The following is a 72,089-nucleotide window of genomic DNA, read 5'->3' on the forward strand; positions in this document are numbered from 1 at the left end:
CTTCTGCTACATTTGTACATTTTTAGTGCTTGCAAGCTGAGAATGTAATTCTAAAGTGGTTGCTTTATCCACTGCATAAATCGGGGGCAACAATGAACACCCTATGTTGCCTGCCTAAGGGGATGTGGGCCACCTTCACCGAACACGAAAAACAGGACTTCTCAGGTCATTGCTCCCTGTCTAGTCCAGAACTGGAACAGCATGTTTTTAAGAGCACATTACCCAGTCCCAGTAGGACGAAGACCTTGCAGGCTTCCAGGCACGGGTCTGGATGAAATGCCTCTTTCTGAAAAAAGCTATTCAACGGCATCAGTCACATGCTGGAAAATAAACCCTGGCCGAGCTGTCTGGCTGGGAGAGGAGCACATGGAAACAGATGTCTTTGAACGCTCCATAAGGGAAGATGTTGAAAGAGAAAAGGAGCATGCCTGCCTTCTGCTAAAACTCAGCGAACAAGAAGGGCGAAATTTTCCTGAGCACGGAAGACGATCACAGTGCAGAATGCTGACAGATGCAAACTTGAGTAGGATATGGATCATGACGAGATGGATGGTAATGAGAAAGCTGTTGATATTTGTGTAGAAGCCAGGAGAAACAGAAATTGAAGTTAAGCTATGCAGGGGGAGAATCTGGTAAGCAAACAGAGGCACAAGCTGGGGCTCCATGGGGATGGATCTTTGGTTGATATCTGCATAAGTAATTTATAAGAAGGCTGGACCTAGGGACTTTGGAGGTGCCTTAATTTCTTCCTATGGCGGAAGGCCCAGATCAGTGGCTTCAAAGGCATCAGACGAGCCAGGCGTGCATCTAGGGAAAAACAGTGCAAGGGTATGCGTAAGAAAAATGTTCTGTTCATTCATCCGCTCGTTTTCTTCGTTCCCTGGGAACTTCTTGAGCTCACGCTCCACTCCGTGCGAGCTCCGGTGCCTGGCTCAGGGATGCGGCGGTGAACTCGTCCAGGTCTGGGTAACAGAGCTGTCCTAGGTTTTCCCTCGCTGCCTGCAGCAGCGACCAAAAGCATTGACCAAGTTTAGAGTGCTATTCAGGAGGATTCTGGAAACCAAGTGGAGGTTTTGATGCCGTCCAGAACGTGGAGGATCCAGCAGTGAGAAAGACCATGTGAGGACAGAAGGGACTCCAAGTGGTTCAGGAGAAAGCAGAGGAAAAAAACAGTGCATTCTCACAAAGAGGCAATTAAAAAAATACGCTGGCAGTCGGGAGGTGGAGGGGGATACGAAAGAAGTTTATAAAATCACAGAGAGAGTGAATTAAATCACACGTAATGGTTACAAGCAGATGTTTTGGCGCCGGAGAGTCTGGGTTCCAGTGCTGCCTCTCTGCTTCGTAGCTGTGGGACCCGGGGCAGATTCTTCGCCCGACTGTGTTTCTGTGTCCTCATCTTTCAATTAGGGCCAATAAAAGTAGTACCTACTTATAGCTCCGATGTGAATGTGAAGCTTTAAGAGAGTTCATGCTTGCCAGTCACGTGCAGCAGCGCTGGACACAGAGCGAAAGGAGAAAGTAGCCATACCCGTTATTATTATTTTTCCAAATGCCAGATTTAAAGCCGGTTCAGTCCCTGTTTGATTTGTACAGATCAGTAAGGCACAGGATGACACACTGGGCCATGTGAAGGAGCTCGTTCTATCTGGGAGCCACACAGCCGTAAGCCACTAAAAGATGCTCAAGATGTTAGAGTAATTCCTTTGCATTAGACCTGACCCAGGTGGGAGGGGTTTTGGAAATGCTTGGAGGGTGTGTTTACCTCTGCTTGTCTAGGCATCTCAGGAGGTCCCTTCACAGTACTCAGTCACAGCCTCCCCGGGTTGAGCGGCTGTGGGTCTGACTGCATTTTCTAATGAGAAAATGATTGCTCAGCCTGGCAGAGGGGAGAATGTGAAGTCTTTGATGTAGCAACACATAATAATAATAGGCCATCCATCCCAGAGCAATGCATTGCTGGAAACCAACCGCCAGTGAGTTCTTTGTTTGATATTTTCATAAAGAAAAGAAGTTTGTGTCAATGATCCACACAAGTGGGCCTGGCCAGAATTCTTTTTTGATAAACAGCAGGAGGCATTTCTGAGGTCACAAATGGAAGGATGAGTGGAAGGGGAGGAACAGCTAAGGGCTTGGAGAGGGACCAGTTTGCCTTAGTTGAAACAGGGAGTTTATTAATTCCCCAAGAGGTCAGTCACTTCCTCTACTGTAGAGGCCATGCTGGACCTTAAGATGAAGTTGAGGTCAAGTCCTAAGGTCGAGGATGGCTTCGGTCAAGCCATCTCCATTCCCTGGGCCTCCAGTTGCCTTACAGGTAAAATGGTGGGCTGGGATTAAAACAAAACACCACACCACACCAAAATACCAAGCAGAGTTCTTTCTTCAGTGAATTCTTACTTCAGAGTCTCAGGAATAGAAGAATACATCTCAAGTGTGGGTTGGGGGTTGGTAGCATGGTCTCAGAGCTCCTCCAGCTCACCCCCGAGCTCTTACTTTACCCTACCCCTGGCTTTCGTGTCTCCACTCCCTGTGGCTCATCTAGCACAGCTTGAAAACCACAGGCCTAGATAAGCTCTAAGTCTGCTTCGACTCTAACATTCTGTGGTTCTGGTGCCTTTGGCACCAAAGTGACCTCAAATCAAAGGCAGGATTATAGGCTCTAGAACAGCACTGCACACAAAAAGATGTCCAGTGTGTAAGTCTTTTCTAATTTCCTAATAGTCATATTCTAAGAAGTAAAAAGAACCAGGTAAAATTAATTTAATTAACATATTTTATTGAGGGGCACCTGAGTGGCTCAGTCAGTTAAATGTCTGTCTTCCGCTTAGGTCATGATCTTAGGGTCCTCAGCAGGGAGTCTGCTCGTCCCTCTGCCCCTTTCCACCCCTTGCCCCTGCTTATGTTCTCTCTCTTGCTCTCAAATAAAAAAATAAAATCTTTAAAAAAATGTTTTATGTTAACCTGATATATCCAAACAGTTCAACATGTAATTGACATAAAAATAATTGGGATATTTTACATTTTTTAGATGGAGTTTTCAAAATCCCGCATGTATGTTAAACTTACAGCACATTTAAGTTCATATTTGCCACATTGCAAGAGTTCAGTAGTCACTTGTGGCAAATGGCTACTGTACTGGAAAATGCAGATCTAGAACCTTCCATGGCTCAGAGCCTTTTCCAGAGTCACAGGTGCAACCTACTCATGACTTTAGCGAGAAAGATCTGCAGGTGTCCTTGTGTCAAACTCATGGAGAGTGAGACCAGCAGAGGGGCCGGCTTCTGTTTCCATCACCCACTAACAGTAGCAGCCACCTCTTCAGGTGGATCCTTCTCACCACCCTTTCTCTCGGCCTGGAATGTGTTTTAGGATGTTTCACCAGGCTGGCCTCAATGACCTCAGCTCCTTGGACACCTCGTCTTTCTATCCCTCAGCTCTTTCCCCATTTCTTGGTAATTTACTAACACATTTACCCTGTGATGTATTGTTTCTAAGTTTTCCTCTGCCTTAATTTTAATACGTCCAGGAATCCACATTGACCTTGAGGATTATTTTGAAAACCCAGCTCTCACATCCACCCCTACCTTCTGCCACCATCCCACACACTTATGCATTTGAGAGCACATCAAGGAAGTCATTTAATTAATACATTCTTTTTTCAAATTACCCATATTATATCTATATGTTGGCTTAAGTTATCTTCATCTTTTGGCTTTGACACATAGTGCTTTCCACCAAAACAATATTTTCCTCATTTGTCTTTTGTTGGAACAAAGATGTGGTTCAGCATAATCATATTAGAACACTCAAATGCAGTGAAGATGCTTTGCTGTTTCTTTGGGACTAAAATTGAACATTAAGGCTTTGCTGGCAATTTGTATACAGATCAGGTTCATAGCCATTGGCTGGCTGGTATTACAAATTTAAATCTAAGGGCAGTACTTCAGATAGTGTTTTCACATTTATGACTCAAAACAAAAGAAAAGAAACAAAATCACCTCTTTTTGTGCAAAAGAACCTCAAAAGTATAATGACTGTGAAAATAGCCACCTGTAATCTGTTTTCTACCACTCTACAATTTGAACATAAGCTATACCTTTAGAGATGCTTAATTAAAAAAATAATTACATGTTTGCATATGTTAATGATCTGGTAATTCTTCCATGTTTCAAGTTTGATAAATGGTGAGGAATTTTGCCATTTTTCCTAATTTTTCAGCTTGGATGGCTTCGACTCTTAGTCAACTAAATTATAATAATCCACTATAATAAAATAATTATCTCATTAAATGAGTTAAATTTGTTTTTGAAGTGGCATTCCCCTTCTGGGTCTCTGGGAAAAGCTGTTACAAACTCTTCTGCAATTGTATAAATCCCTACTTTGTTGGGCTTAGATAGTGAGGCATTAGCAATGAATTCATAATCTACAGATCGCAAGTGCTTTTAAACAGAGGCACCTAGTTTCTGGAAGCAAAGACAATGCTTTTTTTTACTGAATGCCTTTTATCAACAGAGTCATCAGAGTGTCCCCTCCCATGCAAACCCCCTCCCCCAGCACTCCCACCAGGACTTTTCCCTTTTCCTTCTGGGCTGGGATGTTACCATTTTGCAGATAAATAAATGAACACAGTGAGTCTGGATGAACAGACACTACAGATGAGAGTCAGAATCAGGACTTATACCTAGAACTTTCTGACCCTAAATTGGTGAACATTTTTTCAATAATTGTCTATGGTTACAAAAAGGCAAGCTATTACAGCTCCAAATAGATCCAGGTAGAACCTCTGGGAACTTCCTTTCTGATTTCTATGAAATTACCCAGAACCAATTCCTTTGACCTGCTGATCCCCAAGGTGTAAGGACCAAAAGGTGTGCTCTAAGTACTCATTAGTTATCATTAAGGGGGTGAACATGTATGTGTTTTGGTGTGTGAATGCAAAAAGTGCTACACAAAACCCTTTTAAAGATGATTGTATGCATTTACTGCATGTGGAAACATGGGTGTGAAAACTGGAATGCATATGTGTATACACATACATAAAAATTATACGTATATTCCCTGCTCCCCCCGCCCCCTCCAATCCCCTGAGGAATCCAAGGGGATTGATTTCTCTTTAGCAGCTCTTTGAGTGTGTAGCAGGCCATCCTTTGGCAACTTCTGATTTCAGATCTGCACTTAAATGAATTATATGAATACGTCGCTGCCACTTAGTTTACTTAAAAGGCCTGGAGCCTTAAGTATGTCTCCAAACACCTTCAATCTAGTAAGAGAGAAAACGCATAGCCAAATATTCTAGTGCTCTTAATGTAATGCATTCCATTGTCATTATTAAGCTCCTTCGCTTCTGTCTCTTTGAGACAGGAGAGGGAAAAGGAAAAGCTCTATTTCTTTACGGTTCTCTGATGCTGGCTTTCCGCAGTTCATCTTGTCATCTCCACTCCTTTGTGTACCCCCATCACAACTTTCCTGGCAGTTCCCCTGATATTTTCGTGCAAATATTGATATTGGCGCAAGCCAACCTGCCTCGCCCCCCAACTCTTTTCCTCTGGATGGGTGCCTCGGTTGGCCACCCCGCCAGGACCAAAAAAAAAAAAAAAAAAAAAAAGTCTGGAAAACCCCCGGGGTCGGCGTCGCCTCCTCGTCGCTCCTCTGGCTACACTGGATCTGGCCATTTACACACTCAGCTCCAGCTCCTTTCCGCCAGCGGCGGTGTTCCAGAAACGCGCTGGCTGTCCTCGACTCGCCTGGAGCCTTTCCGGGTGGCGGGGCGGCTGGCGAGGGCGCGGGGAAGGCGGGCGGAAGGCCGGGCTCGGGGACTCTGCGCGGAAGCGGGGAGACGCGGCCCGGGGGGGTGTGGCGAGCGCATGGCTAGCACCGCGACGCCCAGCCTAGTGGGCTCGCTCCCCGCCGATTCTGGAGCCGCCTCTGAGCAGCCCTCCACAGCGCCGCCTCGGTGCTCACGGCCGAGCCCAGGGAAGCGGGCGGGGGACAGCGGGGGACAGCGGGGGACAGCGGGGGCATGACCGGGGTGCAGATGTAAGCGAGCCGGAGGGCGCCGCGCCACGGCCGCGTCGGGTAGCAGTAGGGCAGCCGGAGGGGCAGCGACATCTGCGGGCGGGCGGCCGACGCTTCCCGGCGGCGCGGAGCTGAGCGGGGCGGTCCGAAGACACCGGGCGCAGCTCGCCTGGGCGGGCCTCGCTTTCCCGGTCCCGCCGGTCGACTCGCCAGCTGCGCCCGGGTCCTGGCCCCCAGTGCGTGGCGGGTGCTCGCGGGCCGGTGCAGAAGCGATGCCCCTGGCTGCGTGCTCACGTCGGTCCCACCGCAGGAGGCTTGGCGACGTCTGTGAATCTCGGGTGAGGGTTTGTCAAAATACCTCGAGCGACTCGGAGAACCCGGTTTCCCCACTGGGGACGGCGATCGTTCTTGTTTCTTGCCTTTAGAAAGTTACTTCGACACTTTTGATCTTCCGTCCCGAGTAAGAAGGAAAAAGGAAAGCGCGATCTGTCCCCGGGCTAGGGGGACTCAGAGGGATCCGGGCAAAGGGACAGAGCCAGTTTTAAGCCGGAGCTGCGAGCTTGGCTCATTGACACTTCAGCCCCAGAAAGGGTTAACTGCATCCAGCCCGTTCGGTTTACATGTAAATAGAGAGCAGCTGCTCCGCGCGGGCCCCGGCTGGCCCTTTTAAGTTTTTGATTGGTTGCCAATGACATCACCGCCCGTGTTATAACACTGTGGACCCGGAGCGGCGTCGGATAAACCCTCCTTAAAGAGACGAGGCCACGCCTCCGGCTCCTCCCCCCAGGTTGTCCATTGGCCGCGGGCCGCTGTGAGGTAGCGGTCAGCTTTCTCCGGATTTCTATTGGCCCAACCTGCCGTCGGTCGGCAGCCGGCCCGCCCCCTCAGAATCTTACATTTACAGTGTAGCAAAAGAGAAAGTAACTATGTTGCTGCTGGAGATCAATGAAGCCAAGTGAATGGGGGCTGAATGGGCGAATCCTTAGCTGAAGCGGAGCGCCAGATGGTGGAGGGCTACACTTATTTATGAAGTAAGTGGAAGTCACCGCGGCTACTCCTGAGAGCCCGGGAGTGTAAGGCGGTGAGAGTGTGAGTGTGAGTGAGTGTGTGTGTGTGTGTGTGTGTGATGCGATGCTCACGGGGGAGCCACAGCAGGTGAGGTTATAGGGTTCCGGCTGATGGCTCACGCTACCCTGTGCGTTTACTCTCCCTGCAGTCTACTTGGATTTGGGGAGAAGAAAAAAATGAGGTTTGTTGGGATGCTTTGCGGCAGTTTTAAATGCCAGGGGCTTGTTAGTACGCTGTGTTGCGAAGGGGAATAAGCGCCCAGAAGTGGGGAAGTAGCATTCTCTAATGACTTAATTTTCTTTCCAGCCCCTGCCTAGAGGTGGAAGGACGACTAGCAAGGGAGAGGGGATAGCATAGTGTTTCTCTGGGAGGTTTCCTGGGCCAGTCTGGATGCTTTCACGGGCAACATATACGCCCGACCCTCTGCTGCAGGGATGCAGATCTCTTTATATACTCCGGGCGTGTGTGTGTGTGTGTGTGTGTGTGTGAGAGAGAGAGAGAGAGAGAGAGAGAGAGAGAGAGAAAGAGAGCGCGAGCCAGCCGCGCACTCCGTGTGGAGGTGGGGGGTCCCAGCGTGTGTCTCCGCGAACACGCTTATGCGTCCCTCTCAAAGGAAATGGGCTGTTGATCCTGGGACGTAGCCTACCTGATAACACAATAGCAAAGACTTTCACCGCTTGATCCAGCTGGGAAACTGTTAGAGCTTCTGGAATAGTACTTGCTCTTCAAAAAAATACTACGCAAGGGAGGGAGGGAGGGAGGGAGGAGGGGCGGGGAGGGAAGGGGTGGAAGGACAGGAGGGAGGAATGGGAGTGAATCCTTCTCTGCCATCCAAAGGTGGGTGAGAGAAACGTGAGTCGGTGGGGATCTGTGGACGTGTCGGGTGCATGTCTCTGAGTGTATGAGTGTGCGCGCGTGTGTGGATTCTGCCTGTGACACTTTGGCTCTGTGTCAGAGAATGGTGACGGTCGTGTGTAGACAGATGATAGATGACATTATCCCAGACATCTCTTAAAGTTCGTTTAGGTGAGGACTCTTGCATGAGGGTTGGTTTCTTTTCTCCGAGTATGTCTAATAGAAGAGGAGCCTGTAGGGTCGGGCTGTAGAGTGCCCCTGTGCCTATGGGAAGGAAGACACTGTTTTCCTTTGCAGGCGGCCTCTCAGGTGACAGGAGGTGGACCCAGTGGGCAACACCTCACTGCCCCCTTTAACAGGGACCGGCTAATTGGGAAGTCCTTTCTATGGAATTCATCCTCTTCAAGGGGCAGGGGTCTTTCTGTGGGGGCTTGAAACATTATACACAGTGGCTGCCTCCCGTTGAGAGAAGCTCTGGGATGCATAGTCTGTGCCACTAGGGAACTGAAGGAGTGGGCAGTCAACGTGGTCCTTTTCTTAAAGGCAGGAGTGTGGTGGGGTGAGGGGGATTGAGGTGGGCAGCAGAGGAGCAAAGGATGATGGATCTGCCAGGTTGGGGGGTTACCAGACCTGGCTTCTTGACCTGAGGCTTTGTTTCAGGACAGTTGGTTTGTAACAAAAGGGGAAATGCAGATTAATTTATAAGAGACTAACAGGAAACATGGGAGGTTTTAATATGACTGTGTTGTGCTTTTCAAAGGGATGCAAAGCAAGAATAGCTCCTAGTTAAAGAGATTCACTTGGGGGATACTTTCATTCTGATTTGCAGAAAGTTGCCATCCGCCCCTGATGTATATTTAGCTGCTGTATATTTCGGTGAGCTGTGCCAGCGCTCATGGTCATTCCCTCGCCTTTGCAGTGGGTGAAGGAATTAAGCAGAAACTATGCAAGGGGGGACAAGTGGGTCTTTCTCAGATGGTCGCACTATGCTTCTGCCCAGGAGATGAGGCCCGGAATTGATGCCTCTTAAGAGCCTTCCCTTCTGTCTTCGGCTTTTCTGATTCTCTGTGCTTGTACTTTCTCCGAGGCTGAACTTCGATGTCGGGCCATGAGAGGTTGTTCATCAACATTTGTGTAGACCATACGTGGAACCTAAGACTTAGTCACCAAATAGGTGGGGGCCCTCAAGTTGACATCGTCTTTGAATCTCTGAAAATGAGTTTCAGGCTTGGAGAGTGGCATGATAAAGGGCCCTTAGGACCACTTCGCTCAGAGGGATGCACAGGCCTTTCCTAGGGTTTGGATCGGACTGCCTGTTGTGTCACGTGACTTCATTCTTTCTTTCCCCCTCCCCTTCTTTACAGACTGTCTTGAGTTCTTCTTCAGTTGCCAGTTTTCAGCCTCCTCATGCCTCCGTCTCCTTTAGACGACAGGGTAGTAGTGGCACTGTCTAGGCCCGTCCGACCTCAGGATCTCAACCTTTGTTTAGACTCTAGCTACCTTGGCTCTGCCGCCCCAGGCAGTAACAGCCACCCTCCTGTCATTGCCACCACCGTCGTATCCCTCAAGGCTGCGAATCTGACGTATATGCCCTCATCCAGCGGCTCTGCCCGCTCCCTGAGTTGTGGATGCAGCAGTACCAGCTGCTGCACTGTGGCAACCTACGACAAGGACAGTCAGCCCCAGACCCAAGCCATCGCTGCCGGCACCGCCACCACCGCCATCGGAACCTCTGCCACCTGCCCTGCCAACCAGATGGTCAACAACAATGAGAATGCAGGCTCTCTAAGTCCATCAGGTGGGGTGGGCAGCCCCATGTCAGGGACCCCCAAGCAGCTAGCCAGCATCAAAATAATCTACCCCAATGACTTGGCGAAGAAGATGACCAGATGCAGCAAGAGTCACCTGCCGAGCCAGGGCCCTGTCATCATTGACTGCAGGCCCTTCATGGAGTACAACAAGAGTCACATCCAAGGAGCTGTCCACATTAACTGTGCCGATAAGATCAGCCGGCGGAGACTGCAGCAGGGCAAGATCACGGTCTTAGACTTGATTTCCTGTAGGGAAGGCAAGGACTCTTTCAAGAGGATCTTTTCCAAAGAAATTATAGTTTATGATGAGAATACCAATGAGCCGAGCCGAGTGATGCCCTCCCAGCCACTTCACATAGTCCTCGAGTCCCTGAAGAGAGAAGGCAAAGAACCTCTGGTGTTGAAAGGTAATGCCCCTGTCCCCCTCCCGAGCACAGTCCTGGTTAGCCTGGGTTCACTTTGGGTTTGTCTTAGAAGTGCCAGGATTCTCCTTACCGCGGCTACGTGAGACCAAAATAGATTTCCTTCTTCTTGTCTTCCCTTCTTTGCCCTTAACTATTTTGCTGTAGTGAGAAAAACCAGTCACATGGAACCAGAAGCCGGAAGACCCAGGTTCTAGCCTCCATGCAGCTTCTCATTTGTACTGTGTGAGCATTTCACCTCTTTGAGACTGTTCTCTCACCTCCTAGTGGGGCTGTGTACCACCAGATGGTATCTCAAGTCATAGCTGCTCCGGTAGCTCTATTCCAGTCAATATCCAGTTGAAAAGTTATTGTCTCTCAGATTTAACCAAAGTTGATGGACCAGAGGAAGCAGAAGCTATGGCGAACTATCAGGAAACCTTCAGGTACCAGTGCTTTTTATAGGAAATCTTTTTTCTCGCCTCTGACTAGCTTGGCTTTTCTATGGTTTATGAAGTGACCTTCAAGAAGGGCAGAGGTCTTTCCTGTAAGCACCCCCCCCACCCGGCACCAAAGCGTAAGTGTACCAATGACATCCATTCTTCTGCCAAAGCTCCAAGGGGACAGAGACATTTTTATGAAATATTCCTCAACCCTTTGTTCTTTCTGGCCTCATCTGACAACCATTGGCATCATGGCTCCTTCCAAGATGGGGTGGTCGGTCACTTGGCCCCTTACACTGAATGCAGAATAGCTCTGATGTCAGTGTTGCTGAGCCTGGGCAGGAAGAAATAATTACCCACTGTTTTCTGAGCGTCTTCCACACAGTGTTGCCTAACATAGCAGGGGAGTCTTCATCTCGTGTCTATCCGACTCGCTGCTCTTTGCCCTCAGATGTTGTCATTTGGGGCACTACACACCACTCTTTCTCTTTGGTGTCTTCTGTCCTTTGAGGGCTCTGAGAGATGGTCATCTTTTCTCTTTTCTTCTCTTGTGTTTTGAGCTAAGATACACAGTTTCTGGGCCACATCACTACCAAGTCTCCTGAAGCGTGTTGACCAGAGGTACTGCTCTGTTCTTTTGAACACCTTGCATATTTAAATGTAATAGGCCATTGTGATGAGTAAGTCAGTCGTTTTGTCTTTGTGTGACAGCTCTGCCATTCTCCTTCTTGTCTTCTCGATCATGCACTCTGCCTTTTGTTAAGTAGCACTCTTGGAAATATGGTTCTGAATTACTTTGATAAATCCCCCACCCCCTGCAACCACCATCCCATACCCTCCTGCTCTTCTTGAACGTGCTGTCATTGGGCTCAACTGCCACAAAGGCATACATTTTCTTAGGGTTGGTAGGTGCTGGCGGGAAGGAGAACATGATGGAGGTCATATCCAGAGAATTTCAGTAGGGCCCAGGCATTTTTGTTGTGGTTGATGAATTTTCTTAGGGTTACAGACACATTCAGATTTCCTCTGTGTAGCTCTGTATTTTATTGTTTTCTGTTCTTGTTTGGTTGACTTTGAGTGATTCCCAGTTGGCGTACCCAGCTAGTGTTCTCTCACTGTGATTTTGGCTTGTTTTGTCTTTTTTGGATGAGAAAATACAGTCCACAAATTTCTCACTTGTAATAGTTTATCTTGGGGAGCAAAGAGAGGGGTAACTAGTGGTCTTGTGGGTCATCTCTTTGCTCATGTAGTGTCGATGTTAGGAAAAAGCAGGCCTTTTGTGTCTACGTGATTTGAGGACAGACATCAAACAATACAAATTAAAGTGACTCTGGACTTGAACATGCGGATGATTAGGAGGAATTGGAGATCTTACCCTCTTGTTTGCAGTGGACATTATTGTGTTTAGGGGTGGCCTGTCAATTGCTTGGAAGTGAACCTCCCTGGTGCTACCAAAGAAAGTGGGGTTCCTTCCCCGTGGATGTAGCCGAGAGTCCAGGCAGCCTGGGCTTGCTCCTCAGTGTCAGTGAAGTTAAGATTGCCTCAGTGGGGCGGGGCCGGACATGCTGCTGACCTCACCACTGGGCACCCCAGGCGGCTGCGGTGAGGGCTCGTCATTTTCGGGTTGGTGAGACACAGCGGCGGTCGACCTGGAAGACGCGCTGGTGGTAGAGGTTGGATTATTTGTAGTTTTGGGTGCTTTTCCTTCAAATATCTGGGAATTTGATTGAAAATAGTTTACGAGCAAAAGGGTTGGTAATTTAATTTATTATTGTCATCATTATTATGTTGGTCTCTTTGGGGGGAATGGCTTAAAATTGGGACCAAGATGAGAAAGAAAGGAGAGTGACCATAATTAGGATACCCATAGCTACCCTTTCATCAGGGTATACCAAAGGTTAATACCATAGCACCGTGGAGGTGAAGAATGGGGTGGGCATCTCTCAGAAGACATGGCCAGCGACTTTTCCCAAGTTCTTGAGTGGGTCAAGCAGACCATTCTGATCTGGCTTCTCTTCTGAGGTTTATTTTACTAATCCCCTCCCTAGGTGATGCAAGATTTTATTTTAGTGAAGTGGTAGCAGTACCATTTTGGAATGAGTGATTTTTTTTTGCAGGGAAACTATGGTGGTGAAGGTAGTTAGAATGAAGGGTAGAAACTTTGAAGGCCTCATTAATTTATTTTCAGAGATTTCAGTACAATCTTGGGTAATTTAGGGCTGGCCCAACTGATTCTCTGGTTTATGTTTGTAAACTTGTAAACACTGGTTGCTACCCTCCCCCTTCCAAGTTTTCTGTCCCCCTGTTTCAATGCCATGTTCTCCATTTTTGGTACTGCCTGTCAAGTAGAGCGGCTGCTCAGTTACCATTTTAGTAATGCTGTGTCAGGTTGGGAAGAAACTGATCAGAGGCGCAGAAGCCCCTGGGATTAAGTTACTGTTCTAATTTACAGTCCCCTCCCTGCTGTGACCTGTGTCTGAATCCATGTTTTATTCTCATCTTCTGAAGAGTAAATGGCATCAGACCAGTGCTTCTACTCCTTCTGGCGAAAATGATCCAAATGCATAAATATTTAGGGATTTGCAAAATCTTTGCGAGAATTACAGTCTATTTTACCCCAAGTTGGTTTTCAGTATGATTTTTAACCAAACTGAGTAAGAAGCCTAGATGGTTCTGGATCTCCCAGAAGGAGAGCCACCATCTTTGTTTCGATGTTTATAAGGTACCCTTCCTTTTCGGGAAAGCCGGATTCAGGAAAATAATCGTTTACCTGTGTTGAAAAAGGCTAATCTACTGCCACCAGCCTCCTCCTTAAAGACCTCTGTGCCTTTAAAACATTTATTATAAGAATTTTCAAATATACAGAAAAATAAGAAGGGGGATAAAGAGCACCATATACCTGCCACGCAGATGAGTTGTTCGTTTTTGCCCTGTTGACTTTCTCTTCCTTTTTCGGTTGTTGAAATATTTTACAGTACAGGCAACATTTTAATATAGCCAGATATGTTTCAGGTTTAAAGATACTGCTCTAGAATTAATAAGGCTTTGGATATTGTATAGTACAGTGCAGACAACATTTTCACTCCTAAATACTTCGGTGTCTTATGCCCACTTTTTCAAACTTGGATTTCCACCGTGACTAGCAAACTCTCAGGTCTGTGGAGAAGCCTCTCTCCCTCGGAGTGGGAGGGCTCTGGGCGCCTCCTCGGGGGGCTGTAGCTCCCTCTTCTACGTGGACTTGTCAGGCTCTGTGCTGTCAGGAAACAAAGACTGACCGACAGACCCAGTCCCCCCACCGACCTGCTGCTGCACCAGCGGTGTTCAGTGGGGAGCAGGGGAGGAGAGACAATCACTTCAGGAGGCTGATCCATAGGGAAGATACGATAACACAGGGAGTTCAGTTTGTAGACTATAAAACCTTCCATCATAATTCCTGAGGAATGAACCACGCAGAGTACACGTTCTTCCATAATCACGAACGATTCTGAAGTAACACTTAGAGGCGGTACTGAGTTTGACGACCAAGTGTGAAAGGTTATGCTCAGTAGTCAGAGACCCCAGGAAAATAGTCTTTTTCTGTGTTGTTTGTCTTGGGGGAACAACAGTCTTCCTCTTGTCTCTCTGGTTGTCAGGAGGAACTTTTTAAAAGATACATGAAATAAAGACATACCTCCTGTAGGCACAAACTTAGTGTTGTTATTCTGAGCCCCTGCTTAACATCCAAATATGCCAGACATTCGCCTTGTCGCAAATGGTGGGGAAATTCAGGCAGGATTTTGGATCCAGTCTGTCTGATTCTAGTCTTGGTCCCTTCTTACTAGGGACCCCTGGGCAAATTGCTTCATCCCTTACTTCCTTAATTTCCTCCTTTAAAAAGAGGATGTAACGGCAGCTATGTAACAGTGTTAGTCTAGGAGTCGGAAGAAGTCATGTGTACAGAGGGCCCAGACCAGTTTTCATACATGGTGAGTGCTCCCTAACTGAAGCCTCATACTGTTAACTACCATCGGTTGAACAGAAATGATGGCATCAGTATAAAGACAATCTGGGCTCCCCTTCCAAAGGAGTATAGGTGACAAGCTAGGTATAATGGAGAGGGAGAGAGAGAGTGTGTGTGTGTGTGTATGTGTGTGTTGCTATGGCCTAAAAATAACTTGTTGACTGCTCCCTAGTTTAAGTAGCATACGGTTGGAGTGCCAAGTAATTATAAAAACATGTTGGGCCAAGACGCCAGAGTTATTTGGGCATATCCTAGAATTATTTGTTTGTAGGGGAAATTTGTAAAAATGTGATGATAAGCCTGTCCAACTAGTGTCCCATAAGTCAATAATGAAAGTGGAAAACTATTAAGCTTCGCTTTTTCTGGCCTCTCATCAGGCTGACTTATTTTTGGAATAAGGACCGTAGTCTGACTATAAAAGGGTAGGTGGAAGGAGGGGGAAGTGTGCTTCATTTTCAAAAGTTCTCGAAGCTTTGAGTTGTGACAATACAGCGTGTGAAGGAAAAAGGAGGGAACCGTGGGAAGGCCTGCTCGTTTCTGTAAGTGAGACACGATCCTTTTCTCTGAACTGGTTCACAGTGGCCTGTACTCTGAGCTTTTGGATATACTATCCTGCCTCCGAATTAGAATGTAAGTGGAAAGATGTAAGTGAGCTCTCTCCCCCATCCCTGTCCTTGCTCTATCTGTTCCTCATTCACTGTGTGCTCAGCAAAGTGGGGTTTAGCCCATTTACTCTTGAGTTCAAATCTAGGCTTTTCTATTGACCAACTGTAGGTGTCCTTAGGGAGCTCAGGTCACCTCCCAGAGCCCCACTTCTTTCTCCACTGTAAAAGAGGGATAATTCTCACATCACAGGACGGACTGAGACAACGGAAATCAGGTACCTGGGCACATAAATAGCTCTCAGTAAAGCCGGCACTGGGCCTGTTCCACTACCCTTGTGCCCTTTCAGATCCTCTTACGTTAGACGTTGGTCGGAGGAGAAGATGGCAAGTTGTTCCAAGCATAGTACTATGGGAGCATGTTAATATCGACCACTTGTCCTTGCCAGTTCAGATCAGTTAAGTTAACCATCTGGCTTGTCAAGGACAAGTTCAAGAAACTCCTTTCCTGGCAGTAGTAGATAATGATTTTAGATTAGAAAAAGGAGGGTAAGGGCGGGGAGGGTTGACAAAATCACGGGAGCAGAGAAACTCTCTGTACAGCCTGTGGCACAAGTACCCTCAGAAGCTAAGGGTGGGCCTTTGACCAGAAGCCAAGCCAGCCCTGCTTCCTAAGACTCGGTGTTGGCCACAGCCAGGCTCCCTGCCCCAGTCTGGGGGAGCAGTTTGGGCATAAAAATGGGTCAGTTTGCAGTGCCTAGGCAATTGACTTCAAGTAGAGAGACAAGGATCCACTGTGCACTAGGGATGGAAATTCTGATCCCAGGGGAGGTCTTCTCACATTCTTTGAACTCAAACATCTCAGTTTTTAGAATAAGAAGGAACTTTAGAGCCCCCTAGTCCCAAAGTTGTCCCTGCAGGCTGACCATTGGAATCCCCTGGGGTGATTTAAAACCTACAATGCTCAGTTCCTACCTCTGGACGGTCTGATTAAATTGGTCTGGGGGTACAGCCTGTGCATCAAGAATTTTAAGAGCTTCCCTGGTGATTCTGACATGCAGCAAAGTTTGAATACCATTGATCTAGTCCTGTTTTTTCATTATGCAGTTACTGAAATGGGCCTAGAGAGATTTAACTTGCCCAAGGTCACATGCATGATTAATTTTAGAGCCTGGGTCCTTAGTGCTAAAATAGGTCTTGCCAGGTCGATAGAGTGTGTGTGTGATTATCTGATGATAACAGTATCTAATGTGACCATACAAATATGAAATAATATACTTAATAATTTTTAGTATTGATACCCTTTTTGTTAAATTTTGAGATTTCAGTCCAGAACTATAGGGACCTAAGTCTAAGCTCTTTTGAAAGCAGCAACTCATGGTCCTGATACTTGCCTGGGTCCTGGAAATACAGGACAAATATTAACATAGATTCAAACTTGTCTTCTGGGGGAACTTAATGGTTTAATAATGAGCTGGAACACACATATCAAAATGCACCCTTGTACCAAAGAATCTCAGGGTTCTAGGGACTTTTTGATATGTTGGTCTCCATGGAGGTACAGCCTGTGCAAGGAGGAGGCTCATTCATTTGTTCAGCAAATACTACTGAATGCCTTCTGCATGCTGGGCACTAGTTTTCAGGCTGGGGCCTCTGTCCCCAGAACCCTTACAATCTTAATGCTTTGGTGAGAGCATACCCAGCCCAGGCTGGTATTCCAGATCTTTCTACCTTGGAGATCATGTACCTGTTTGTATTCTTCATCCTCTTGTCCTACACAACCTTATTCAAGGAGGAGTTCATCTTCAGGGTTGTCATTCTTCTGGGAAGTACATGTTTGTGAGACATTTGGCATTCCTTTCTTTGTCTCGTGCAAGATAAAGTCTGGCTTTTTCTAAGCGCATCTTCATGGGCCAATAGAATTTCTTCCCAAAGACTTGATCCAAAGGGAAATGATTTTTTTTTAATTGTAGGTTTTTAATGGAAAAGGGAATACATGTTCTCTCTCTGCTTTAGAAGCTCGGGGCTGGGGCACCTGGGTGGCTCAGTGGGTTAAGCCGCTGCCTTCGGCTCAGGTCATGATCTCAGGTCCTGGGATCGAGTCCCACATCGGGTTCTCTGCTCAGCAGGAAGCCTGCTCCCCCCCCCCCCCGCCTGCCTCTCTGTCTACTTGTGATCTCTCTCTGTCAAATAAATAAAATAAAAAATCTTTAGAAGCTCGGGGCTGACAGGCCTTCTTTGTGCATTAGAGTGGAACTTTGTAATTTGGACCTCACTAATTTTGGACATGTTGCTGATAGGAACATGGCTGGTGTTTATTTTTTCCTGCTTGCTATCTATGAAAAGAGGGCATACTAAGCAAACAAGCATTGTAAATGATATTTCAAAGACAAGGTTTTAGCCTGCTCAAGAAAAAGAAAAAAAAAAGTTTGCAAGTACAATTAAAAACCACTCTAGGAGACAGGGCTGGGATAAAAACACCAGTCTGCCGTCTCAAAGCCTGCGTTATTTCCCCTAAACCATGTGGGTCCCTCTTGGGCAAAGTTTCACTGGCTGCATTTCCATATACTCTATACTCCACTACACTCATATTGTCTGGCGTTTACTAATTCGGAAAAGTTGGAGGGAAGAGAAAATGATGAGTGTGAATCAAAACACGAATTTTACCATACATTTAGAAATACACATTTTATGTTGACGTTGATGTGTATTTTCTAATTATGAGGTCTGACTCTGAGACGTTTTCATCCATCAGCCAAGAGGAAGATAATAGCTTCCTTTTTCTTCCTAGCTTGTGTCTGTTTCATCTGTTATTACTTAAAGGTGTGGGGAGATATATATATACACACACACACACATATATATACATATATACATACATATACATACATATATATATAACACACACATATATATACATATATACATACATATATATACATATATATATAACACACACATGTATATACATATATATACATATATATATATTACACACACATACACACACACACACGCACACACACATACATATCTCCACTCCTCTACCCCAGCAAGACCCCCTTTTTCATGTGTAATGCGAAGGAAAGGGAACCTGGAGCTTCTGCTCTTGGGTCGGGAAATGAGCTCTGTAGCCCAGTTCTTTCATAGAAGATAAAGGATGTTACCCCAGGCACTGCTTCTGGCAAAGTGCAAGATCACTAACAGGGAGCAAAGGGGTTGTGGATTCCTCAAATTATCTTTATTGCCTTTAAGGTTTTACTTTCAGTGAAGACCTCATCGTCTTTTTTCTGCCTTCTAAGACTCGAGTTTCATGGAAAACAAAACAAGGCCATACTTCCTCAGGGCTCCACCAGAGGGTTTCAGTTTCTTTGTCTCGCCTTCCAGATGGGACTCCCATTGGGCATCTGTTGCCCAGTTTCTCAACCAGAGACATAGATAAAAATGCCTGACCCAAGGGTTGTCCCTGGCTGGTGTCCTCTTTGTAGCGCATAAACTTCTCAGGTTGTACCAGGAGCTCGGCTGATCTTAGCTGGTGTCTGCAGGCGAAGAGGCAGTCACCGCTTTGGCAGGTCGTCGCTCTCCAGTTTCCTTTATAGTTCTTCTATGGAAGGACTCATCCCACATAGTTTGAATCAGGGCCCCAAGGTCCACAACCCCCGGGCTAAACGTTGCCAGCTGTTGCTGCTGGCAAGCGGCAAGAAAACCAGGTGGGGGGCGGGGCAGGGGAGAGGCAGTGAAGTAGGGGAAATAGAACAGGGTGACGATGGCGGAGCCCCTCGGGGTGGCAGGGCCTTCCAGGTCCTGGACTTGGTCCTGGGTTCTAATGTTCAAGACGGCGAGTTACTGTCATTAGCTATTGGAGCGTCTGCTTCCCTCTTAAAATAGTTAAGTCTAGACACAGACTTCTAAGGGGGGCTTCCATGAAGGGCTAGGGGGCATTTTCTTGGGTCTTGTATTTCTGGTCTTACAAAAATAGCACATTTTTATGATAAGACTTTAGAAGAAGGGTTTTATGGTTCTCATGAAGTGATATTTTCATCTGACAGCAGAACACCATTTAGTCACACGTAACTACTCTGGGTCTGGCCAACCTGTCATCCCTGAAATTAAAAAAAATTATTTTCCAGATAGTTTGGGAAGTTGGGCATCGGACTGTCATAATCTGTGTCTTATTTTGGTCTCAGTGCAGCTTCGTGAAAGAGGTTGTAGATCCCTGGTTTCACGGATGCAGAATTTGAGGAACAGATTCAATATTTTCTTCCACGTTATTAACCAGTGAGTTGGTGAATGAGAGTGGAACCCCGGTTCTTAGGATGTTGAGGCCCAAGTTCCTTCCAAGCTGGCTGCATGCTTATTCATAAATAAGTGAGCTCTAGATCTCATTTCTTATGGTTGCTGTAAGTGTGCTTTATCTCTGAGGTGTCCTAAGTTATATTATCTCCCCCATCCCCTCCGTTTTCTTGTTTACCCTCCACTGGGAATGCCCCTGCTTAGAAAATTGGCCCACTCTGTGTCCTCAGAGAAGAGCTGTCTTCTCTGTGACCTCGCTCTGAATTATATCTCAGCTTTTGGCAACTTCAAACTTTGGTGATGGCAGAGGCTTTTAAGGAGTAACAGACTGAATAAAGAAACTTTGAAGACTGCAGTAATTAGCTCTAACATTAATGAAATGTTTGTTATATATACCAGACTCGGTGCTCGAAGCTTTATATCTCATGATAACACTCTAGCTTATACAGGAGTGACTGAGACTCCAAGAGGTCCAGGCCCTTGTCCAAGGTCATTCAGCCATTAGAGCCTGGGCCCAGCACTGTTATGCTTCTGCTTGGTGCGTTTTCAATATAAGAGAACCTTTGGGTGCATTCTCCTAGTAGCCTGTGGATATGGGGGTGATGTTCCTTCTGCACATATTAATCTATTTACTTTCTAGAGGGGGAATTAGATGAGTCAGAAAAAAGATAGGTACAAAGTTAGATTCAGAATGTATGGTGGAATATGTGATATGAGGTATGGTGTGAGATGATATGTGATGACCTCCCGCAGACTCCGATACTCAAAGATGTTTGATTGCTTTGCAGTCATCATCCATTCTGTTAGTGTGGATAATAATGTTAGCTGTAGATCCCCCCACCCCGAATTGTGTGAGGAAGGAATTTCTAATAGGGTTATCATTATCCTTTGAGAGAGTCAGTTCTCTGGGATAAGTGAACAGAGATCTTAAACTATTTACTTTTTATTATTTTTCTCTTCTGCTTTCTTTTCCTTTCTTATTTTTCTTCTTCTCTTCTATAGCCTAAGCCTGCAAGTACAGCTCAGATCATCAGGGTGCATGGCAGGGATGGACCCTAGAAAAAGCCTAACTGACACCCTCGAAGGCTGGCCGAACAGACCCCTGGGAACCTGGGCCAGAAGCAGCAGAATTATTGAGTATGTGTTCCAACGGTCCCATTTTACAGATGTGGACACTGATGACTTACTGAAAAGCATCGAAGTAGCGCGTAGCAGAACTAGCACAGGATTCATGTTTCCTTGCTCTTGGTTCAAGAATTTGTTTTAACCCCAGTGGAAGTGTAATCCTTCGGTTTGTATCTGAATTGTAATCAGATAAGAGACTCTTAGGGGTCCCCATGTTTGGCCGGATCACTCCACGTTTTTATTCCCTTTTTCTTTGTGGTGAGCTTAGTACGTGATTTCTCAGTGCGGCGGTCTGTGGATTTGTCCTTGTCATCACTCTTCTTCAGAACTTAAATCCCTCCCAGCACACCAAGTATAGCAGGGAGGTTAACCACACGGATTCTAGAGCCAGACTGCTGAGTTTAAATTCTGAGTTTGCTGCTTGTTAGAAGCATGAACTTGAGCGCACTAAATTTGGTGTACCTCGGTTTTCTTATCCTTGAAATGGGGAGGATAGGGATACTTTCCTCGTGGGATTAATTGAGGATTAAATGAGATAACACCTGCACCCAATGCTTTGAACAATGCCGGACACATAACGACTAGCATTTATTAAAAATGTCCCATAATTATAATCTGAAAGAGCCACAAGAATAATTCATCATTGTCTATTTATGTCCGGGGGATACATGAGTGATCTAATTCAGAAAAATGAATTGACATTGCCCCTGGTACAATATAAATAGAAACAACTCCTTGACGCTTGGTGGATTTGGGTTTAAAGGTTTGGAAAAACCCAGTGGGGTGGATTGCTAAGTACATCCGTACTTTTTTCTGAATCAGTGCCATACTGGAAAATTATAGACTCTGTGAGGAAATCTTATAAAATTAAGTCTCAGCAAAGACTCAGTTACATACCCATTGTTGGAATATCAAGAAAATTTTAGAAAGGAGAAAACAGATGATATACTCATCCCCCTGCCTGGCCTGGTTTCATTTTTACATATTCTCTTCATTCTTTACCCATATATGTGCATAGTTTGCGGAGTTTCTCATATGGAAACTGAAATTCATTTTCACTTTATATTGCATGTAGTTTTGCTTCCCTCATCACCAGCAGATTTTCTTTGAATGTTATGACATGTCTTATTTTGTGGGTTCTCACATTTTACTTAACGAATCTGCCTATCAATGACGATCAGATTATTTCCAAGTTTTTGATTTTATAAGAGAAGCCTCTTGAGGGAGTCCCTTCTGGAATCTTCCTCACCACCCTCCCCACCCCCACGCCCACCCCTACCTCCACCTTGAGGAATAGAGGGTAGGGCCAGCTACCTTGGCTTTATATTGTGCATTCCTGCCTTTCTCTCCAGAATACAAGAACCAACTACCCAGGAAAGTTACTAATTGTTAGGGAATTCTTTGTCCTCAAGCGTAGGTCTCCACAGGCATCTCAGCTGTGTGTGCAGCACGCATCCCTGAATAAAGCATGTGTCGGTAAGTCTTGGGCTTCTGCTTTGATGGGCGGAGTGAGGAAGTGTGGAGATACCACTCAGCACTATTAAGAAACAGAAGCCATTGTGGAAGTGGACGGTCTAGCAGGGTCAACACCCCCTCGTTTTGTAAATATGAGTCACCCCTAGTTTCATGCTGCTGATAAGATACTCCAAAAGGGACATCATTACAATAACAGCAGAAAGAGTTGGACTTTGTGAGATGCTGACTAATATGTGTTTCTGGGTTCCCCCCTTCCCTCCTTCTTAAACCCTGGGGTTTTAGGGCAGTGTTGAAGTCTTCTGAGTGTTTAAGCAAATGCAGTCAAAAGAATACATCAGATCGGAGAGACAATTCCCATTAGTTCTTTTTGCCAAATTGAGGTAAAATGCCCTTTAAATAGGAGCTAATTCTCTGACAGATAATTAGCTTGTCTTCCTTGATAAGGTATGTGAATTGGATTGCATTTATTATAATTAATCTTGCATATTATGTAAAAGTGCATTCGTCTGCCCTTATTAGGTGGATCTCTTTATTCTTACCTTGAGGGTGACTGGCACTTCCCCCACCCCAACTCCAGTGAGAATTGAATGAATTAGATGAATGTCAGGGTGTTGGGCAGCTCTCCCTTGCAGGAGTTGGGATCCACAGCTGAATGTGGGGCGCCACCATTAAAAGAGACAGCACTTCCATATTAATATCTGCAAAGTTTCAAAAAAAAAAAAAGAACCTTTGAGAATGTTCTGGGACCTGAGAATCAGATCCTGCAGAGCTGCCTAAATATCTACCTTGAAATCTGTCCCCTACTAGTGATATTTTTCTGATTTTATAGTGCAGAACTTTCTCCAGGGAGTGCAGAGTGGGTGACTGGTTTGGTATACTAGCTGGTGGCAGGGTGGTGACTCTGGGAGGTGGCCTGGGGTGAGGAGGGGCTCCTAGTGACTCCAGGAGCCTAAACTCCTCCCTCTGGTTTTCTCCCACCCTCTCCCCTCCCCCTCTCCCCCAGCCATTCACAGCTACTTACTCGCCCTTCCTCATCAGGCTGCTCTGTGCTTTGGGGCATCTTTTCCCATTGAAAGCTATTGCCTGCAGTCCCTTGATTTTGCCGGTTTGAAACCTACGTTAGGGAGATGTGGGAGCATGGGAATAAAAAAGCATGCTGTGGATTAACTATCCAAGAGCCTCTCTACTCCAAGTCAAAGTGGTTCTTTTCCTGAGAAGAGGGGGTCTATTTTACGTTCTGTGGAGCTGACTGACGCGGCGTAGCGTGGGTTTTAGTCATTTGCCACTGCCTCTGCGCACATATCTCAGTTCACATTTTAAACAGGGATGGTATGGCACTGAGCTCCAACTCATTTAGTGCAAATAACAGCCCTCTATCTAAGCTATCTAAGCTCTCCAATGATCTCTACGCTATCCAATATGGTAGCCAGGACTCACAGGGGGCCCATGAGCCTTTGAAATGGGGCTAGTCTGAATGGAAACATGTCACATTTGTAAAATACGTGCTAGATTTTAAAGACTTTGTGTAAAAGAAGAATGTACTATATTTCACTGATAATTGTTTTAACATGGGCGTGCCTGGGTGGCACACTTGGTAAGTGTCTGACTCTTGATTTTGGCTCAGAGTCATGATCTCAGGGTTGTGAGACTGAGTCTCATGTTGGGCTCTGTGCCCATGGAGCCTGCTTAAGGTTCTTCTCTCCCTCTCCCTCTGCCCCTCCCCTACCTCTCTCTCTCCATCTCTCTAAAAAAAAAAAAAAAATGGTTTAACATTGATTGCATGTTGAAATGATACTATTGGGGGAATGTTGAGGTAAGTAAAATATATTATTAATGTTAATTTTATCGGTTGCTTTTTACTTTTATAAATGCAGCTACTAGAAAAAAAAATTTGTTACATGGTGCTGATCTATATATAGTAATAACAGTATTATTATCCAGATCTACTTTTCAGATGAGGACACTGAAGCTGAGAGAGGTTTGGTAAATTGCCCAAAGTCACACAGCAGAAAGCCGGATTCAGAGCCATCTGACTCTGGAGCTCTCACCCTTCCCCACTGCTGAACTGTATGACAGAGAATTTGTCCGGCTTTTGTCCTTGGTTCCTGGGTCATAACCTCTAATCACACCCGAGCTTATGCTAATAAGATAGCTTAGGCTAGTAAGATAGTTCAGGCTAATGAGATGATTCAGAATAAGGGTGGGCCATCAGGAAGACAAACAATGTGATTAGAGGATGGGGACTTCACTATTACCCAGACCTCCTCCTGGTAAGAAAGAAGGGCTGGATATTGAGTTCAGTCACATGACCAAACGGTTCACTCAGCCATGCCTCTGTGATGAAACCCCAGTAAAAACTCTGAACATGAGAGCTCAGTTCCACTTCCTGATTAATGAATATGTTGATGTGCTGGGTGATGGGGGTCCTCGGGGCATGGAAACTCTGTGTTTAGGACCTTCCCAGACCTCCCTCTCTTGGTCTCCTCTTTTGCCTGGTTCTGATTTGTATCCTTTGTAATAAAACTCTAAGAGTAAGTATGGCATTTTCCTGAATTTAAGAGTCACTGTAGTGAATTATCCAAACTGAGGGGGTGTGGGAATCCCAGAATTTTAGCCCACGGGTCAGAAGTGTGGATGGCCTGGGACTCCTGAACTTGGCGCTGGCACCTGAAGTGAGGACAGTTTGTTGGGGACTGTGGCCTTCACTTGTGGAGTCTGTGCTGACTCCGTGTTGTTAGGGTCAGGATTGTACTGCGGCCTTACGGGAGAACACGCCTTTCATCTGGATATATATTTTAGGGGCACGGTGATTGGGAAAATGAAGGACTTGCTTGTTTCCCTAACCCCATATCATGGGCGACAATGGCTAGTTCAATTCCAGACGTGTAAAATGACTCAGCCTTTGAGTCATTAACCACCAGTCAATGCTTTTGACCACTAGGCTCAGCCTGGAGATGGGGAAGTCTCTGATGCCACCACAGCCAGTAGTTCCTGGCCTGCAACCCTTAGGGTCTGCTCGGTGTCTTCATTCCGCAGACAGCACTGCGTGATGGTGATGGCATATGGAAATGACACGCCAGCCCCGCATTCGTAAATATTGATCAGGGGTGGAGTTCCTTATAGGAAACCGATAAGGGGTGATGCTGTGGGTAAGGAGTATTTTTGTAGGTTATTTTTTAATACTTTTCATTGCTAGAACCATACTTTTTTTGGTGTAAAGATTGTATTTATTTACTTGAGATCAAAAGAGAGAGAGAGAGGGAGGGAGAGAGAGCACAAGCAGAGTGTGGGGCAGAGGGAGAAGCAGAATCCCTGAGGAGCAGGGAGCCCAGTGTGCGGCTTCCTGGGACTCCAGGATCATGACCTGAGCCAAAGGCAGACGCTTAACTGACTGAGCCACCCAGGCGCCTCTAGAACCATACTTTTGTGGTTCCATTACATCTCATAAACACTGTGTTCAAATCAATTGTTGTCTTTTCTTTGGAGACTTTCGTTTGCATTTTTAAACCATGATCCTGTGTGCTTTATTGATTTATTTTTGTTTGGTTTCTCCTTCCTTGCTTAAAATAGATACTGTCTTTTGCCTGTGGTTCTACTAACCATTGCCCTTCTGTTCCTACTCAGGCCTGGCCCTTGTCCTGCAAGGCCTCTTAGGTCACCAACTCCTAGAAAGTGGAGTCCTGCAAGGGCATCTTGGGGTGGCCCTCGAAAGCACGTTTCTAAGAAAAGACAAACTTAAACTCGGAGGTGATTACGAGGGAAAATTCCTTTACCAGTGAAAGCTAGGAATAAAACCAAAAGGGTTCTAGAGGTATAAAAGAGGTCTTTTGAAGTACCCACGATGACTTGAGTTCTCTCCAACTTGGGCCAGCCCTGGGTGCTCGTCATTCTGTCCCTATGTGAGGCTTGTTCTTCAGAGCTGGTCACTTTCAAGGTAGGGGACTGTTAACCCTTGAGCAGCAATCCCTGCCACTGTCAGTGACTGTGGAATTGGTCAGTCAGTCCCAGTTTCTAAGAGGGAAGTTGGATCATTGGAAACAACTAAAGAAGTACAGAAAGCTAGGCATTCTGTTCTCACCCCGACCCCCGAGCCTCTCCCCTTCCGGAGGACCAGCGCTCCCGAGGCCCCTTGTCTGCCTATGAACAGACTGTAATGTTACAGAAACGTTGCTACAGAGACATGAGCAATGGAACAGAGTAACATGTAACGATGTTACAGAGACGTGAGCAGACATAATGTTACTCCTGTGAGAGAGCGAGGGTTGTCACAGTCCTTTTTTAGGGAAGAGGAAGCTCCTGTGTTTGAAGAAAAAGTTCTGATGATATGATCATGCTTTAAAGTGACCTTAAGATTAAGTAACTTGCCCAAAGGAGCAGAGCTAATGAGAGGGGTGAGAGGAACCCAGAATGCCTGAATTTTAGGTCCTGCGTTGTGTCCCTTCAACGGGAGGCAGAAGAAACAGCCCCCAGTGTGTTGGAGACCTTGTCCCTGAATCGTCTATCTGTTCCTGCTCACCGTGCCCAGCTGGGAGGTCAGTGAGCTCAGAGAGGCTGAACCAGAGCTCGTTGGGATTTGTACACTCAGTCCCGGGCCCCCCAGCTCATACCGAGTGCTTCATAAATGTGTGTAGAACTGAACTGCCCCCCGCCCCCCCCCCCCCCCCATGTCCCTGAGATCTCTCAGGCTGGGCGTGCCTTTTTTTTTTTCTCCCTCATGGCTTCTTTCCATCCATCTCCCCTTCTCACCACTCATCTAGAATGTCCAAGGGGGAGGTCCGGGGAGGGAAGAAAGCAGTGGAAGCCACCGGGTGCAGCCCTCCCATGTCATAGCTACTTGTCACATGCAGGTCCGGGTCCTCCCGCAGGCTGCAGCTTCTCCGGGAGCCTTGTGGGCCCTCCTTCCCAGCTGCAGAGCGCCAGGATCTCTGTGTCCTTGTACTGACCTCACCTGTTCGGCCCTGCACCTGCCTTCCGTGAGTCACAGTTGGACGGTTCTTTTTTTTTTTTATTAAAAAAAATTATTAAAAAAATTTTTTTAAAGATTTTTATTTATTTATCTGACAGACAGAGATCACAAGCAGGCAGAGAGGAAGGCAGAGAGAGAGAGAGAGGGAAGCAGGCTCCCCGGCGAGCAGAGAGCCCGATGTGGGGCTTGATCCCAGGACCTTGGGAACATGACCTGAGCCGAAGGTAGAGGCTTTAACCCATTGAGCCACCCAGGCGCCCCTAGTTAACAATTTTTTAAAAAGATATTATTTATTTATTTGAGAGAGAGAGAGCATGAGCAGGGGGAAGGGCAGAGGGACAGGAAGAAGCAGACTCCCCACCCCCCACCCCACGGAGCAGGGAGCCCAACGTGGAGCTCGATCCCAGGACCCTGGGATCATGACTTGAGCTGAAGGCAGATGCTTAACTGACTGAGCCACCCAGGTGCCCCCTTGGTAGGTTCTTAAAAGATTTCCACCAGTCCTTCTGTTAAGCTTCCTCCAATGTGACTTCATCCTTCCTTCTGTCTCATTAGATTTATCCTCAGAGAATATATGAATACATATATATATTTTTAATCTCTCAAGTCCCTAACATTATGCTGAACCACGCATAATAGGTGTTTGTCAATTAACTGGCCTTTTCCCATCTCATTCCAAAGGTCACATAATCTGGAAATATTTCATGAGCCCCTGTACAAATCGGGTATTACTCTGGGTGCCGGATAGTAAATAGCTTTATAATTTCTGTTAATAACTACCAGCATTAGCTTACTCAGTTCTTGCAATAACTCTGTTGTTGCCCATTGGCACTATTATTTGTCCCACTTTACAAATGATGAAATTAGAGTACAAGAGGGTTAAGCAGCCTGGCCAACATCCCTCCGCTAGAACGTCCTGAAGAAAGCTCAGGCCTCAGCACGGTGAACTGTTGGGCTCAGTTTCCCCAAAGACAAACAGCATATGGACATTCTTGGGTGGGGTTGGCAGGCGGGGGTGGGGCTCGCCAGTTGAATAATCACAATACACAAGTTAAGAAATGACAAGTAATTTCCGATTGTGGTAACCGCCCTAAGGACAATAAACCCTGAGACTTGATGGTACAAAACAAAGGACTGACCCGAGCGGGTTCGGAGCGGGTTCGCTGTAGACTGGGTGTCGGGCAGACCCTCGGGAGGAGACCGCGTCTGATCCTAGGTCTGAACCACCCACGTGACGAACAAGGGGGAGACGGTTCCAGGAAGGGAGAGCAGCAAGTGCTTGGGCCCCTGAAGTGGGAGGCTGACCACCCAGGCCTCAGCACCGAAAGATGGCTTCTCCCTCGTTCTTGGCCACTGTCCACCCTGAGCCGGTTTAGCAAAGCCGTGTTAAGTTACTGAGTGCTAGCACTGGGAGTGCAGAATCCCAATTGGAGAAACTCCTGATTTCATAGAAGTGGCAGCAGAGGTCCCAGGCTAGAACCCAGGATCCCTGGATCTTGTGTTTCAAGTGCTGGCCCGTTGGGACTTCTGTCACCCTGAGCAATGTGGGGCATTGACGTGGCCTTCCAGGGGACGTGGCGGGGTGGTGTGACAGTGCCAGATGTGGGGAGCATCTCAAGCCAGCTCTTCACTGCACATGTCCCAAGTTGAACTGACCACGACTTGGTTGGCCCTCCACTTAGCCTCAAGTCCATCACCATGGTATATCATCCCAGCCCCCTCCTCAGAGATTCACTTGTCTCTTAGTGAATTTCTCCTTAATTTCAGAAGGTGGTCCACAAAGTGGACCTAGATCTGCTAGCTTTTGATCTGGTGTGACCTCCTGTCTCTCGCTGTGCCCTGAGGCCTCCCCTGGCTTTGGGCCCACCCTTCTGAGCTCAGCCCTCCCTCCCTCAGGGTCTGACTGTGGGCCAGGGGCAGGCTGGGTACAATCTGCTGTGAGGGGATCTCATGCCTGCTCTCTCTGGCCGTTGATCGTTAAGCGCTCAGGCTTGCTTCGTTATTCTTGCCAAATATAGAATTCAGCTTGGTGACTTGAGGAACTTGTTGCTATGCTTTTCGCGAACTGAAAACATGGGTTCTGTAAAACAATTCCGATTTTGATGTTGACACTTGATCTCTTCCCCTACCACTTCCTGAATTCCCTAAGCTACAGCCTTTGACCTCCAGGGCATATTTAAAAAACAGTGTCATAAAAGCTGTTTGGGCATGGGGCTTTCATTCAAAGCAGGTGACATGCACCCAGGATTGTTGGCCCAGGCTCCCTGTGTGTCCCTTTGCCTTGCTTCCTGCCTCTCCTCCCCATCTCTTGCTATGGATGTTTCTAGATGACCTTTTGTGAATGTAATTTCCAATGAGAATGTTTCACAGTAGAAATATGCTCTCCCTTGAGGCTTTGCTCCTGATATTGCTAGAGATTTGTTTAATTGGACTCTACTTAAATCCCATTGGAAAACATACTTTTGCTGTGAAGTTGTGATGTGTTTAATTTGGGGTCTAAGACAAATGTCGGTCCTCGGGGGAGCTGAACTGTTAGCAGCCATGCTCCTTTTTGTACACCGGGGTTGTTTAATGAATAGCTTCACTGGGCTTTCCTCTGTTTGTTTGTTTAGCAATGTTTCATTATTTAAAGTTCTGCACTGAAAAGCAAAGAATGTTTTCCCTCTCTTCAGAGAATTAAATAATAATGGAGAGTATCTGGTTGAACTCTTGGGAAAAATATGGCTTTGTGTTTTATAACACTCTCCTCCTGTTAACATTCTTCCCTCTGCAGCCTTCCAGTATGATCTCATGGATTTTTTCCCCCTCCCTTAATCCGCCTTGATGGATTAACCGGTATTGAGGTTTTTAGTGAACAGAGAAGGTGGAGCCCTACCGTGGTAGAGAGAGCTTCCTAAATACACAGAAATTGTCCAACAAAAATGTTCTTCAGCCCAGAGAGGTGCTGCGGGGACAGCATGGGTTAATGCTGATCCACAAGGAGTATATAATGAATGATGTAGGTGTCTTTGGGAATGGAGTGGGCTTCTCCGCGTGCAGCCAGCTCATGGAGCTAAGGTTCTGGAGGGTTCCATGGACTTGCTTCTGATGGCCATGCTGGTCCTATAGGCAGCATCCTCATCCTGACTTGGAACATCTCTGGCTTGATTTGAAGACATGGTACTGACATGGTTCGGTTCCCAGGAGCCAGATTCTCAGGTATTCCATAAGCTTGGGTATGGTTCTTGGAAAGTAGGAATTATAATTTGTATTTTTAACAAGTCAGCTATGGTGCTGATGAAAAGTGGTACTGTATTAATCTGCAAAATACCGTAGACTGGGTCACTTAAACAACAGAAGTTTATTTTCTCCCAGTTCTGGAGGCTAGAAGTGTGAGATCTGGGGGCTGGAATGGTGAGGTTCTGGCGAGTGTCCTCTTCCTGGTATGTAGGTGGTCACTTTCTTGCTGTGTTCCTGATGGTGGACAGACAGTCGCCAAGCTCTCTGTCTCTTCTTATGAGGACTCCACCCCATGTCCTCATCTAAACCTAATGATCTCTCAAAGGCCCCCATGTCCCAATACCACCACATTTTGGAGTTGGGGGGGGTGTCAGGCTTCAATATGCAAATTTGGCAGGGAGTGGGGGACAGTTCAGTCCGCGTAGGTGCACAATATCTTATTTGGGGAAACAAAGGGTGTGATTTATGCCCAGGTTTTGGAGTAGAGTTAAATCACACCATCTGGTAAATTAATTTTCCCCCTTCTCTCTTGATCCCCTTTTCTTTTCAAACACATAATAATCCCCTATTATGGACTTCTGAACATTCAAGAGCTTCCTGCTTGCTGAACTTAGAATAAAATCCTCCTCATTGCTTAATGTCCCTAAGAGGCCCTCTGCAGAGTTTTTTGAACTCTGCTGGTCACTCCCTCCCCCTGCCTGCTCATTAGGCTTCAAACATGGGGCTCCCTTGAGTCACCACAGGCATACGAGTGTCCTCCCCTTGTGAAGAGTGTGGTTCTCTCTGCCCTCTACCCCTTTCCCAAACCAGCCAGTCCCTTCTCATCCCCAGGGAGGCTCTCCCTGAAGCCCATCTAATTAGTTCCCTCTTCCATCTCCCAGGAACTGGAGGGCACCTCCTCTCTCTTATCGTAATTAATCATTACCTTTCTCTTTGTGTGTTTATATGTTTATCATCCATCTCCTCCCATTGGACCCTGACCTGTGGGCAGGGAGAGGGGTGGAGAGAGGGAAGGGACATCTTCAGCATGTCATTCAAATCCCAAAAAGCTTGGGAGGGCTCATTCTTAGATGGGAGAGATTTTAAAGGGGAACCATCTGCAGATATCCCTGATGTGACTAAGAGAACCCAGAGGCTCAAGTAGAGTGTTTCTGGTGCGCCTTTCTGCCTGGGAGCTGGGTGGTCTGTGCTGAGACTCTGGGACAGTTTAGACGTGGAAGGCTGGAGGAATGAGAGAGAAATCTGAACTTGCAGTTTTCCAGGGACCTGGGGCTGGAACTTCCTCTGGTCCTTCTTTTCTCTCCACACACCCAGCCTGTATTTTGGGAGGGACCCTTCTTCGTGGAAAGCCATTCACTCAATTGAATCCCAGAGCCCTGTCGTGAAGAGAAAACAGTTACATCTTCTCTCTTTCACTGGCATTTTTGGTAGTGGGGCGGGGGAGCTCATTCTAGAGGCAGGTAGACTCCCAGTGAGAATGAGCTTCCACAAGTGGGTCTTCGGGTGGAGTGGGAGGCTGCCGGGGGCATCTGGACCCACCAGGGATGGCTGTTCTGCCCATTCCAGGCCAGGCCATAGTGGGGCTTGTCCCAGCCTCTCAGACAAAGGGGCAGACTCCCGGGAGTCAGTGATGCCCACCCGTGCCTTCCAGGTGGTTCTTCTTGAAACCTTTCTGACAGAATGGGGAGAGTGGGTATCAAGATGGGGTTTTCTGCATTAACAGGGCCTCACTATGGGGCTGGGGAGGAGAAGAGGCCTGATCTCTTTTCCCATCCCTACTGTGCCCTCTTTAAAAACAGGTTTCAGAAATCATCTGCGGATTCATTGACAGGCCAGGCATCATACCTGTTCCAGGTAGAATCTCCCCTCTCAATTTCTTCCCTTATCCTCCCATAGGGTTTCTGAGAGAGACAGGGGAGGCAGGGAGAGGGAGGCGGGCAGAGGGAGCAAACTGAAGTGGGGGCCAAGTGACTCCTGCAAGAACCTGAGGGGGTTCCTGGGGCTGTGGGAACTCTGAAATCTTACAGTTCAAGTCCCACTCACAGAAAAGTCATCTGCTCATTAAAATAACACGAAGCTCTTTGATTGTTGTCTTTGTGGAAAATTACATGACTGTCATCAGCTGTTGCTTCTGGCAGTGCTTTCTGTTCTAATGTAAATACATGAGGTCACAGATTTAAAGAAACAGGCTGTGTTTACATCCTGGTGAAGAATCCTCTCCAGCCATCCAGCTTGTGCTCCCCGGACATGCAGGAATTACACTTGGGGAATCCTAAACCCTGGTTACCCAGGGTTTAAAAGCCTCAAAGTTGGGATGATGTTGGGGGGGGGCGCATTAGAAGTGCACCTCCCTTTGTGGGAAAAAGTGGCTTTTTTTTTTTTTTAAGATTTTATTTATTTATTTGACAGAGAGACATCACAATAGGCAGAGAGGCAGGCAGAGAGAGTGAGAGGGAAGCAGGCTCCCCGCCAAGCAGAGAGCCCGATGCAGGACTCGATCCCAGGACCCCGAGATCATGACCTGAGCCAAAGGCAGCAGCTTAAACCACTGAGCCACCCAGGCGCCCCGCCTTTTTTTTTTTTTTTTTTTAAGATTTTTACTTTATTTATTTGACAGACAGAGATCACAAGTAGGCAGAGAGAGAGGGGAAAGCAGGCTCCTCGATGAGCAGAGAGCCCAAATCAGGGCTTGATCCCGGGACTCTAAGATCATGACCTGAGCAGAAGGCAGAGGCTTTAACCCACTGAGCCACCCAGGTGCCCCGAGAAAGTGCTTTTTTAGTGCTCTGGGGCTCCTGCCCAAGGCTAAAGAGGGAATCTGGGTGCTGTTCTGACCTGTTCAGTAGTGAGGGCGCTTGGATGCCCAGGCAGGCAATTTCTGAGCTGGGAGGTGTGTGGGGTGGTGGGGACAGAGACAGCATCTTTGGAATTTGGACAGAAACGTGCCAGCATCAACGTTCCTTGGAACGGCTATGATCAGAGCTTCATTTTCAACTTTTTAAAATCATGGTTCCTGAGTTGTTGGATCTTTCTGATTCCGTTTACTTTTTTGAAATAACTATTTATGCATGTATTTATATAAAAAAAAATATGTCCACTGAGGATACTACAAAGATTTGATCAATCAAAGAAGGAAGCAATATCTTTTAAAACATAAAAAGAAGGGCTCCCAAGCAAGTTAATGATTGAAAACAGCTATAAAAGCACAGAGACAAAATTGAAGCTGAGAGCTCATTGCAAATTGTACAAAGACTGGGAACGAGCAAAGGCTGATTTTAGTTCTTGATATAGATTAAAGTCGTGTATTAGCTTCTTTTCCAGAATGCTGGATTTTATTAATCTACCAGATTGTGGTGAGAGCAAGGGTTATACTCTGAAGGATATAAAAATGAGTAAGTTACTTGAGTTACGATGACTAGACGATAAACAAGCAATGTTCATTTGGGGTAAGCGTCAGTGTTCTAACTTATGATTTTTGTCCAGTAGAAAATCATTTGAAAGGACTTTATTATTTAAACTCAAAATTTGAGAAAATTCTAGTATAAACTTTTCAGGAATTTTCTTTAAAACGTAACTAAATACCTCTTGGTTAGATTAAGTAATATCAAGGATAAGAACAAAGTGACCTATAGTCTGTTATAGGAGACAGTTTTGTGAAGGCCATTCTGTGTATTTTTTTTTAAGATTTTATTTATTTGAGAGAGAAAGTGTACAAGACAACACAATACTGGGAGAGTCAGAGGGAGAAGCAGACTCCCTGCTGAGCAAGGGCCTCCCCCTTAATGTGGGGCTTGAACCCAGGACTCTGGGATCATGGCATGAGCTGAAGCCAGATGCTTAACCAACAGAGACCTCCAGTGCCTCTGTGAGGGACATTCTTGAAATACTTTCTACCTATGATTTGTCACTAGGTAAAGTCGACACCAGAGAGAACTTTTACTTTATCTTTTAATGTTTGTAAATTATTTCCAAAAAAGGATTGATCATCTTTCTCAATATCTCTTCCCTACAGTTATTTGTATCAAATATATCAAGAAACTGCCTGTCTTCCTGTGACATTTGGCAAAATCCCGTGTACTGAGGAATTTAAATAAGACTATTTCTGCTCTCAACCGAAGTTCTATTAAAACGATCAATTTAGATATACATAGGAAGAAAAATACAAAAAAAAGAGAGTAAACATTAAAAGTGCGGTTTTAGTTGTGAAGTGATGTTGCATGTGAGCATATTACTGACGCTTGAACTAAGATTTTATACAGTGACCCCAAGCAAAATATTGAACATTTCAACTAATTGAGCAATTACAGGAATGGAAAAGTTACATACATTCACACGATTTTTCTATATCTCTATTTCCAAAATTTCTAGAAATATATGTGTATACATATATATGTATATGTCCGTATATATATATATATCTCCATAAAATTTGCCAGGCATGCATTTATGTGTATTGATGACCCTATATATCCTCCCTCTATTGACATCTTAGAATGCAAATAACTAAATATAAGGAAGTTTCCAGGGGAGACCACCAACCACCAGACTTAGCCCCCATTCTGCACGCCATTTCCTCTTGCATTAGTGGAATGTAAGCTGGGACCGAATTGATCGTTCCAAGAGCAGGGCTGTAGGCAGGGTGACCTGTGGGCTCTGCTTTGACAGCCTTTCCCTTGCTTAGGGCTGGTGCTAGCAGATGTTCTTTTCTTCATGTCTCTGTGTCTCTGAAACAACTGTGTCTCCTTTCATGGTCCCACCTCTATTTAGCTCAGCCCCCAACTCTGACCCTCCAGAGTACAGTCATCCTCCTGCACCCGACCACCCAGAGTGCTCCTTATCTTGGTGGCCCCAAGGACAATTCTTATGCAAATAGCTACGGGTTTGAAAATCTTCTTAAAGATAGGAGGATGGATGTTTCACCAGTGGTTTCGATGAATCATTACAGGAGACCTCAGTAGTAAGGAGTATTCCCATTTTATACTTAAGGAAAAGTAAGAAACACCCGATAACGTTCAGAAAGCCACACAGCTGGCATGGGGTCGAGCCACTATTCTGAATCAAGGCAAAGATTTCCCCCTGCTGCCTTATATATCAGAGACCGCCTTATAGAGTTGGCTTTTAAAATATATCTATAGATAACTTGTATCTCCTATCAAAGAGACCAGAGAATTAAAAAACAAAAAACAAAAAACAAAAAACCACAAAACAAAACCCACTAGGCAACAGAGATATATCTTCCTGGAACACTTAACAGTATTTGTCCAAACCATCAATATGGGTTCCATTGGGTTCAAGATCCTGACGTTGTTAAGAAGGTTAAGCTTAATGATACCTCTTTGTTTATATCTTTTCACACGTTGGACATTTCACATGTAAGCGATGAAACGGCATGATTATAGGGATCACAGGGAGACTCATCCCTGACTCATGGCCTCACTAACTGAACTGCGGGACCCAGCCTCCCAAGTCTCCCTCTTCCTTGGGTAACAGAAGTGTTTCCTGATCCCTTTGTTTCTTCCTATACCTACTGACACAGCACTCTCACTGGACGCAGCCTTTCTCTTTAATATAGAGGCCCCACACGTTGCCTGAGGACAGGGTCATAGGACAGTTTAGGGGACACCAGCAGCCGTTGAACTTGAAATCATCCCTACTATAAAATACAGTCTGTGGACTATGAAGACAATGCCATGTAAAGCAGGAACAGTATCCTGTACGGCTTTAGCTGCTATCCCAAATACTTCTCCCGCGAAGGTGGGTGGTTTTCTGCCTTGAAAAGCATGACATCACCATGGCCCTGTCTTTGAGCATTTCAGCGCAGGAAGCCTGGAGTGCCCTCCAATTGATCCAGGCTTTGTTTCTTCCACAAGCGTCCTTGTGTGTAAGAATCTCGGAGTCTGCTTTGATGCATTGCAGTTGCCTGAAGGACCCACAAAATAGGATCCTTTAGGGTCTGTTTTACACCAATAGCTCCCCCCTTGGAAGTAATAATATCTAACTCAGGTATCGTTTTATCCACATTAAGAGACCTAGGAGATGGATAGCAGAGGTAAATATATATTGTGGTTGTGGAAACAGAGGGACAGGGATATTAAGTAATTTGCCCGAGGTAACACAGCTAGTTAGTGCTGGCAGCTAGTTAGTGTAGGATTTTGAAACCAAGCGGTGTGACTCCACAGTCTGTGTTCTTAGCCTCTGTCATCAAAGTACCATGTTACTTTATTTTTTTTTAAAGATTTTACTTATTTTTTGACAGAGAGAGAGATCACAAGTAGGCAGAGAGGCAGGCAGAGAGAGAGGGAGGGAAGCAGGCTCCTTGCTGAGCAGAGAGCCCGATGCGGGGCTCGATCCCAGGACCCTGAGATCATGACCTGAGCTGAAGGCAGAGGCCTTAACCCACTGAGCCACCCAGGCGCCCCTACCATGTTACTTTAAAAGACTGCTCACCCACGCTTTAGTCGGTAGAGCATCCAACTCTTGATTTGGATCGGGTCATGATCTCAGGGTTGTGAGATCAAGTCCGGTGTTGGGCTCTGCACTCAGCGGAGAGGGTCTCTCTCGCTCTCTCTCTGCCCCTCCCCACTGCTTGCATTCTCTCTCTCTCTCTCTGAAATAAATAAATAAATCTTTAAAATAAATAAATAAATAAATAAAAGTCTAGTCTCCACCCTAAGAGAAAACAGACAACAAAAAGGGTGATCGGTATGCTCGCCGCAAGCTGGCAGAAGTTACATTTTCAACCCCCTCCATCTCTCTTTGGGCGTTAATTCCACTTGCTGGCCTTCAGCGAGAGTTGTCCTGACATCTCTGGAGAGTGCTGACTTTCCGGCTTCACAGGAAACCTAAAAGCGTGAGTGCGCAAGTGCCGTCCATCTTCAGAATATGGAACTCTCTTGCTTATAGCTCCTGCATTTGGACGTGGTTCCTTCCGTTGCCACCCGGAGCACCGCTTCTGAATCGTACCGCAGGAGGCTCTGCTGCTTCTAGAACTGCACAATGGCCAAGACAGCAGCAGGAGCCGAAACCAAGCTACAAAGAGCTTTGCCACTGAAACCAGAGTCCGTAGCTTCTGTGGGTCTGTGGCCGTGCTGTTGGAAGAAACCAGGACTTGTATTTCTACATATTTTTCTTGAGGGGTAGAATCTTCTTTGTTGTTCCCATTCAGAATCAAAGTACTGACCATGCTCATTTTGGCAGAGAACCTAGTTTTGAGATAAGGTTGGAAATGTTTGCCCCCAGCAATGTTGCTCGTGCCTTGAAAATATTTGCACTGTGACTGCAAGCAGTTGTGTGCGTAAGAAGATGGCTCAGCCCTGTGGGGACTAAGGTGTGGGGGAGGGGATGGGCCAAGAACACTTTTATTTAAAACATACTCTGTCTCTGGAAAAAACAAACAAACAAAACCCCCAAAACCAAACCAAACCAAACCAAAACAAAAAACTACCACACAGAAATTCAAAAATACGCAGTTTTTATTGGGAAAGTGAGGACAAACGAAATCAAATCTATTTGTTTAGGAAGAATAGGGAGCTGTGGCTTTCTTTATGATAAAAGTATATTATTTAAATGTTAAAACTGCTCAGGTCCATTAGGTCTTAGCTCTTTTTTTTTTTAAAGATTTTATTTGACAGAGAGAGATCACAAGTAGGCAGAGAGGCAGGCAGAGAGAGAGGGGGAAGCAGGCTCCCCGCCGAGCAGAGAGCCCGATGTGGGGCTCGATCCCAGGACCCCGAGATCATGACCTGAGCCCAAGGCAGAGGCTTAACTCACGAGCCACCCAGGCACCCCGGCCTTAGCTCTTTTTAAATAAAATGTTAAAAGTAAAAACTCCGGAACATTTGCTTACTGATCATTTAGAGTCTTTATATTAAGGAAAAGAAAAAAAAATTTTTTTTAGATCTCTCAAATAGTGGTTTCCCAAAGTAATGAAAACAAAAAAGTGCTTACCATGGATAGATGTTGTTTCAAAATACTTTATTTTTACTAACCAGTCTAGTCCTCCAAACAGGAATGTGAGGTAGGTATGATTATTATCCCTGTTTTATATCTGGGGAAACTGAGGAACCAGGAAGTAAGAAATTTGCTCAGGATCTGGTAGCTTGTGTCGCCAAGGCTGGGACTGAGATACACGCCATCTGGCCTGAGAACCACTGCCCAGCACTTAGGGTTCTCACAGACTGCAGTGTGGACAGATCAAAGGGAGATGAGAACACGGGCGGTGATGATAGCAGGGTAAGAAGACATTATTTATCAGATGCCTGGTCATAGATCACCATGTTTTCATAGGCTGCCCCTACCACAGCTCCATGGGTAGGTGACATTATGCCCACTTTACAGATCAGTAAACCGAAGCTTAGTGAGGGACAGTGATTTGCACCATGACTCACAGCTCTCATGGGGCAGAATCAACACTGTAGCCTGGATCAGTCCGCCTCTAACATGTGCTCTTAATCACCAGCTACTTTATCTCTGCCTCACTTGTTAGTTATCCTGTTAGAATGTCCTTATGTTGTAATAAGGAACAGGACATAATCCGTCTCGTCATTAAGTGATCAGGCTGGACAGCCCCTAGTGGGACAGGGTGGGGGGAAGGTGGTTGGAGGAGAAAACCATATTAGCCTTAGTCTTTCCTGCCCTCCTTCCCCAGCTTCCAAGTCCAGTCTCCTAAGAGAAGAAAACCATCCTCTCTGCAGACATTTCTCTAAAAAAAACACCATTGTGATATCTGACTGGTTGGTCTGGCTTGGAGCACCCCCCTTGCCCCGGGAGAGTTGCGTGACTGCTGTGTGTGGATATGCACGACCCTTAGTGAGAACTGATGCCTGCGCTGGTCAGCAGACCGACAAGTGAACAGGAGACTGTTTCTTCATGCCCCTTAAGGAGAATTTTCTTGTCCAACTCATGTGTTTGAGTCATAACATTTCCTTTTCTATCCTGTCCATCTCCAAATAGTGATGAGCAGAGTTCCCACATGGCTTAAACATACAATATACATGTAGTTTTGCCCATGAGCACCCCCTGGGATTCGAAGCAGTCTGTGTCTGTCTCAAATTCCCTTCTCCCCTCCCCCATGGGTTTTTTCCCTCCATTAGGCAAATGGAAGGCCCATGCCACCTGTTAGCATTACATCATTGGCTCCCCAGAACACAGTTGCACCAAAGGCCTTAAACAAAGTAGTTCTTCTTGTATTGTTTGTACTCAAAGAGCTGATATCATGCCAACTGATGTCATTGTATGTCTTTGTGTAACTGCTATGGCAACTGGGCAGGTGGGGAGCCTCCAGCTGATGTCATGGGGAAAGGAGGTGTAGAGACAGAATTTTAAAAAGCTGTATGCTGCTTTTTTCTGTGTGTGGGTTTTTTTGGCATGCATTTTTAAAAAAACTAGCTGCTTTTAAGACAAATTACAGCTTGAGTACCCTAAATAAGAATAGACAAAAGCCCCCCCACACCCCTTAGAGACTTCTTTTGAATTTATTTTGTTGGTCTTCCCTCTCATATGAAAAAGTGTAACCACTGCCCTTTTCTTAAGGGGGAAAAAAAAAAAAGTGAATTAGGTTCCCATCACAGAATCAGTGTGAATTGTTTACTTGGATTTTATGGAGGCAAAGCTGAGTGGATTTTAAAATAACTCTTCATAGTCTTTTTCATGGGGTTTATAATGGTGATGGTGGGTAATTTCAATTTTTTTTTTTTTTTTTTTTTTTTTTTAGAAAGTAGTCACTACTGAAGTCTTTCTGGTTTTCCATTTCTTCTACTTTAAAAATAATCTCTTAGGGTACAGACAAACTTTTTTACCATGATCTCATAGCAGAGTAAACTAGCAATATGTAAGGGCAGAGTTTAATTCTAGAAATCCATTAAAATGAATTTGTAGCTCCTGTTTTTCTTTTCAAAAAGCAAAGATAGGTTTTGGCACTTACCGATGAATGAACTGAGTGACTATAATATTACCCTCTTTGAATGATCTTTGTGCCACCACTGGACCTTAATGAAAATAGGACTTGCCGGGTTGTCACGCCTAGCTGGCTGTGTACTGGGCAAGCACAGCCATGAGACTTGGTCTAGGTTATAGTCTGGAGCTCCTGCTGTAGATACCAAAGATGAGACTTGAAATGGGGAAGGCATAAGTTACGTTCAGAAACCACTGGACAGATAAACTTCCTGTCTGTTTCAATACAACCGTATCCTGTACCAGCTCTATGTTTCTGGCCTTATCTCCTAAAACTATCAGAGGGCATAAATGTTGTGTTCTGGAGGCTTTCAGGTTTTAGGAGGTCTCCAACTTCCCCTTCCTCTCAAAGGGAAGGCCAGGGTATGTAGTCGTTTGATGAGAATTAGAGCCCATTTGGTGGGAATAATATCAACTCACATTTCCTGGACCTTATATGTATGTTGTGTCATTTGACCCTCCTGATAATCCTTTGGGCTTCTGCATGTGTATGATACATCTAACAAATGTTAAAGGAAAAAGTTTAACAAACTGAGATCCATAAATTTCATACCTTAAACAAGTGCTTTTTTTTTGCATGGTCTTTTAGTTTTTGATCAGGAGTATGGTGAATGTTTTTGAATTGGCTTTGCTTCATTTAACATTACATATAGAAACATTTTGTTTGTTTCCATATTCCTTTCACAACTTTTAATGGCTACATAACATTCCATTGGATGAAAATTACACCTTTTCATTTTTTAAGATTTGTTTTTGTCCTTGGCCTTTTCTGCAAAACAGATAATGCTATATAAACCTCTTTGTACATCTAGCTGAATATTTTGGTTAGATCACTTTCTTAAGCTCTATTCCTCAAAGCGCTGCTGGACTTATTCATGGGGAGGTAGTTTGCACACTTTGCCTGTATTCATTAAGTCCAGACTCCCAGTCACACTAAAAGGTAGATGCTATTAAACCTCATTTTATAGATGGGGAACCACAAGCACAGAGAGAGAAATTAACTTGCCTAGGTCAAGGAGCCAAGAAGTTGTATTCCTGGTAATCTGGGTCTTCCAAGGTCCCTGTCCATAGCCACTCTTCCGTATTGGGAGCTGACTCGTCTTTCTGGGTGAGGTCAGCTTATGGAAGAGTGCAAGACGTGCCTACAGTGCCCACGGAGGTTGGTCATGCTTTCGCTGGCTCCCAAAGTACAAGGTTCTATGTAGGCCGCTGAGCATATGGCATCTTGAGGCAGGTCAAATCTGCTCCTGATAAAATTGCCTGGTGCTGCAAATGAACTCTTTCCAGGGGAACGTGCCACAGTTTGTGTGAAGAGCCACATTGCGACAGTACCACATGCAGTGAGATCTTCTGAAGCTTGTCCTGGATCTCCAAATGGCCTTGCGTTTTTGTTCTGATCTAATTTTTTTTTTTTAAACGTGCCTCTGCAAGAATGCACTTCATGTCTCTGGGGACAGTGGCATTTTCTGCCACTCTGAAGTTCTAGGGATGGTCATTGTCACTTTCTGTGTGTTTGCTCCAGGTGGACTTAGCAGTTTCAAGCAGAACCATGAAAACCTCTGCGACAACTCCCTCCAGCTCCAAGAGTGCCGGGAGGTGGGGGGCGGCGCGTCTGCAGCCCCGAGCAAGCTACCTCAGTCCATCCCCACCACCCCTGACATCGAGAATGCGGAGCTGACGCCCATCTTGCCCTTCCTGTTCCTCGGCAATGAGCAGGACGCTCAGGACCTGGACACCATGCAGCGGCTGAACATCGGCTACGTCATCAACGTCACCACTCACTTGCCCCTCTACCACTACGAGAAAGGCCTGTTCAACTACAAGAGGCTGCCGGCTACTGACAGCAACAAGCAGAACCTGAGGCAGTACTTTGAAGAGGCTTTTGAGTTCATCGGTAACTATCTCCCAAGGGGACTTCTCGCCTTCCACCTTCCTTGCCCCTTCAGCTTTTGCTTTGATATCAAGCCCAAGGTTTATGCCTGCGTTGCCAAAAAGCTGCTCTGAGGTATTTTCAGGCTTTGGCACCTGCTGTGGCCAAAGTGTTCTTCTCAGTCACGGCCCGTTGAACGAATGCATGGGAGCCCTTGGGATGGGTATAAAGAAACAGTGATTCCGTTTGGTGGGGAAATCCACGTCCCTCTCCTTCTCAATGAAAAGATGGTAGGGATGCGCACGGATATGTTCTGTCCCAGAATTGCAAAAGAAGTAACAGAGAGGAAAGCCTGGGAGGCCAGAGCTGGTGCTGTGGCTATCTGGTCTACCATGTCTACCAGCGCCTTGCAAGAGGTAAAATACAGTGAAGACGATACCACTTCCAAACTTGCCCGTTCTTCCCTTATCTGGGGCTGAATTCATCTGCACTTGGGATAGCTTCTTTATGCGAGGTTGAGGCAAAGGTGGCATTTGCTGAAGGGCTGCTTCTGAAGAATGTTTTGCAGTAGAACAGTGCTGTCGTGAACATCTTTACACTTTGCATCAGCATGGGGGAGACAGGAGTGGAGGGCTGAGTTGTTTTTCCCTTCTACTTGCTTTGTCTCACTTCTGAAACACTGGGTAGCAGAAGGGTGTGAATGTGAGCATTAGCGAGATGGTACTAGATTTCATAAGACTTGCCCCAAAGTCGGAAAGACCAGGTTGTGTAGCCCGAGTAGTTCCCGAGGGATGGAATTCTAACAACAGTAGACTTTAATCTCCAGAAGGAAGTAACCACCAGCCTAACCCTAATTCTAACTTTAATTTTTGCGGCTTCTATAGCCTTGAACTGTTTTAAGGCTCAAATTATCATTTGGGGGGGACACCTGGGCACCTAGCAGATGCTCCACAGTTTTTTTCAAGTGGCTCCAACCTTCATCACCACAAAAAGGTGATCCATTACTTTTCCTAAATACTGTAGCAGGTTGTTACTGGCCTCTGTCTCTCCCAGGAAGAATGCACTCATGTTTGGTGCTCCTTTATCAGGAAAAAAAAACAAAAAACAAAAACAAAACCTTGGGTCTGGTGGATTTGCTGTAGAATTGGCAGTTCTGGTCTCGTCACCCAGCTATTTTCCTGGCTAATTTTTCCTTCCATGCAGGACCATGGACTCTTCAGTCTGGAAAGATAGTCTGGGTGGTCACTGAACTCAGAAAAATAAAGTGACTTCTCCAAGATTGTAATTGTAGTGTCGGAGAAGGGAGCAGAATGCAAGGATCTTGACTCCCAGGCAGGGGCCTTTCTACAATACGCGGGGGCAGTTTTCCCAATGCTTTCTTAGTTCCTGAATGGCAACTAACTAATTTGTGGCTGCAAAGACACCTCAGATTCTTTATTAATTATATTTGAATCAAACTTTGAGCCCCAAGGAAGAACTATTTGTCACCGAGTAGATGAGGAGCTTTCTGGTTGATATATGATGTTATGACTGCAATCTTATCTGACTTAATTCCAGCTGGGGGAAGTTAAGAGATTGTTTTCCATTTAATGAGTAGCATCAGACATGCTTGTCCCAACAGGATTTCAAGCAAGGCCCCTGCATTCCATACGCTGTTCAGGCTTATCTGATTTTTTTCGAAGGAAAACAAAACAAGTAACAAAGAGCATTTAACCTGAAGAACAATTTGGCATCACAGCCTGTATAGGCACAATGTTATTTTTGTTGTTATATCATTAGATAAACTGAAATCATATGGTCTAGCTTTAGGGAAAGCAGCAGTTTTTGCAACCATGATGACATTTACTGAGAGTCTAATACAAACTAAGCAGAGTGTATGTTTAGGATTTAACTATGCCCATTTATTTATTCCTGAATTGGATGATATTATTCCCACATTCCCTGAGCCTTGTTAATGAGTATTCCTCCCATTATGTAGAAAGTGAGGTTGAAGCTCTGGGCAGTCAGGTGACTCACATTGGGTTACTCATCTACCGTGTAGTGGAACCAGTGGTCAAACCTAGCACTTTGCAGCGCATAGTAGAGGTCAATGAATAGTGGGTGCTCAAGGTGAGAAATTGCAAAAGGGAAATACTTTCTTCAGATACTGTTATCTATGAGAAGTGAGCTTAATTCACAGATTTTTAAGATGGAAGTTTGCATGATGTTTGTTTTCTCAGTCCACTGCTGGGTAGCTAGCATGCAGCTCTTGATCTCTGGGTCATGAGTTCCAGCCCTGCATTGGGTGTAGAGATTACTTAAGTAAATAAATAAGCTAAAAAAAAAAAAAGTGATTTAAGTTAGATCACTCCTCCTCATTCCCCTCCCATACTTTTCATCTACTTGATATGCTTTTGGTCTAGAAGTGTCATTAAGAATCCGTTTAGGCAGTGCCCATAAGCTATTCCCCTGAGCTTCTAATCTATCTGAAAACGTACGAAGTGTTGCTACTTTCAATTGCTCTGATTTCTGGGCCATCGCTAGAGTTCCTCCATCTCGTCATCACCGCCATGTTGGAAGAGCATATGGGGATGCAGGGGGGCTGGACAGTTCAGTGCAGGTGATGCCCTGTGCCTGAGTATGGCGAGTCTTGAGCTACATTTGCAACAATAGGCTTTTCTGGTAAGAAGCTGAACATAGCTGCTTTCTAGTTAGATTTTATTTCTCAAACCGCAGAGTTTAGTAAGACTGAAATCCTTATCTATTTAATGCCAGTTCCTATACAGAACAATTCTATCATATAAAGAAAGAAATGTTGTTGTTGTTGTTTTTCTTCCTCTATCACAGCTGGGAGAGACATTGTTAACAACACTAGTTTTGATCAACCCCGTAACCTAGTGATTGGAATTAACATCCTTTATCAAAAGGTTCTACTTAATCCGTGGCTTGCTTCACAGGCAAGTTAACTGTGTCGTAACTCTGGCTGCCGTAAGTGGCCACCACCTGTGCAGTGAACGGTTGCTAGGAATGATTCCTTCCCTCGTCTTCTCTTTAAATGGAGAAATGTAAATTCTTATTCATGCTAATATTGCTTTTAGCCACTTCTGGAGGTTGCAACAAAAGTCTATACAATTAACTAGTAAATTATACTTTATTTTAAAGCCATCTGAATTTATTTATTCTTTACTCTTTACAAAAGAGAACGTTGTCAAGTCTGGATGAAAGCTAATCTCTCTTTTTCCATATCTTTCTTCCTTCCTGCACCTCCTGGCTCTCTGTCTCTTTTCCCAGAGGAAGCTCACCAGTGTGGGAAAGGGCTTCTCATCCACTGCCAAGCCGGGGTGTCCCGTTCGGCCACCATCGTCATCGCATACTTGATGAAGCACACTCGGATGACCATGACTGATGCCTATAAATTTGTCAAAGGCAAACGACCAATTATTTCCCCAAACCTTAACTTCATGGGGCAGTTACTGGAGTTTGAGGAAGACCTGAACAATGGTGTGACACCGCGAATCCTTACACCAAAGCTGATGGGCGTGGAAACGGTTGTCTGACAAAAGTCTGGGGGGAAAGGATTACTCGTCTCCATTAAGAGACAAAGAGAAAGAAGGATGGATTCTTTTTGCTTTCTTTCTTCTTTTTTTTTTCTTTTTTTTAGATGGGGGTCAAGTTTGTGAATGGAAACAAAACTTGTTTAAAAACTTTTTATTTTTCACAAGTGTGAGAAGAAATTATCTTTTGATGCCGTTGAGATGTCCTTCCCTCGAACTGATAAAGCAGGGAGGCTAGAGCTAGAGTAATTTTTTAAAGCCAACAATAAAAATATAATAAAACTCATTTCTTCCCCCTTTTCCTTTTAAGCTATTTGTAGAGTTTATGATTAAATAGTCTGTGCAGGTTCATAGACCGAAGATACTACAACTTAAACAAATTAAAAAGAACCAAAAGTAAGAGACAGAAAAGACACTGAATCACAAAGGCCCGAGAGCTGCCTGGGCCATCCACACAGGAAAAAAAACCCAACCAAACCAAGCCCTGTCGTACTCACTGGTGCAAAGAGAAAATCAGGGCAGCTTAAGTGGTCTAAGAACCCTTCACATTCTTAAAAAGAGACAAAAGATACTGTTGATTTTGTGTGTTTCATACTCTGGATTATTTTCCCCCCTTCTTTGGGTTTAAGAGATTTTTTTTTTTTTTTTAAATAGCGAGGAACTGACCATTATACCCTATGCCTTCACTGGCTTCTTGTGCAATAATATGGTGTTTTGAGTGTGCAAACAAGTTAGAGCTGGCAGTCGATATTAGACAAATAGTGCAAATTTGCCAGCTTGGAGATAGAAAGGAATTCAATAAAAATCAATTACTTTCCTTCCCACCTTTTTCCTTTAATTTTTTTTTTTTTTGATTTGATTCTGGTTACAGTGCCATAAACCTTGTTACATATGTATATCAGAATGTAAAAAAAAAAAAAAAAAGACAAAAATTTATTTAAAAATATTTTTCGCAAAAAAAAAACTTGATGTGTTTCTGTTGATTGTGTAAAAATTTATTTTCATTATATAAATGAAACTCATTTTGGGACGTGTCTTTTTTCCTCTCTTTAACTCAATTCAGATTCAACATCTCTTACCTCTGGTAACTTGTACATGTAACATACTTGGAAATACACACGTTTTTATAAGGGGAAAGTGAGATGAGGAAGGGAAAATATTTTCTGTTCTCAGTGTGATGCAGAGAGAATTAGCAAGGAAACCAAAGGATTCAGGTAATTAATCTGCCTGGTTATCATCCCCTCTGTTCTCATAGATCTCTACCCTCTTCTGCAAATGCAATTTTCCACATAAGGAAAAGCTCAGGTGAAGACACTTAGAGGAATGAGGGGGATTCTACCCCAGCCTTTGAGCTCTGGTGACAGGTCCCTGCCAGATTGATTGGTTAGAATTCTGTGACCTTTCCAGTGGCTGTCTGAGAAATATTTGTGACCATCTGCCATTTAGGGTTTTGATAGTCCCTCCCCTGCCCTCTTGCCACTCCCCTTGTCACTTGTTCACTTGACATCTTTTGGTGACATTAACCACAGAGAGTGTAAGGCAGCAAATTGAGCTCAGCATCATGAATACAACTTTCTTATCACACTTGGTTAATACATAGATGGTGCTCCATGGGTTCCCAATGCAGAGGAAAGAGGGCATGGGGCTAGGGGAAGAGTATGATCTTAATGTTTTCTACGTTTTATTAAAATACATGTCTAGAGGGACTTGGCCAAGAAGAAGATTCACAGCAAACTGAAATTTGCCTGGGGTGAGTAACAGAATTAAAGAGTTCGGGCATGTCCAGTTCTAGATGACAACATTTGACCTATTTTTGTGAACATAGCTTAGAACTGCCATAACATAGTATTTTTTGACATTTATTTTTTAAATAGCTTTTCTACTGGAAGTGAAAAAGAAAAGTGAAGACTGAACTTAACAGGAATTAACTGAGAGCTGTTTGAATTATTTTTACGACAGAGAGTTAATCAGGTGAAAAGTAAATTTCTCTTATGGTGTTTTCTATTCTTCAGACTAATAATTCCCTTGGTGCTACAGCATATTTAAGAAGTCAAGTTGTTACGTGATTAGTGATTTAAAATACATGGTGATTTACTAGGCATTTCTTTTCGTTTATTCTAAATCCAAATGTTAAATTTCTGATAGAGTGTAAGGTTTTTTTTTTTTTTTCTTTCCTTTCCTTTCTTTTCTTTCATTTTTTTTTTTAACAAAAGAAGGAGAGGAATCAGTACAATTTCTGTTCTTTAGCTGTATGGAAATGATTTATGCTTTTTGAACTTGATGATTTTGAGAGTAAGACTGTCCTGGGGCAGAGAGGAATCCTGCCAGCCTGCATACCAAGAATTCTGAGAGAGAACTCCAGTCTTCTTTGCTAATCTGTTTTGAGTCACTTAGCCTCCATTTCTTCATGAGGAATTTGAACCACTTCATGAAAATAAAATGGATTAACCTAGCTATTGCTCTCAAAACCAGACTCCCCAGGTTTCTGGGCTTCGCTCGGTGCCTCGGCTAACTGGGGAATAATTGAGTGTTGTCTTCCTGAGAAAGCAGTGTCTCTGACTGACTGAAGCATACATCATTCTCAGCATATGGCAATGATGGTTTTGTGTGGAGTGAATTTAATGATTCAGTAGAGTAAATCTGTTATATACGGATTCAGCACATAGAACTGTTACCTTCAGTTGAACAGAAAAGTAGTTTCTGTGTATATTTATTTCAACAGTTAACACTTTTCTAATCAGTGCATATTAACCAGGATATGGTGCTTGCCTTTACGCCAGCTGCTTTTGGATCAGGACAAGTGGGCAGGAGGTGGGGCAGAGAAGCCGACAAGTAGAGAAATGTACACGGGAAAATAGTAGCAATCACACATGGATGATACATGCGGAAAGATGAGCTTCTGAAAAGGAAAGAAAGTATGGGGAAGAGAGAATTGGAGGTTACCGTAAAACAGAAATGAAAAGCTGTATTAGAATAAAGAACCGGGGCCTGAGTCACACTTCAGAAGCTGATTAAGATAAAACACTGATAAATTGCTCTAACTAGATCTTCTGGATGGTGAACTGTCCGGCAGCCACATGGAATAGAGATAAGCAATATGGCTTTCACCTTGCTTGTGAACAGGCTTTTGTAGATAAACCGCAACATTTTATCTTTACGTTTTAGTCCCCAAACATACAATAGCGGATCTCAGGTAATATGGGTTTGGTTTCAAACAACAAATATATTTGGTTTCAAGCTCTAATCGGACGCAGCCATTATATATGGATGTGAACAGAAAATGAGTATTGAGAACTGGACCCCAGAAGAATGGGTAGGAATAAAGCATTTGGAAAAACAAGACGTCCTGCCCCTATGGAGGTGGTAGGCTGCATGACAGTTGCTTTCCATGGTTCCTGATTTCCTTTTCTGTGAGAACCTTTGTCAGTGTCTAGTGGAAGACACATGTATCAAGGTGTGTGTTGCATGGGAAGTGGAATCTGGAGAAAGATCTAGAACCCACATTTGCCTTTCAGCAGTCTCAATGATGTGGGTGACTTTGGAGAAGGGTCTGGTGCCCTTGGCCAGAGAGCTGAACGCGTACCTGGTACAGGACTTGTGAAACTGAAGGAGGAATAAGGGAGTAATACAGCTGCTGCCCCAAGCCCAGGTGAGCCAGCAGATCAGTGAAACTCTGTGCTGGCGACCGTATTGCCTGGTGCCCTCTTCAGAGCATAGTGGCTGCTGCTTCACTTCCTCCTTCCAAATCTTATGTAAATTTCTCTGAAAGCTAACCTTAACCCAGTGTAAAACACGAAAGGGAAATGCAGTTTCTCATTTAGCTAAATTGATACTGTAGGAAACCACCACACTCCATCCTTGCCAACTTGGCATCCACCTACACTTCTTTTAACCGTACATAACTTCCAGGCAAAGACACAGAAAAAAATGATGTTTCTCTCTAATAAGATGCAGCTGTCACTTCTACACTTGTAACCCTGTCTCCAAAAAGGATACATAGCCCCACATATTGTGACTTAACCCATCTTTGAGTGAAGTTCACTCCTCCTCTGGTTGAGATCCACTCTGCCTTTGATAACCTCTAATTTAAATACTGAGATACAAAGGTATTATAGATTGAATTATGTTTGCCCAAAAGATGTGCTTTTGAAATTTTAAAGAACCCCAGACCTCTTGTAAATGTGATCTTATTTGGAAATAAGGTCTTTGCAGATATAATCAAATTCTTAAAACTGTCATATTGGATTAGGCTAAACCAATTACTGCTGTCCTCATAAAAAGAGGGAAATTTGGACATACACAAAGGATCAAATGCCACATGATGAGGGTGGTAGAGATTGGAGAGATACATCTCAAACGCAGGAACATCAAGGGTTGCTGGATTGTCCCTCAGAGCTTCCAAATAGAGCTAACTCGACGATACCTTGATTTGGGACATCTAGGTTCCAGATTCTAAGAGAACAGATTTCTGTTGTTTTAAGCCACTCAGTTTGTGGGACTTTGTTACAGCAGCCCAGTGAAACTAAAAGAAAAGATAACTACCTTTACCACATTTTATTTTAGATGGTAGCTGGAGGAGAAAAAATTAATATATAATCAAATTTATTTTTATAAAAGTAAGAAATATTTGTAACTCTTACCACCCTACTTTCTACAGCTGATCATATATGGTCATAGCTGATGTTTGTAACTGCCTTCTTTCATTAGCCATTCCATAAACCCTTTGTCCTCAACTACATTGCCTGGTCATTGTTCCTTGCCTGTTGGGGTGACCCATCTCTTCACCTTTGAAGGATCTGAGCTTTTGCAGTCCTGCCTGCATTGGGTTGTTTTCCATTTACTTTTGTTGCAGGACATAAGAGTATAAAATGTGCCTTTCATCCAGATATACTTCTCACTCCTATTGTCTAGTAGTGATCCAATTTCTCCCTGATGGTCATAATTACCCCCGCCAGCTCAGTATCCCATGTCTGTTTGTTGGTTCTTTAGCATGAGTAGCCTGAGATGGCCAGCACACCATTATAAACTTTTTGCTGGATCTTCTAGAAGAAACATCTGCCCCTTGGGAATTAAGCCTTCTAGACCAGCAGAACCCAAAGTTGCAGGGGAGGCAGAACAAATTTTGCAAGTGGATCTTGAGAGGTAATGGTGAGAGGAGCTTTTTCCATTTCTATTCCTTGATTTTGGAACCCCCAATCCTGGATAAGGGAGAAACAGCAACATATATTGGTTGACAATTTAGAGAATTTCCTGCACCTTGCAGGGACATTACCCCTATTCCAAAGAGTGTCTTTACTCATATAACACAGTAACTGAATTGTCAAAAGGACCATTCCACTGCTCCAGAGTGATGGATAACTTCGTAAGACTAGCGAATTCCATCAGTATGAACTTGTTGCTACACTTCATTTGCTGCAAAATAAGTTCCTTGGCCAGAAGCAGAACATTATGAAATACCACGATGGTGAATAAGACATAACAATTCTATAAGTCCACAAACACTGATTTCAGCAAAAGCATTGCAGGCCAGGAAGGCAAATCCATATGAAGAGTAAGTTTCTATGGAGTGAGAACAAAAGAGTTCCTCTTCCATGACAGAAGTGGTCCAATGTAAGTAACTCACCGTCAGAGGATGGCTGATTCCCTAGAAATGATGCTATTTCAAGGGCTCAGTGTGGGGCTCTGCTTTAAGTCGGTTGGATACTCAGCAGTGGCTAGAGCTGGATCAACCAATGGTGAGTAGAAATTTGTGTTGCTGAGCCACACATACTCTCCATATCTGCCACCATGACTACCTTGTTCATGACCCCATTGGTCAAAGATAGTGACTACAGAAAGGGACCTGACAGAGGTCCACAGAATGTATCTTCTTGACCATTATCAAGATCCTTCTGTGTTGAGCTTGAGCTTTGTTGAGTATTCGCATGGGACATTCTGTGTCCATTGAGAGAGTCCCATCCGTTTATTTCCTCCCCAGACTTTCTCATGAGCAATGTTCCAGTCATATTTCTTCCAACTCCCTGATCATCCATCTAAACCATTAACCACTGCCCATGAAGCCATGTAAATTCTTACCTCTGGCTATCTTTCATTTTAGATGCAAGGATCAGTCAGGGACACTGCTAGAAGTTCTGTCCACTGAGGAAATTCTCCTTCATCACTATCCTGGGCCACTCCAGAGTGTGATTGTAGTGATATAGCCATTCACTTTGGATGATACCAGGATATCCACAAAACTTTCCATAAACAAAGTCAAATCTTTTCCTTTGGGTCCACTGGTCAGAGAACATCCCATGAGGCCACTAGTGTGAGTTCCAGCATTAGAGACCATGGGTATCTGGATCACTGGCTCATTCAACTTCTTCTACCCAATCTCATAGATTACACATCTACTTGATAGTGAAATATTGTTATTCATGCCCAACTTAGAGGTTTGGTGGGTTGACAACAGTTTTTCATGGTTAGTTCAGGTTGCATTATAACTTGATGGTCCATGATCAAGCTTCTAGTTTCAAACTTCTATTCAAAAGTAGATTAGTTTTTCCGAAGAAACTGTCATAGTCTGTCTTCAAGATCCTAAATGTGTGTTCTATGATTTACCTAAGAGGTGAATAGCACTATACAGGATCCCTGTCTAACACACACAGCTCCAGCACTGTGGGATATACAGGATCTAGACAGATGAGCAGCTTGCATGACAGCCTTGAACTACTGCAGAGACTTTTCTTGTTCTGATACCCCACTCACAATTAGTGATCTTTTATGGCACTTGTAAGTGGATTGGGCTAGCATCCTCAATGAGGTATATGTTTCCTCCAAAATCCAAAAAAATCCCATTAGACATCATGCTTTTTTCTTAGTGCTAGAAAGAGTCAGGTGCAGCAACTTCTCCTTCACATTGAAGCGATAACTTGGCACACTCCAAAACACTAGACCTCTAGAAATTTCACTTGGTGAATGCCTCTGAATTTTGTGGTATTTCATGTCCTCTGATATGTAAGTATCAGGATGTCTGGGTGGGTCAGTTGATTGAGCATCGCCTTCAGCTTGGGTCATGATCCCACCATCCTAGGATCAGCGGGGAGCCTGCTTCTCCCTCTGCCTTCTGCTCCCCTGCTTGTACTCTAGCTCTCTCTCTCTCTCTCGCTCTTTCTCTGGAAAAAATAAATAAATAAAGCCTTAAAAAAATAGAATAGTTACCTCATCCTCATCACCAGGCATAGTCAGCATATCATTAACATACAGTACCTACATGATGTCTTGTGGAAAGAATAGTCATGTATGGCCCTTGTGGACTAGATTATGACATATTATAGTTATGGTTACTGTAGAATTACACTAAGTTTGAGCTTGGACAGTGAGAACATATTACTGACCATGCCAGCTGAAAGTAAATTGCCTCTGATGGTCTTTACCAGGGGTTAGCAAATACTTTTACTTCATTTAAAATAAATATTTTGGGCTTTTCAGGGCATTTCATTTCTGCCATAACTATTCAACTCTGTTGTAGCACAGAAGGGCCAGAGACAATAAATACATGAATGAATATATAACTGTGTTCTAACAAAACCTTATTTATGAAGAAACACTGTAGCCTGGATTTTACCCATGGGCTATAATTTGCCAACTCCTGGTCTTTATTAACAAGTATAGGGGAAAAATGTATCTCTCAGATCAATAATACTTTTGTGGTGCTAGGAGCTGTGTTGATTTCTCTCATCAATAAAAACACATGTGGAATGACAGTTTTAATTGGAGCCAACACATGATTAAGATCTTAAAAACCCATTGCCATTCTTCAAAATTCATCTGTTTCTGCATAGGGCAAATATGAGAAATAAATGGGAACAAAGCAAGAATCACCATACCTGCATCTTTTTTTTTTTTTTAGTCGTTGTTGGCAGTTCTAATCTCCACAATCTCTTTGGGAGTGCAATATTGCTTTTTGTTTACTATTTTGGCATGAAGCTTATCACTGTAAACAAAGTGCTGAAAAACTTAGTGACTTAACATAATAACAGTAATTTGTTTTATTCATTAAGGGGAAATTCAGTTGGATTCAACAGAGACAGTCCATCTCTGATAAACTTACCAGGATAAGAAATGTCATCTGGGATGGAGAATCTACTTCCAAGATGTCTTGCTCAAGTACTTCTTATATTTGCCTTGGATCTCAGGCATGGTTGTCCAGTGGATATCCTGGCTCCTCATCACAATGGCCTCTCCATGGGGATGTTTGGGCTTCCTGAAAACATGGCAGCTCTTTTTCAAGAAGCCTGGTGAAAAGCTGCAAAACTTCAAGATCACCCAGATACAGAAGTCCCATTATCAAGTGAATCACTAATACAAGTTCAGATTCAAGGAGAGGGACATTATACTTCACCTCTCAATGACAAGAATGGCAAAGAATTTGTAGTCATCTGTAATGCATCACTGTTCCTTGCACAACAAAGCCAATATGTAGAAAAGTAAGGAAACAGTAATGTGGGAATGATGGTAAAGAAAGGAATGTTAGTTTTCTGCATAAACTACCTTAAATAGTGTTGTAGTTCAAGGATAACATGTGAACTCCACTCTTGACCCAAAGATTATCTTTTTCCATTCTCGAAACCCAAGCCCTAAGGAATGGAGATAAAGACACCAGAGGAGAGTTATATCGATGTTAAGGTTTTATGTGCATCTTGTTCCAATAGGAGCGTCAGTTTCTTAAGAACTAAATAACCCATTTTCTTATTTTATCCAGATCAGACTTCTACAACGTAACAGATTTTTGGAGTGACTGCTTTGAGAGGTATTTTATATTCCACAACTCACAGCTAATTCTTTGAATTGCCTTTTCTTCCCTTTGGCTTGATATACTATAAAGACACCTAAATGTTCCTCAAGGGGGAAAAAAAAGTCAACATAGATGTTGTATCTATATGTGCTATTAGACAATGATAAAGTATTAGTGACCAAACTACTGGCCTGGTATCAGAACCTGGAATAATCCCTCACCACTGGGAGAATGGATGCCCCACTTGGGTGCACAGAGCATGAGTTTTTGGCCTTTGTGCCTTTGTTCTTGGATTCTTATTAGCCAACTGTGGGATCTGGGAAATAGTCTTTGCTTTATCTTTGTTTACTCAGAAGTAGACCATGAGGATGAATTCCAGAACAAGTAGTTGAGTAGGTGATCATTGATAAAGCCAGTAGGGAAGAGGGGAACTGATACTGGGTAGGGAAAGAAGCCAATGAAGAATAAGTTATCAACGGTTACCATTGTGAACTGGAGCTTACATCCAGTATAGAACATGAAACTCAGAATTAGCCTCACAAAACTTGAAGGAGCTGGGGAATTTAGATGAAGGTTAATTGGGTAGGGGAGGAGGCATCAGTTCCTGGTACTTCTAGTCTTAGAGGGCAGGCAGAGTGACCAGAGAAAGTCCTTAGGCAAAAAGTCACAATTCCTGGCACTTAAAAGACAGGCTGACCTGTCTTCCTGGAAATGGTTGCAACAGGGAATAGGGAGAGTGCTGACTGTATATATCTCTTATCAGCCGCACAACTATTGGAGTAGACCAGTGGTTCCTTGGGGGTCCTTGACCTTTCAACCAGACACTGAGTCCCAATGAAAATAGATATTTAAAGAAGAATAGGACATCTTCCCATATTCATTCAAAAATCCAGAATGTCTACTTGTCTTCCATCTCGTTCCATTCATCAACTATACATATATATATACATATATATATATGTATAGAGATATACCTCTATACATATGTATATATCTGATTAGACCCTATATCCTGCAATCTTCTAATTCTTATCTCATTTCTCGCTCATCTTTTTACTAAGAGTTAAACTTGCCAAATCACAGTCTACTTCCAAAGGATATTTATTGGATCTATATTATTCTATTGATCATTGGCTCTGTACATATTCAGACTCAAGACCCTGGACACTTGATTTTTCTTTTTCCTTTGCCTTTCATTCAGTCAGCCCATGAACTATTCAGCACCTGTTTCCAATGTTTATTTATTCATTAATATCTGTGTCCCTTTGTCATGGAGTGTATTGTTGGGGGGGAGGGCAAATGGGGAGATGTGGTTGAAGAGAATTCTCTAAAAGCCAGCTGTCTTTGGTGATAGGATAAAGAGGAGGTGTTTATCATGAGGCTGGCTGAGCATCCCACAAACATATCTGACATATAGTACCTTTAAGAAATGTTTAAGTGACAATTATTTCCTTCTGAATCATTTTATGAGTGGATAAATCTCAAGTTCAAAAGGAAAGTGAACACTGAAGCCATTTTTTCTTTTATCACCACTGTTTTCATTAGAAGATAAGTGTTTTCTCTCCAGGACAAATGTGAACTGAAATGTCCTAGAACATTAAACAACATATTTTTGTTCTTAAGGTTTCCTTTCATATAATAAAAAATACGTAGGCTTAGGAGTCATAAATCCTGTGTGACATTGACCAACTCACTCAATCCCTCTGAGTCTTAGTTTCCTACTTCACATAGTTGTGAGGATTAAATGACTAAGGGTGGGCAAAGCACCCAGCATAGTGATGAATACAAAGCTAGGAGACTGATAAATATTACTTCCTGAAGATAAGAGGTTTTGTTAGAAAATGATTTTATTTTCCCAGATCTACTAAATCACTAGGGGATCCACTCAATAACATATTTTTGAAAATTTCTTTTTTTTTTTTTAAGATTTTTTTTTATTTATTTATTTGACAGAGAGAGATCACAAGTAGATAGAGAGGCAGTCAGAGAGAGAGAGAGGGAAGCAGGCTCCCCGCTGAGCAGAGAGCCCTATGCGGGACTCGATCCCAGGACCCTGAGATCATGACCTGAGCCGAAGGCAGCGGCCTAACCCACTGAGCCCCTGAAAATTTCTTTTATTGAAGTGTAATTGGCATACAATGTTATATTAGTTTTAGGTGTATTACGTAGTGATTGGATATTTTTTAAGATTGATTGATTGATTGATTGATTTGAGGTGGGGAGAGGCAGAGGCAGAGGAGAGAGAGAGAAAATCCCCAACCAGATTCCCCACTGAGCAAGGATCTTGTTCTGGGGCTTGATCTTATGACCCTGAGATCATGACCTGAGCCTAAATCAAGAGTCAGGAGCTTAACGGTCTGAGCCACCCTGACATCGCATAATTGGATAATTCTGTACATTACTCAACACTCACCACAGTAAGCGTCGTCACCTTACAATGTTATAATACTATTGACTCTATTCCCTATTCTGTACTTTTCATCTCTATGACTTATTTAATTTAGAACTGAAAGTTTGTACCCCTTAATCTCTTTTGTCTATTTCCTTCATCTCCCCACTCACCCCTCCCCTCTGGCAACCACCAGTTTGTTCTCTGTATTGAAGAGTCTATTTGTTTTTTTTGTGTGTGTTCATTTGTTTTGTTTCTTTAGATTCCATATACAGTGAGCTCCTATGGTATAGAGAGTCCAGAAATAAACCCACGCTATATGGCCAATGAACCTATGATGAAGGGGGCAAGATATACATTGAACAATATTTTACATGACTTATGTTGTAACAAATTAGGGAATCTAGAGAGGCAGAGGCAAAGACCAAAAGAAGAGAAGAGTCCCCTACTATTGGTGTGTTACTTCTTGTTCCCAAGGGGTCCTCCCAGAGACATTTCCTTTCTCCTAATCTGGACATGAGCGGCTGGAATTCTCATGACAGTGATTTTCCCAAGCTAGGAAACATTGTGCCTTAACATATATCCATGTATTTGTTCACTCAACAAACACTCGCCTCATGTATATCTTGCAGTGGCCCAAGGTATGACAAGGGCTCATCAAGGTTATACCCTTGGGGAGGCCCGAAGCCCCTCCAGTAGTCTGTTCAAACTATACAGATGTATGTTTACATGGGCCAAAGAGGCATTTGAGTTGTCCAACACATCTAGTTCTATGAGTTCCTTATAGTAGGAGCTCAGTAAGAAATCAGAACATTTTTATCCCATTGGTTGTTGTCATCTAAAACAGTTGTCAGCTCACAAAATTCCAGAATATTCAAAAATTGGCTTTCATGAGCTGGTGTGAGCCAGAGTATTTATGTGAGATAATATTCAAAAAGATATCCTCTCCCTCAAAAAGCTGTCATGACAGGCGGCACCCCAAAGATCTATTTTTCTGTCTTTAGCTAACTTATAGCTGGCTTCCCTTGTTTGGGATGGCAGGGAGAAAATTGCTGGGTAGAAATGATAGACGGGACAATGTCAGAATCAGTGACAGACTAACATAATTATTATTATAATTGTCATGTGCTGCATATAAATGGCACTTTCTCTCCAAAGGTCTCACAACGCTTTTGTAAATAATCTCTTTTAAATTCAAAAGTATTTACTGAAGAAGGCAGAGCAAAATATAATTATATTAGAATTTTACTCTGACATACAGTTCAATTCATATAAAGTGGACTTCCTGGAAGCCGAATTATTGACATACACATATGGATATTTTTATGGCATATTATTGACAAAGGGAGTCCCATGGTGTGGATCTTTGAGGAGAGCATTAAACAGAGGTGCTAACACATTTTCATGTAATGTGGGGACAATTGCCAGGAAGAAGATGAAGATGAAAAACAAGACCCAGCATCTCTCTACCCCCAGCCCCACATTCTTGCTAGAGGTATTTTAAATGACATGGCTCCAGAACTCCAATAAAAGACAAAATCTTTTGTTCCTGGAATAGCAAGCGAGGCCAGAAGTATTTTTGTCAGATGGCAGGTGTATAAGAAGAATTCAATCCAAATAAATACCTAAGACAGAAAGCAGGCAACAGGTGAGCCAGGGGGCGGCAGGCGGGGGTTCCCCCCCCCTGCATAGCCTATGGGGTCTCTTCTCCTTCCCTCTTTTGGACCACTACAGAGATTACAAATAGACTTCAGGTGACTGTGAACCCTCAGAACCACATGTAAACTGTGTATGCAAACGAACACATTCATTAGGGTGACGGTGTCTATACTCTACATCCGAGCTCTCAGTGGTCTTTTAACCATTTGAGTGAAGATCTCCCTAGAGCCTAGAGAGATGTCTTGAGGACATGGATTTGACATTGCTCCTAGAATTGACCCCAAATGTCACTAGCTTTGGTATAATTTGGACGTTGCCTGTCCCTTCAGGCTCTTCTCAGCCGTAGGACTTGAGTAACTATGAAGGGTGAAAGGAAGGCACACATCCATCTCCCAGGTTTGGAGAAACGCAGCCCCTGCCCGTATCATAACTGTCCTTGGCAATCTGGAGAGCTCTAGAGCTCTCAGAGATGCCTCTATGTGTACGCCTCTTTGCTGCCCACACTGGCGGCTTCAGATGGGTCTATGTGGTTGCAAAATTGGTGTGACAAAGTGCTCCAGGGGGTGTGGAGTCTGTCACCCTTCGGTACTCTGCAGCTAAGAGAGGGCATCACATGGGTGGTTTTGATTGCCTGAAGTTCATCAGGTAAATAAAGTCTACAAAAAAGACACCCCAGAATGTTTGTCAAGATGGAGAAGCTGGGCCAGACTCACTGCTGAGCTGCAGTGGTCTCAGAGCCTGTTGTCTGGCTTGTAGTGTCTTTAAGTCCTAAGAATGACCGTCCTTGGCCCTCAAGCCCCCAAACACCTTGATAGACAGCAATTTCTTTGCTTACCTGAGGCAGCTGACCTCTGCTGAGGCCAGCTTCCACTGAAAATGGAGTCCTGTGGGTCTGCCTAAGGTAGAGCGATGCCTGATACCAGGCGGGGGCTTCAGGAGGCCAGGTCAACTTGGCAAGAAGGGAAAAAGGGTTCAGTGGAGACAAGGTATGCAGCTGCTTCTCTTTCTTGAAGATGCCTGTCCCTGAGCTGTAGATTAGTGGAGAATGAGCCCCTGTAATATCTAGTAACTGCAAACACCATTGCATATCCTAAATCAATTAAGAGAGTGCCCCTCGCACCGCCCCCCTAACTAGAACGAATGACTTAACCCTTTTTAGTCTTGATGGATGAACAGGACTTGGCCCAGAAACTCACACGGGACCTTCAAATGTCCATATCTCAGGGCTATGCCCAGAGGTCAAGTTGCAGACAATCAAGAACTTCCAGACTGGATATTAGATGAGCTGAGTTTTACAAGGATACCATCCTGGGAGGCTGAAAAGTTGTAAAATTTCCTGATTGTCAGGCATTAGGAAATCCAAACAAACAAACAAGCAAAGAAAAAAGGAACAAATAAACAGTAGGTTAGGGAGATGGGCATTGCATCAAATGACCTCACAACTTCCCCAAACTGGCTGAACTTATCTGGGAAGCCTCATTCATCCTCCTCCTCCCCCCTGCTCCCAGACACAAGGTGGTGAGATTTCTGGAGAATTGTTCAAGCTTTGATGTTCCTACAGATGTGCTGAGTACCTTGTACAGAAGCAGGTTCTGATTCGCTGAGAGATGAAGACTGAAATCCTACATTTTTACCTCACTTCCCAGGGTTCCAGACCTGGCTTTGGGCAGTAGGCCTCCCAGGACACATTATACAAAGAGGTCATCGCCGGGGAGATAAGCGGCCACAGGAGCTCAGGAGCGCTGACTCTCTTTGGGACCTACCTCGGGCTCTGCAGACAGGTGTGATTTCACTCTCCACACTCCAATTCCGAGAAAATAGAAATGGTAAGAAAATCTCTGAAATGGAGCTCATGATACTTGCTCCTTCTCAGCCCCTCATCAATATCAGGGAGCAGATCTTGACGGGTGCTAAAGAGTTTCAAACCCAGAGTACTCTCAGCAACTACTTTAGAGTGCCTTTTCACAAGGACGCGAAACTGCCTTATAATGAATGACCCCCGCACCCCCAGAGCTATTTGGAGTTGGAGGGTGTCACTATAACTGTGTGCCGTGGCCTCCCTCCTTACTCCCTGTTAGTTCTTTGTTTGTTTGTTTTGTAAGTGGTTCTTGTGCAAATACAAGATTGACAGACACGCCTCTGCACTTCCTCCGTGCCTTGGGTCCTCAGCTGGGCTGTCCTTTTTAATGGGCTGGTGGCAGACCTGTGGCTTGGCTAATCAGGGCTCATAAATGTCAGGATGCTTTCCTGGGGCTGATGTGGTTTTTCCCTCCTGCGTTGCATCTGACAGCCCGTGTTTGGCCACAAGTCCAGGGCATTTTCAACTTGAGTTAGGCAAGGCCCAAATCCTCCAGGTCAAGTTAAATCCCCTTTCACTGCTCTCCGAGTGCTAGCTGAGGGCACAGCGTATTCTCAGCACCAGAGGGGCCGGCACAGATGGGGACGGCTCTGGGCTGATTCTCCTATATTTAACACGGCCCTAATTACCCACAGGTCTCTGAGTGAGGAGGGCTGATGAGCAGTTCAAGTTCGCTGCATAGAAATAGCCCCAGAATAGTTCCAGTGTTGTTTCTAATTGCAATGGATGAGCAGACTGGCTCATTAATCCTCCCCTATCAGCATGCAAACTGGCTGTCCCAGAATAGCCCTGATCTCAGCCAGCCCACAGCCAGCTTGGGGGCTGGTGGTTTGGTATCTATTTGGAGCGGGAAGGATCTCCTCCCCAGGGACGGGTGTGTATTGGGGGGTGAGGAGCAGCCTATGGATTCCGGACTATTAGGTTAATGTAGGAACAGGATATGGAAAAGTGAAGACTACCACATGGGATCTGGGCAAGACGGGTTCAGAGGAGCTGTGAAAGAGCCGAAAGATGTCCTTCACACGTCCCCCTGGTTCTGCCCTTTTGGTGTCTGCTCAGCATAAAATCCGTTATCAGTCATGTACACCTTAGTATGAACATGTTCCTAATAGGCTCCTGCGTGTTTATAGCTTTAAAATCTATGGAGGTGGTTTTCCTTTACACACCCATTTTTTTTAGACCCGTGCGGCAACCTTGTGAGGCCGGCAATGTCAGACATTACTTTACAATTCTCATGATACAACAGGAAACTGAGGTGTGGCAAAGAGCAGTGGGTGAGGCCCTCAAATCACACAGCTAGCAAACGACAGGTCTTGGACAAGAAATCAGATTTTTTCTCTCACAGTTCCGAGAAATACTTGTTTCCTTGTGAGAGAAATAGAATGTCTTAGTCATAGTTGGGATGATGCATGGAAAGAGAAGGTTCTGGAATCAGCCAGACTGGGATTTCAATCTCTGTGACTTTTGGCAGGTTGTGAGGATTAAATAAGATACTGAACATAAAGAATCCCTAGTCAGCAGATCACAAGTAAAAATCCCTTAATTCCACAATAATAAGCTATCTTACGCTTTCTCTTGAGAAGAAGGAGACAAAGCTTACAGAATACAGGTTCATAAAGTTACATGTGAACAGTCTTCCTTCCTTCTCTTTCTCTTCCTCCTTCCCTCTCTCCCCCTTCATCTCTCTCTCTCTCTCTCTCCCCTTCTACCTTACTCCCCCCCTTCCCCTCCCCAACCGTTCCTGCTAGGCTTTGTGGGAGACAACTGTAATTTGGAAGTCAAGTTGCCCTCAAGTTCCAGACCATTAAACCCAATCAACTGTCTTTTATATCCAACTATCCCCATGGTGTAAAGGCAAAGGAAAAAGAGCTAAACAGAAAAGAGGATTATAAGTGAAATTTTGAGCAGCTATTAGGTTCCAGGCACTGTTCGATATTCAGTACATACATATTTCTAGGTATATATGTGTGTGTAAATTTAATTTTCACACACACACACATGAGGTATTCTTCACATTACAGAGGAAAAGCAAAATTCAGAAAGGATAAATAACTTCCTAAAAATGTTAAGTTATTGTCTCAATGTATCAACGAATATCAGGAAGGAAAAAATACAGATGAAAACTAAAAATAACAGACTTGCCCAAGAACACATGAGTTGATGCAAATGAATACGGACTTGCCACCTACAAGCACAGACCTTCAGGGACACCTGTGACGATGTTCTCTTCCATAGGATCCAGGCCTTCATGGCCTTTGAGGCCCATCATTGAAGTCAGTACCTTTTGGAGCCTTCCCAGAGCCTTTGCTTCTCCCCTGCTCTTTGCCCAGGTGTACTCATCTTTCCGACCTTTGCATGCCCATTCCGTGCTGCACACACAGTCGTCCTGCCCTGCACATGTAGCCATTCTGCCTGCACACACGGCCATCCTGAGCTACACACATGGCTGTCCTGCCTTGCACACATGGCTGTCGTGCCCTACACACACAGCCATCCTGCTGGATTGTAATTTAACAGTTCAGATGTCTGCTATCTACTCTTGTGAACTCCAGAGAGATGAAACTACAATGCCTGATAAATCAACTAAGAAATAGATAGAAAGAGCCTAGTTCTAGATGATAGGAGGCCCTCTGTGGTGATAGTTGGAAGTTACTAAAAACTCCATCTGCCCAAACATTGTGTCCAGTCCTTTACACACTCTGTCTCATCCAGCCCTCATCCCCTCCTTGAAGGTAGGCAGCATTGTCCCATGTTTTCAATAAATGGAGGCTCTGCACAGTCTAGAACCTCACTAGGTCAGTGTTGTGGAGAGTGGTGGGGGATAGGACTGGAAGGTCCATCTGCATTTCCCAAAGTCTTGCTCTTTAAACTCAGTGCTCGCCTTCTCCCATGTCAACAGATGTTGGCCTCCTCCACTACTTGGATAACTGGATGAATGAGTCAAAGGAGAAATCAGGGGATGGGGGATCAGTGAATAATGTGAAAATGGAAGACTTTATCAGTTACCCTGACTCTTCTATTCTCTCAGTTTAAAATCTTGAATTCCATCAGTGGTGGTTGGTACAGATCTTCGAAGGCTTTGAACAAGTTGGGCCCTCTGGAGGACTGGTGAGGTCCATTTTAGTACTGCCCACTCTGGACTGTCTCAGAACATCACCTTCCAGGACCAGAGCACTGTGCCCTTGTGGGATGCCTAAAGTTTTACTGTCAGGACTTACCAAAGTGCAGATTCCCATGGGAAGAGCTGTACATTTATCCATTTTTGGCCATTAATCTCAACATTCCTCCTCCACAAATGTTTAAGAAGCACTGGTTTCCTATCATTGCTCTAACCAATTAGTAACACTGTGATAGCTTATTTTCTCACAGTTCTGGAGGCTAGAAATCCAAAATCAAGGACTAGGTCACTAGAGCCATGTCATGAGGGTCACTAGGGTCACAAGGACTAAGTCACTAGGATCAGAAAAACTTAGAAGTCCCTTAAGGAAAATCCATCCCTTGCCTTTCCAGCCTCTGGTGGCCTTTGGTGGCTGCCATCATTCCTTGGCTTGTGGCTGTCACTCCCTGGTCTCCTCATCACCTTTTCCTCCATGTAAGTCTAATTTCCTTCTGCCTCTCTCTTACAAAAACACTTGTGAAAGCATTTAGGCCCACCTGGAAAATCCAGAATAGTCTCCTCATTGCAAGAGCCTTAATTTATTCCCATCTATCAACACTTCACTCTATGACACAACATTCACAGTTTCCAGGGGTTAGGGTCTGCTATCTGTATGGGGAGGCTCCACTCGGTCACTGTAGGACACAGCGTCCGAGAGGAGACAAGCACACAGCTCCTTCCCAGGAATGCAGTCCCAGGATGACTTATGAGGATGAACAGTCCCGTGCTTTGGGGCCCACAGTCCTGGGGTTTCCAAAGCCCCGGGAAGAATGAAAAAGAGTAAACACCGAAGAAGGTAAAGGGATCTTTGGGCAGATTTCCAGCCCCAATTTTCCCTGGAAAGAGGGGCTGAGGATGAGAAGCCTCCAGGGAGAAGTGTGGAGTGGAGGACTGAAATGTTCTATGGGACGGTAAGGGGGTGATTAAGCAAAAGCCAATTGCCTGCCTCAAGTGGATTGCCTCAGAGTTTCGATGTGTTTGTTTCATAAGGTGATAGTGAGTTGTAATCTAAGGCAAAACCCACTGGAATTCAAATCCCACCAGTTCATGTGATTTCTACCAAGGGGCATGGTCTTTCTGACTTTCTTAGTTGCTAACATAGCAGGGAGACTACCTTAGGGAGTTACTACAAAGACTAAGGGGATGATGAGTATAAAATAGCGTGTAGAGGGCAACTTGTTATGTGGTGGACATACAAGAGACATTGGGTTTCCCTCTTATCCTGACTAGTATGTCCCCACAAAGACCCTCATACTTGTGGGTCTAGATTTGGGGGTTAGAACTCTGGTAATGCTGAGGTGTACCTTTCAAAATTCCATTGTAAGTGGTCTTATGCTCACCCATAATGGGAAAAACTGACTTCACCTGTGTGCCTTCCGATAGGAGGCTTTGAGAATAACACATCTTTTTTGTCTACAAAAAAATGTATATCTTAAATCAAACAATCAGTTCTGAAAATATCATATAGCTCTAAATTGAGAGACATCCTACAAAATAGTTATCCTGTGTGCCTCTAATATATCAAGCCATAAAAGACAAAGAAAGGTTGAGAAACTCCTTCTGATTAAAGCAAACCAAGGAAATAATGACAACTAAATGCAATGTATAATCTTGGATTGGATCATTTGCTATTCAAAAATAGCAATGAAAGCTATTTCTTGGGATAGTTGACAAAATTTGAAAATGTGCTGTGTTTAAGTGTTTTTGTTTTTTTTAAGATTTTATTTTTAAGGAATCTCTACACCCAATGTGGGGCTCAAAACTACAAGACTGAGATCAAGAGTTTCATGCTCTACTGACTGATCCAGCCAGGTGTCCCAAGGTAAGAGTTTTTAAACAATGTTAATTTTTTAAAAGGTTTATTTATTTATTTGAGGGAGAGAGAGACACAGAGAGAAAGCAACCATGAGTAGGGAGAGGGGCAGATGGAGAGGGAGAGAATCTTTAAGCAGACTCCCTGTTGAGCATAGAACCCTGCATAGCGTTTGATCCCAGGACCCTAAGATCCTAACTTGAGCTGAAATCAACCTGAACGCTTAACTGACTGAGCCAAAAAGGTACCCCTAAACAATGTTAATTTTTAAAAATTTTGAAAATTGCACTGTGATTGTGAATGTTGTGGGGAAATACACATGAAAGTATTTAGAGGTAAAGGAGCAGGATGTGTGTAATTTACTCTCAAATGTTTCAGCAAATAATATATATACATATAGTATATATAATGGCATATATAAAATGAGAAACAATGATATACACACATACATGTATTATAAATACATATAAAATATAAAAATATAATATATAAATTTATAGATAGTATATAAAGTTACACATGCAATAATAAACTATAGATTTGGGCAAAATTTTAATAAATGGCGAATCTGGGAAAAGACATATGAAAGTACTTGCAACTTTTCTGTAAGCTTGAAACTATTTCACAATAAAGTTATAAAAAGTAAAAAATAAAGAGATCTCATGTAAGGAAGAAATCTGCATTTCTTCCAACAGCTCCAAGTGGTGCTTGGGTGTTGGGGAGAGTGGTGCTCGGTCATGGCAATTCTCCTGGTCTCCATCCTTGGGTACATACTCACTGACTGCCTTCCTCTAGGCCTCCTCCCTTTCAGCTCAGGAAACACACTCATTCTAGGCCTGAAGCTCTAAGTCTGAGCTGAGAGACAATACCAGCATTCTACTCCCCAGAGGTTTAGAGGAATCCAAATTGAATGAATGATACGTTCAAGAAAAGAGAACACTTAGAAAAATAGTGTTGCATCATCATACCTGTGTAGCACATTTTGCCTTTAAGATGGAGAAGGTTCCTGGGAAGGGCTAGGGGCCATGCCTGCAAACTTAGCTGGGTGCACAGTTGCACATACCTGACTGTAGGTCAGGGTTTGGAAGTTTCCAAAAGGGTGGTCATTGCTGGGAACCTTGATGCCAATATTCATGATCCACCATCTGATTTTTCCCTCTCTTTCTGGCTTTGTCTCCTGTTCTTACCTTCCCACTCTCACCTCTTTTCCTGTCCCACCCATACTCATCAGAGCACACCCCATACTAGCATGAAGTTCTTTATCTTGACCCAAACTTTTCCCTCCTGTGGAACCCTCTTCTCCATTTTCTCCTTGTCTTTCAGGTTTTAATTCAGATGTCTCTTCCTCCAGGAAGCCCTCCCTGGTCTTCTGAAATCTGTAATGTATGCCTCTCTAATATCCTCACATTGTACTTACAGCCTTATCACTCTGCTTTCTAATAGTGTTTGCTTATCTATATCCCCCAGTTGGCTGTATGATCGGTAAGGCTTGTTCACAGGTTATCCCCAGCACCTGGCACATTTCCTTGCATATAGTACATTACCCATAAATATGTGCAGAATACATTCAATGATTAACTGGATTACTATAACATTGAAGATAAAGATACGTTGTTGTCTGTGAATTCCCCTTAGTATGGCCCATCACAATTAACAGAAATTTGACCACATATCTTAGGGGATTTGGGGGTAATTCATGCAAAAGAGGCATTTACAGAATCCTAGAAAATCCAAGACTGAGTTTGCGAATGGGAAGGAGAGGGCAGTGAATCAGAGTCCAGAATTCTGTCTGGTGACCTGGCAAGTGGAACATGTCCTCAGCTGCCCCACCCAGGAGATGAAAAGGACTTTTCCTGTTGTGGAGATGGAAGGGGCAGTGGTTTGGCACTTTTCTCTACATGTGTATTTTATACTCAGCAAGCCATTCAGGTGAGTGTATATGGAAAGAATGTTGAATTCCAAAGAAGAGCTTCCCACTTTTTCTCTGTCTCTTTAGAATAATATTTAGACATTAAGAAATTCCCTCCCCCCCCCTTTTTTTGGAATGTAGGATTCCTACAGGAGAGCTCCTTTTTCTAGGATTCTGCCCATTGGATGTAACATAAGGCTAAAACCACCTCCCTAATTATGGATTGCTTGGGCATCTCATGCATTCATTCAATAAGTATTTAGTGGCCCTTGTATACCAGGCACTGCTCTAAGACTATGAACTGACTGGGATACATTATAATGACACCTAATATGATTTATTTAAACCACTCCATTTAATTTCTTGCTTTTAATATCTTTTTTTTTTAAATGTCTCTCTCTCTCTTGTCTCCATGTTCCCACACAAAGAAAATGGGAAAAACACATACAGCATGCTTGAATGCACACGATTTGATCAGGATACATTTTGAGGGCAATGGCTTCATCCACGAGAAGACTTTAATTCAGCATGGAGCTGCCTTGTGGATTCTGTGCAGGGGATGATTTAGAAAAAATGGCCTGAGCCATGTTCCCTGGAGCAATTGGAGCCCGCTGTCTTCAAATGGACTCTCACAAAGTGAGGAGTCAATAAAGTCATCACAGAGAAATGTACGAAGATGCCTGGGTCTCTGGAGAGGTATTTGGTTGAGTCACTGACAGCATCAAATAAGATTCTGGATTTGTTTTGCATTCCTTATGTGTTGTTACTTTGAAAAGGAAGGAGAAGGCAAATGTCACTGTCACTACTGTCCTTAAGTCTCTTATCAACCCCTCATCCCTGACCAAGTGTGCATCAGCCCTAAGAGATAACAATGAACACTTCTTACCAAGTAAGTAGAGGGTGGTTGTAAAGTTTTCTATCACTTGGGGGTCTCTACTCACCTTTGTAACAACCTTCTCAATAATATGGAATAATGGAAACAAACTATCTTTTCCTTGCAAATAAACCCAGCTTCTTCTATACAAGTGACAATGAGCAGTCTTCATTGTAGCCAACCTTGAAACACTAGTGATTTTCTAGTGGTGGGATGGGGCATGGGCTGCAGAATCAGAGCAGTTACTTAATGAAGAGCATTTCAGAGCTCTTCCCAACAGGAAACTAGGAAGCGCAGTGCAGACAAGCATAGGAAATCCCAGACAAGGATACCATGATGCCAAAAGTTTTGAATGCAAAACTCCTTTTGCCAAAAGACCTTGAGACGTTTGGGGAGAAGGATGTCAAAAGCTATTTGGCATTCCAATCGAAAGCTTCCCCATTTCGTTTTCCCTTTAGATTTGTATAGGGAGGATGGAATGCATTGGCTAGATGTAGACAGATTGAAAAATGGGGGATTAAGAGAAGGAAGGGACAGATGATCCACCATTCTGCCTTCCAGCCAGTAGCTGTCCAAAGCACCATAATTGATTGGCATTCACCTCCTCCTTTATTGCCAGTGTGCTCTTCCAGCTTAATGAGGAAAAAGAATGTGCCATCAGAGATGTAAGTATAGCCCACATGTGAATGCACAGGAAACAGTTACAGGATAAACTGCCAGGCTGCTCTAGTCTGCCAGGGGTATGTCACAGAAGAATATAGGAAATTTCTAGGCCTTTGTGCTTATGCACCATGGGGAGAGGGAACCCAGATTTTACCAATGAAGCTTTCTCTTCCCATTATTGAGAATGTAATTAGATATCACCACTGACCCTAGAGCTTTAAAAGGTGATTGGGGCATCCAGCTAGAAATAGCAGCATATCCCCAAAGAAAAGAGAGAAAGCTAAATGTTACTCAAATAAGAGAGAGAAGGCTTTCTCTAATTTTGAGTAAGGAACTGGCAACCCATGGTTCGCGGAGTTTGCTGAAGCAAACCCCAGCCTCCTTAACCACACCTCTGATAAGAGATTCTCTTTCTGTGCTGGCTCAGAGTTAACTTTGGGTTTGGAGTCCAAGAGCGAGGATCAGACACAGGCAGACAAATATTCTGAGTGCAACAGCAAAGGGCAAGGCTAATAGGGGCCCCTAGGAAAGGATTAAGAAAATCTCAGTGCTGCATCATCTGGCTGAGAGCAGGAAAGAACTTCCCAACTGAACTGGCTAAAGATCTGCCCAGGTTCCTTAGCTAGACATGATTGGAAATTAAGACCAAAATGGTATTTATAGTGTTATTGAGTGAATGTAATTATACTAGAGTTACCTGGACACAGAAGTGGCTCTAGAATTGAAATCTAAGAAGACTTAATGTTGGCAATGTGGATGGAGTTGGGTATGTTTTTAGCTATTTTCCTCATATCCTCCTATTGCCAGAATAAAGCCCTGGACATAAACAACCTTGGGAGGTATTGACATAGAGAGATAATTGGTCCATGTGGACCGCATTGACCACTGGATTTCAGAGAACAGCATCCGGCGAATGCAACCCAGATAAGTGACTTACTGACCCAATGCTGCTTTTGCAAGTCTTCTTGACACCAGGGGATGCTTTCTGTGCAAACCACAAATTCATACTTGAAAGCAGTTGTGGTCTCTTACCAGGTTGTTTTGTCTGGCCAGCGATCTGCCTTGCAATACATGCACCATCTTCCGGGGACTGCCTCTTCCTCCAGATCGCGTGGTGGGAGCACTGTCTGGAGCCAGTCACTCTGGTTTGGGTCACTGGTCACTGGAAGGGGAGTGCAGACGGGAGGAAGATGTGATTTCAGAATCAGATCTGTCAGCATCTAAAGCTAGGTGAGTGATGGGTGGTCAGTTCCTCTTCGGGCAGCTGGACCTGTGCTATGTGAACAAGGAGTGACATATGGGGGGAAAAGAAAACATAAACAGTGATTCCGAAGGAATGGAGCTGAGAGGGGGAGGGAGAAGCCAGCTCCTGGTTCTCATCCCTTCCCTCAGGCCAGGTTTCTCTTTCCTTGACTTCTCTGAGATAGGAGTAAATCCTCACTAGGCTAGTTTCCCCTTTTTATGGCTTAAGCTTGGCCTGAGTGGTTCTTGTCACTTGGAGCTTTAAGAGTCCTCACTTGGAAAGTGTCTCAGAAATGTTTGTAATCCCAGGACCCTGGAGCATGTGGCATCTGAGAAGATGTGCTATCCTGAGAACGTTCACTTGCTTCTCCATCGACTGCACCAGCCTTTGTCTTTGAATCTCTGTAGACTTTGTGGGTAATCATGACTTTCAGTTAAGCCCTCATTCTAGAGAGCAGGTGTGGAAGAAGGACCAGACACATTATACTCAGCACTACAGGTGATTCAGCTTTGATCCTGAGGATTTGTTCAGTTATTTTGTGCCCTGAGAGACCAGAATGTTGAGGATAACTGAACACGCATCACACATGCTCAGAAAGGAGCTCTCAGTCTTTAGAGTGAACGAGAGAAGGCTGTTCGTGCTACTTCACTCACCTTGATTTACCCCAACATCCATCCCATGAAAGTGTTATGAGCACGTAGTAAATTTCCCAGAGATAATGAGGTCTAGAGAAGGATGTGTTCAAGTTTTTTTCTTTTTTCTTTTCTTTTTTTTTGTTTTGAGATCCGGAAAGAGAAGAGTATATGAGGAAGCCTTTCTCTTGAGAGCCTGTGCTCACCACACATGACCCAGCAACTGTATGGCTTGGCATATACTCAAAAGAATTGGAAACTTATGTCCACAAAAAAAACCTTGTTTGGAAATGTTGTTCACAGCACCATTATTCTTCATGGCCCAAAAGTGGAAACAACCTAAACATTCATCAAATGATAATGGGTAAAGAATTTTGGTATGGCTACATCTAGGATATTACTTAGGCACAAAAAAGGAATGAAGCACTGTTAAAGACAAAATGACATTCTAACTGTTAGAAAAAGAGCATTTTAACCTTCATGACACTGGTTAAAGTGAGAGACAGAAGAGCTGATCCCAGGAGGAACATCATGCTGAGTATAGGGACGGTCTTGCCCTGGGCAAGAGCAATTAGATGTGACTCCCAAGACTGCATGGGCACTTGGGAGTTAATAAGCAAGGAGCTGGGTGGGGATCAGTGGAGAGAAAATTCCTAGGAAGAAACATCAGAGTTAAGGGGAAATTCTGGTTAAATGGACCCACCAGGATTCCTGCTGAAGGCAGGCTGGAGTGATCAGACACCACCTGGAGAATGGCTGAGAACAAGGAGGTCGGTCAGATACAGAGGATGGGGTTCCTAGCAGGGTTCTTGTTAAAACCAGATGATGCTGAGACAGACACGAAGTCTGAAAGTCAAGGCCCAGCTGAAAAGTTCAGGGGAGGCTGAAGAGAGTTAGATCAATGAGAGACTGTGAGTAAGTTGCCGGCCACCCACGGCCAAGCCTTGAGGACGGTATGCAGCTAGACACAAAGGCCACAGAGCATAGGCTTCATTTTACATGAAATCCTCAGAATAGGTGAATTTGTAGAGACCGAAAGCAGCATAGTGGTTGCCGGAGCCTGGCGGGCGGGGGAATGCCTATACTGACTGATAACAGGCTTTCTTTTTGTGGTGAAGGAAACGTTCCGAAACTAGAGAGGGGTGAGGGTTGCATAATTTTGTGACTACATTAAAAACCACTGAATGGTACAACTTCAAAAAGATGAATTTTACCGTGTGTGAATTAGGTCTCAATTTTTGCAAAACGAATATCCATCCTTCTCTTGACCTATTGGGTGGAAAAGGCTGACTTTCTCACATGGAGCAGGAGGGAAAGCAAGGTTTCTCCCTTCATTTTCAGTGTCCCCAGCATGAGCAGGAGAGTAAGGAAAGAAAGACACAGAAGCTGCATTGCAGCTCATTGCCCACTGAACCTGGCAAGAACGCAGGAGAACTCCCAGACCACCTCCACAGCGGACATCTTAGGAAAGGTAGCCCAGACCCAACA

General features: G+C 44.3%; 1 protein-coding gene across 2 annotated transcripts; it reads left to right on the forward strand.

The window, feature by feature from the left end:
• The first annotated feature begins 6,229 nt into the window (after nucleotides 1-6,229).
• DUSP10 (dual specificity phosphatase 10) lies at nucleotides 6,230-46,612 on the forward strand. Of its 2 annotated transcripts, none has more exons than XM_045983544.1 (4): nucleotides 6,230-6,353; nucleotides 9,303-10,156; nucleotides 41,748-42,119; nucleotides 45,366-46,612. In XM_045983544.1, the coding sequence occupies exons 2-4, from the start codon at nucleotides 9,346-9,348 to the stop codon at nucleotides 45,629-45,631; spliced, it is 1,449 nt and encodes a 482-aa protein (XP_045839500.1). In that variant the 5' UTR covers nucleotides 6,230-6,353; nucleotides 9,303-9,345; the 3' UTR covers nucleotides 45,632-46,612. The 2 variants fall into 2 exon arrangements, with proteins under 2 accessions (XP_045839500.1, XP_045839501.1); XM_045983545.1 differs by lacking the exon at nucleotides 6,230-6,353 and adding an exon at nucleotides 6,938-7,046.
• Nucleotides 46,613-72,089: the final 25,477 nt, after the last annotated feature.

This window comes from Meles meles, chromosome 17, assembly GCF_922984935.1.
Source record: "Meles meles chromosome 17, mMelMel3.1 paternal haplotype, whole genome shotgun sequence".
NCBI lineage: Eukaryota > Metazoa > Chordata > Mammalia > Carnivora > Mustelidae > Meles > Meles meles.

What these genes read in the sequence shown, in the direction of transcription:
- DUSP10 (XM_045983544.1), top strand. Translation starts at nt 9,346, where the DNA reads ATGCCTCCGTCTCCTTTAGACGACAGGGTAGTAGTGGCACTGTCTAGG. An exon ending in AGAACCTCTGGTGTTGAAAG is followed by an intron (nt 10,157 to 41,747) that starts GTAATGCCCCTG and finishes TGTTTGCTCCAG; the next exon opens with GTGGACTTAGCAGTTTCAAG. An exon ending in AGAGGCTTTTGAGTTCATCG is followed by an intron (nt 42,120 to 45,365) that starts GTAACTATCTCC and finishes CTCTTTTCCCAG; the next exon opens with AGGAAGCTCACCAGTGTGGG.